The 69,073-nt window shown below is 58.4% G+C and overlaps 1 protein-coding gene and 1 non-coding gene across 3 annotated transcripts; both read left to right on the top strand.

Annotated features, from left to right (window-relative positions):
• Positions 1-21,642: 21,642 nt before the first annotated feature.
• Positions 21,643-21,715, top strand: TRNAG-CCC (transfer RNA glycine (anticodon CCC)). The gene has a single exon. It is a non-coding gene; the product is annotated as a tRNA-Gly (tRNA).
• Positions 21,716-26,543: 4,828 nt separating this feature from the next.
• EPHA2 (EPH receptor A2) lies at positions 26,544-53,109 on the top strand. Of its 2 annotated transcripts, XM_065929862.1 has the most exons (17): positions 26,544-26,742; positions 30,964-31,031; positions 32,652-33,321; positions 41,324-41,479; positions 41,562-41,894; positions 42,594-42,709; positions 43,130-43,283; positions 43,745-43,844; positions 44,342-44,397; positions 44,565-44,690; positions 44,785-44,970; positions 45,097-45,158; positions 45,355-45,564; positions 45,722-45,871; positions 46,563-46,756; positions 47,335-47,490; positions 52,188-53,109. In XM_065929862.1, the coding sequence occupies exons 1-17, from the start codon at positions 26,658-26,660 to the stop codon at positions 52,291-52,293; spliced, it is 2,928 nt and encodes a 975-aa protein (XP_065785934.1). In that variant the 5' UTR covers positions 26,544-26,657; the 3' UTR covers positions 52,294-53,109. The 2 variants fall into 2 exon arrangements, with proteins under 2 accessions (XP_065785934.1, XP_065785932.1); XM_065929860.1 differs by having other exon boundaries at positions 44,785-45,158.
• Positions 53,110-69,073: the final 15,964 nt, after the last annotated feature.

Here is a 69,073-nt window from a genome sequence, read left to right as displayed (position 1 = left end):
GCAAGTTACTTCCCCTTTCTGAGCTCTAATTCTCCCTCTGTTAAACTGGAACGGTAATGCAGATTGACAGAGGTGGCACTTTGAGAAAGGGCCTGACAGAAAGTATTGTAACGCATCAGGGCGTATGGCAGACTGGCAAGTGTTATTATGGTGACAATTATGGTGTTTTTGTTATCAGTGCGAACTATGCACCAGGCATAAGGTCTTTTCATCCTTACACCAACCCTATTTTTTATTTTTATTTTTTGGACCATGTCCTGTGAACCTGGGCCCTCAACCGTGACAGCACGCAGTCCTAACCACTAGCCTGCCAGGAAATTCTCACAACAACCCTGTTTTGTCACCCATTTTACAGATGAGGAGTCTGAGGCTCATGGAGGTGACGCGAATTGTCTGAGGTCACATAACCAGTTGGAACCTGACTCAGGGCTTAAGTCCCATATGATTTCAGCCCAGAATCCTGCACCTCCCCCCTTCATTCTATAACTGACTGGGAAGGCATTTTACAGACTGTAAAGGATGAATGTTGTCATCATATTATTTTTTAAAGTAATTGCGGTTCGTTCATTTCCTCTGGTGGGAGCATCCGCCTTCTGGGTCCTGCCACTAGAGGGCAGCAGAGCCCGGGGGTCCTGAGGGTGGCGCTCTTCCCACCTCGCATCCTGGGCTTGAGCCCCCGACGCTGGGCTGTGTGCTGGGGGGGCGGGCCCAGGGCAGTGGCCGCCAGGGGCACGAGAGCGTAAGGCCTTTGGGAAGCCGGAGCGCCCATCCGGACAGGAAAAGTCTGACCAGCAGGGCTGTGGTTGGCTGCGGCACCTCCTCCAGGTGCTGACTCTCTAGCACCCTCCACCTGCTGACCAGGCCTGGGGCAGGAGCATGCTTCCCCCAAGAAGCCCCGGAACCCAGGGCATCAGCCTCACGCGGCTCCAGGCCCCCTTTGGACCGTTGGCTCCTGAAAACTTCAGGGGTCCCAGCGCGGGCCGAACACTCAGGGGTGCTTAAGGCTTATTGAATACACATACGTGGGGGGTGTCCAAGCTGGGCCCAGAGCCCCTTCCTTCTGAGACTGCCTAAAGGTGGACTGAAGGGAAGGGAGCGTTCTTAAGACTGAAAGATGCTTATCCCCAGGGGCTCTGGAGACCTGGCCTTGGCCCTGGGTTGTCCAAGTCTTTATACCGAGTTATTGGCTTCATAATGGCACAATAAAGTCTCCACCACGCATGCATGCCTGCTAGGTCACTTCTCTGTGTCTGACTCTTTGCAGCCCCATGGACTGTAGTCCAGCAGGCTCCTCCATCCATGGGATTCTACAGGCAAGAATACATGCTCTTCTCCAGGGCATCTTCCTGATCCAGGAGTTGAACCCACATCTCTTACGTCTTCTGCGTTGGCAGTAGGGTTCCACTAGTACTACCTGGGAAGCCCAAAATCACCACCGCCGGGTCCTAAATGTTGTTTGCCACTTCATCAGCATTACCTCCTTAACAACCTCCTTAATTACCCCCTGTAACAACCTTCTGGACAGATTCTGTATATACCTTCCAAATTTTTCAAAGGAGGCGACAGAAGCTCAGAGAGAGGAAGCAACTTGCCTGAGGTCACACAACAAATAAGAGACAGAGCCTCTTTGGATGCAGGCCTGCCTGACCTAGGGCCTGCTCCCTGAAGCCTTCGGCTGTGATAGCCAGCTTCTACCGGCTCTGCAGTGATGCCCCACTTGGGAAACCCATGCCCGTCTGCCAGCTGCTGTGGTCCTCGCAGCGGCTCTGTGAGGGTCAGACCAGAATGGGAGCAAGTGCCTGCGATGTACTGGGGCTCAGGCGGCCTGGCGCTCCTCCTCCTCCCAGGTCCGAGTTCATCAATGTGAAGCGGCGCTGGGAGCTATGCAGGTGCCTTACAGAAGCCAGCCGGCTGCCCCGCTTGTCAGCACCCACATGGAGCCATGGTCCTTGGTCACCAGCAGACCCCTTCTGAACCAGAGCGCCCTGCTTAGAGAGGTGAGGGATGCATGGAGGCCCTCTCTGCTCTGCGGCTGGGCGTCAGCCCCTCTGCCTGGCCGCGCCCTCCCTTCTGGGCTCACGCCCTGCCTGCTGGGGGACGCTGCCCTCTGCAGCAGCGGGCCCCAACCCTCTTCCCCTCCCAGCGATGGCAAGTGCCGGGACTGCCTGTTGGCCCCAGCCCTCCTCCTCCGGCCTGGGGGCTGGGGTGCTCTTGACCTCGCTTCTTTTTCAAAACGTGTATTTGTGTCAGCTCTGAGTTGGCAGCGGGATCCTTCACGTGCGCTCAGCTGCCCCAGGCCGGGTGGGACTCGGTTCCCCGACCAGGGATGAAACCCAAGTCTTCTGCATCGGAAACTGGCTTCTCAACACCTGGCCCACCCCGCGAGTCCCTCCCGACTCCTCTTCGTGACCGCGGGTGCAGCCCTGTGCCCGGGGGCGGTGGGATGCCTCGGGCCAGACTTTGGTGCCCCCCCAGCTGTGATCCCAGCAGCATGGCATTGATGGTCACCGGCAAGGAATGACACGCGATGGCGTACCAGCCACTTTGCCTCGCCGCCCGTCCCCATCTGCCCTGCGGGTGGGGCAGCGTGAGGCTTTGCGGCAGGCTGGGGCAGAGGCTCCCTGGGAGGCTGGGTGCTGGGCAGCCCGGTGCTGGCGGCGCTGGTCAGCAGGGCTCCTGGACTCAGCCTCACAGCCCTTCTGGCTGTGGGATCTGGCGGGTTTGGGGTCCCAGCTGGTAGGCAGAGCGCCAGGAAGTGCAGACAGCGGCGGGCTGGGAGGAGCGCAGGGCAGGGCAGGGTACGGGCACACCCTTTTCCCAAACAGGTGCCTCCTCCCAGACATCCCGCGGCAGCTGCTGTCTTCCAGGAAAAGGCCGATGCAATCGCTGAGTCGGCGGCTTGAGGCTGGTATCACCCTGGCAGCTCCGTGGGATGAGTCTGCTGCTTCGAGAGCCCAGTAGGGCCTGCCCAGGAGACCCGGACCTGGCCAGCTTCCCGTTACCCGCCCCGCGCCATTGTTCCCGCCTGGCCGCCAGCCCTCTCCTCTCCTGCCCCGCCTTCTGGCCCAAAGGGCACCTCAAGCCCCACACCAGCTTTGCTCCAATTTCCCAGATGCCAGACTTGCTCACACTGGAGCAGGAGCAGGTTTCAGGAGACCTGTGGTTTGAATTCCTGGACCAAACGGACCTGCTCCGTGGCCTTGGGCAAGTCCGTTTCCCTCTCTGAGCCTCAGTTTCCTCATTGATGAGAGGCAAGTTGTCACCCTACTGGGCCTTGCTGTTCAAAGGAAACGCAGGGCCCGAGGTGCCGGCGGGTGGGAGGTGCTCAGGAAGTGGTTCTTACATGCTTTCCCCCAGTGTGACCTGTTCTCCCAGGGCCTGTGGGGAAGAAGGAAGCTGTGGGTCCTTTGCAGAGGGTCCACCTGACGTCCGTCAGCACACAGTTATAATACTCATCACACAGCGCCATGGTTCACTGGGGAAATGGGTTCGAGCGTCCGTCTCCCACCCTGGCCGGCTCTGGGCTCCTGGTGTTAGGGGAGCCAAGTGTGGGTAGGAAGTGGGCATGGCCAGGGACCACCGTCTGGGTGAGGTCAGGACTTGAAAGAATCCAGCCTGTCCAAGAGGGGGTGGGCAAGGCTGCCCTTGGGAGGCGTCGGGGGAGGCCTGGTCCTCCCCTCTCCAAGGCAGCTCAGCTTGGGTTGACGGCCCCCGGCCAAGGAACCCCTGATGGAGCTCCATGCCCACACCCTGCTTCTGGTTGTAGCACGTCACCCCTGCTCCAGACAGCCTCTTCTTGTTTGTTTGGGGTTTCGGAGGAATTAATGAAATTGTTATGTAATTAGCAATGTGGTGGGCACCATCCAGGACTGGCAAGGGAAGCTGGGAAGGTAGGGGAGAGGGCCTGGGAACAGGGATTGCTCAACCAATGACCAGTGAAGAGGGCGGAGTGGGAAGTAAGTGGTGGATTGACTAAAGCATGAATCAGTGAATGAATAAGTGAGTGAGTGAATTAATGGATAAGCTAATGCCCAGGCAATATTAGCAAACACTTACACATCTCTCACTGCATGCCTAACATGGTTCTAAGCCTTTCCTTGTCTGAACTCACTCAGTCTTCCCCAAAGGTAAGTTGTATTATTACCTCCATTTCACCAAGGCACAGAGAAATTAAGTAACTTGCCCCATGTCCTGCAGCTAGTAAGTGACTTGGGACTTGAATCCAAGCAGGCTGGCTCCAGAATCTTTGGGTACCAAGTGGGAGCCCAGCCCCAGGACTAGGAAGAGAGTCCACGGCTGGGTGGTGTGAAGTTGGATTTTGCAGTCTGGACCTGGAGGCTTCAGATTTCACGTTATTTGGTAGGTCATTCATTCATTCATTCATGCATTCCACACATCTGCTGGTCACTCACTCATCCATTCACTCAGCGCTAGCTCTGGGTGAGCATACTGATCTCATTCTGCCCTGGCAAACTTTGTCCTTTGGGGCTCAGCTCAGGTGCCACCTCCACCAGGAAGCCTTCTCCGATTTCCTTGCAGAGGGCACGCAGGCTCTTGGGCTTCCGCTTTTCTGGCCGTGCCACACGGCACGCCAGATCTTAGTTCCTGACCAGAGACTGAACCTGTGCCCTGTGCAGAGGAAGTGTGGAATCTTAGCCCTGGACTGTCAGGAAGTCCTCCTTCGGCATCGTCCTCCCCTGTGCTTGCTCCCTCTTTGGCTGGGCAGATCTTGTGTCTCTGAACCCTTGGTTTCCTGTGGGCGTCAGTAAAAGCTCGACCCTGCTGCTGCTGGGCCTCCTCCGGGGAACTGCCAGGGCCCTGCTCTCTGCTACTTCCTCTCCTCCCTCCAGCCAGGACGCTCCGGTGTCTGGGCACCCCCCACCCCCCAATAAAGACCTTCCCGTCCTGCTGCTGAGTGGAAACTCCCGGCACTGGTTCTAGGTAGGGGCCCCGGTCAGCAGGGCTGGGATTCACCCCTGCCCCGGGAGGGAACTGGGCCCGCCCTAGCTCAGCAACCACAGCAACCTCTTCCTTTGCTGGCTCAATGTTTGTTTTCAAATTCCTGAGGCCTGCGTCACCTCCCGCCCGGTCCTCTCTACTCGCCCCCCCCGCCCCCCGCCGTGGCTTTGCTTCCTTCCTCCCCTTGCTTGACCAGGCTGGTCTGCACCAGGGCGCTGGGCCAAGCCTGTCCCTCCTGCGGCCCACCCACCAGGACCCGAGCCTGGGAGCCGGGAGCCCAGAGACCAGTGTGGAAGACAGGGAGGTGGGGAGCCCTCCTAGCTCCTCTGCAGAGAAGATGGAAGGGCCAAACCTTTGTGCTCTTCAGGGAATCACAGACTGGTAGCCAGGACTAGTTATCTTCAAGGCTGGGTGAGCCAAGCTGGGCAGGCTTGATCCTGGCCTGGGCGCCCAACACAGGTCAGACTTAATTCAAACTCCCCTCAATTGGGGCTCTTCTTAAAAAAAAATTAATTCTTTGAATGCATGAGGTCTCAACTGCGGCACAGACTGGCGCTCGGGCTTGGCTGCCCCATGGCATGCAGGATCTCAGTTCCCCAATCAGAGACTGAACCTCTGTCCCTTGAATTGCCAGGCAGACTTTTAACCACTGGACTGCCAGGGAAGTCCCCCCATCTGAGAGTCTTTTTTTAAAATTATTTTTAATTGAAGGATAATTGCTTTACAATTACTGTATTTGTTTCTGCCAAACACCAGCATACCTGGGAGTCTTTATTTACTGTTTGTTTTTGGTTGCACTGCGCCTTCGCAGACGGGCAGGCTTTTCTCTCGCTGCAGGGTGCGGGCCGAGGTGGCCTCTCTTGTTGAGGAGCACAGCTCTAGGTGCGCAGGCTTCAGCAGCTGTGGCACGTGCGCTGAGTCGTTGCGGCTCACGGGCCTGAGGGCAGAAGCTCAGCGGTCGTGGTTCACGGACTTAGTTGCTCCATGGCCTGTGGAATCTTCCCGGACCAGGGATTGAACCTGCATCCCCTGCATCGGCAGGCAGATTCTTTACCACTGGGCCACCAGGGAAGCCTGACCCAGGAGTCTTGAGTAAGTAGGGCAGTAGGTCTCAAACTTGAACTCTTGTGCCTCACAATCACCCAAGGACCTTAACAAAAACGCAGAGTCCTGGGCCCCGTTCTCTGAGTCACTGGATCTGGGGCCGAGCCCAGGAATCTGAATTTGGAGCCTGCTTCCCTGGTGATTCGGAAGCAGGAGGCCCACGGTGGTGAATAAGGCCCACAGCTTGAATAAGGTTGGACAAACGTGGATTCTCACCCCAGCTCCACCACTCGCCTGTCCTGTGGCTGACCTTCGAGAACTGTACTGCCCAGTTCGGTTGGCACTAGCCACAGGTGGCTGTCTGTATTTAAATTAATTGAGATGAAATGAAATTAAAGCCAGTTCCTTGGGGGCATTGGCCATATTTCCAGCGCTCAGTAGCCCCAGGTGGCGGGTGGCCACCGTGTGGCGCAGAGCAGATATGGACCACTGCCCTTCACTCATCACCGCATCCATAGAGAGCACTTTTGGACAGCACTGCTCTAGAATATCAGCTCCACGGAGGCAGAGAAAGTCATCTGCTTCATTTCCTGCTGTCCGAGGTATACAGCACAGTGCCTAGAACCGAGCTGGGGCTCCATGAATGCCTTTGCCCGCTGCCCTGGGTCTGCTGCTCGCGCCAGCAGCTCGTGCGTCGCGGTGTGCGGGGCCTGCTCTTCGCCGCGGCGCACGGGCTTCTCACTGCAGTGGCTTCTCTTGTCGCAGACTGGGCTCTAGGGCGCATGGACTTCAGCAGCTGCAGCACACAGCCTCAGTAGTGACGGGCACATGCTTAGTTGCTCTGCGGCATGTGGGATCTTCCCAGACCAGGGATGGAAACTGTGTTCCCTGCATTGGCAGGTGGGTTCTTATCTGCTGTACTGCCAGGGAAGTCCCATCAACAACTTTTTAATTGATTTTTTTTATTGTGGTAAAATATACCACATGTGATGTGAAATGGACCGTCTTAACCGTCTCTAAGTTTCAGCTCAGTGGCATTAAGTATATTCATATTGTTGTGCAACCATTACCACTATTCATTTGCAGAACTCTGTCATCATCCCAAACTGAAACTCTGCCCTACGAGACAATAACTTGCCATCAGTAGACATGTTTTAATAAACAGGTGATCTCGGTCATCTCACTCTGGGCTTTAGCTTCCTTGTCTACAGAATGGGCGTTAAATGAGATCTAGAGCATGTGTTTAGCACAGGCCTTGGTGCAGAGTAAGTGCTCATCAAACGTTTGCTGTTACTGTGTTATTGGGCATCCCCGGGGGCTCAGTGGTAAAGAATCTGCCTGCAATGCAGGAAACACAGAAGACTCGGGTTCAATCCCTAGGCCAGAGAAGATCCCCCAGAGGAGGAAATGGCAACCCATTCCAGTATTCTTGCCAGGAAAATCCCACAGACAGAGGAGCCTGGCGGGCTACAGTCCGTGGGGTCCCAAAGAGTCAGACACTGAGCGCTTGCTCACTGTTATTACCCCTTTGGGCAGTCTTGCCTGAGTATCCCACACCTCCCTGCTCTCTTAGCTCTCCATTCAAGTAGACAGAAAGAGGGACAACTGCTGCTGTGAATTACACGGGTGTTGTGTCTCCAGGGCATGAACCACTGCTGCCCTTGAGTCCTCAGCCAGGCTAGCTACCCTGATGACCACTACTTCCAGTGACTTTCACCAACAGCTGTCCCAGGACCCTGCACCACACCCAGGGATGGGGGATGAGTCGGGAGAACCTTTACAGATGATCTCAAAGTACAGATGGGAAGGCTGTGGTCCAAGGTCACACAGGAGGCCAGTGACTCAGCCACAATCCAGAGCATGAAGGCTGATCCCAGTCTTTCCAAGACACTGCCTGATTGGCACACAGGAACCACCAGCTGAATGGGATGAATGAATGAACGAACGAACGAACGCTGGCCGGTGGATGAGCCTCAGTTTGCAACTGAATGGGAGGCTCAGGGAGGTTAAGTGAGGTGCTTGGTAAATGTCTGTGGAATTGATCACCAGGTGTCAGAGGGCAGGGCATACTGGCCAGGCACTTTGAACCCTGTAGCACCTTTAATCGCTGCCCCAAGGGACAGTGGGACAGCCTCTCTCCCTAGACAGAAAGTTATCATAGTGGAGTGGAGAGAGAAACTAAGTCTTGGCATCATGAGGGGAGGAAGGAATTCCTTTGGCTTTAGAATCAGACAGACTCAATCTGTCACAGACCTTGAGACAAGGGGACAGTCTTGCTAAGTTCTGAAACTTTCCTCGCTAAGGACTCTCCTGAGACATTATAAAAGCTGTGGCCTCCAGCCAGTGGTGAGCTGGTAAATGTTTAACAACTGGCTCTCTGAAAGGCGGGCGGGGAGGGGGGGGAGAGCCCCAGTTTGCATCATTTGCTAATTGCTGTGGTGTAAATACTTCTAATAGTTATTTCAAGGTCCCAGTGAAACCTGGCTCACAAAATTCACGAAATTTTAACAACGCACTCTCCCTCCTGAGCCAGAGGGAGCCAGCTCCAGCATATCATGGGGTCTGTGTAAGCTCGGGCCAACCTCTTCGCTTTTTGTGCCTCATCTCCCTCATCTGTAAAGTGGGGTGCTGACGGTCCCTGCCTGCGTGGCTGTGGAGAGGATGAAATGAGCCATTTCTATGCTGCGACCGAGAGGCTGGAAGATCAGCAAGACTAGGGTGGACTGCAGAAGGTCCCTCCTTCCTGCCCTGGCTGGGCATTTGGGAGGGGCCCAGGGGGCAGCCAGGGCATCAGCTGTGGGGGGCCAGCACCTCGTCCCCTCTCCACCCCTGGTCCCTTGGGCAGGCTCTCCTTCCTCTCTGACTCCGGGCTCAAGGATTCCTGGGTCGCCTCGTGGAGGGGACCAGGAAACCCCCGGCCCTTCCCTTTGTGTCACTTTCAGAAGCCAGGCGGCGGGTGCGGTGAGGGGGAGGAAGGGCAGAGTGACTCGTGGTGATGGCTGAGTTTGCCCAAACCTGGAAAGCCGGGCTCACCTGCCCGAATCTGGCGGATCGGCTGCGTTTCGCCTGGCTTCATTCCTGCACCGTGGGGGGGGGGGGGACTCCCCTTTGCCACCCAGGCAGCCCTCCCATCCCGAGCTGAGGACTGGCGGGACCCTGGGCACCCAAGGGGGCACTCTTTTGACAGCGGGGTGCCAACCAGGTCACGGAGTCATGCCCCACTCCGCATCTCTCTTCTTGCTTTTGGCATCTAGGGTGCCTGCATTCAGGGGCTGTGAGTCTGGAAATTAAGGAGAGCTGATCATGTTGGGAAGGGGCCTTCTCACGCTGGGAAGGAAGACTGGGCTCCTGGGAACTCCCTGGCGGCCCAGTGGTTAGGACTCCATGCTTTCAGCGCTGAGGGCCTGGGTTCAATCCCTGGTCAGGAAACTAGGATCCTGTGAGCTGCGCGGTGTGGCTGAAAACAAAACCAAAGAATATTGCATTCCTGGCCAGGCGTTCCAGGAGTTTCTTTGTAAAGAGCACGAGACCGCAACAGCATATTAGGGCAGAAAGTTGCCTATGGCAAAGACAAGCCCTCTGCCACAAAGATTGGGAAACTGAGGCCCGGGAGAAGAAAGGTCATACTCACAGTCACACAAGGACTCAGAGGCTGAGCTAGCCCCTGGATACCAGTTTCGTTCTTGCTCCCTGGTGAGCGGCAGAAAGGGCTGGAAGGTGACGGCCCAAGAACAAGGCTGTCCTTCGGGGAAGGGGTGACTCTCCAGGGAGGCCCCTGGCGCTGGTGAACACTGTCCTGGAGGCCCCAGGCCCTGAGTCTGGGGGTGGGACATCCCCCCCGAGGTGTTGGTGATGCTGCCTGCAGGTGGAGACCTGGGTCTGCCCAGCTTGGCCCCTGATCCCCTGTGTGGCTGTGGGTGAACCATGACCTCTTCTCCCTGACATCAGTCTCTCTTACAACGGGGGGACCAGACCAGAGGCTGAAAATTCAGGATGACGGTCTGGGTGCCTGGTGTAGAAAAGAGACATGAGACGGGTGGATCTGGGGGATGCTGGGGGCAAGGGCGCGGGTGATGGCAGGAGGGCAGAGGATTAGGGTCCCGGACCCTTGGCTCCTCAGACCCCAGGGGAGGGCACTCAGCCCTCTGGGGACAGGACTCCCGAAGGGGGCCTTGGCACCCCCGGGGACTGCGTCTGTAGGGAGGGGTTGGGATGCTGGGGGCCTGGCCTAGACCCCCAAGGGCATGAGTCTGGTACCAATCGTGACCCCTGAAAGAGATGGAGAGACAGCGAAGTCAAGAGAGAGAAAAAGACAGAGGCAGAGAGAGAAATGGCAAGACAGAGAAAAACAGAGAAAGGGAGGCCCTCCCAAGGAGAGAGATTTGAGACAGAAATGGAGAGAAGGAGAGGCCGAGAGGAGGAGACACATGTTTCCACTCAAAGCTCTTGACTGTTTAAAATAAAGCCGACCCAGCAATCTTCACCGCTGATGGTTGGCCGGAGCCCAGGCCCCAGGCAGAGAGTACCCACGGGCCTCCTGGGCCCGCCCGGGGGGACTCCGGGCGCGGCCCACCCGACAGAGCCTCAGCCCTGGCCCCGGCTCAGGCCTGAGGGGCCCAGGAGAGACCCCCAAGCAGGCAGGACCCCTGAGGCTTCTCCAGACATCCCCCCAGTGTGGCTGCCACCCCCGGAGCCTCTGGGTCATTCGGGGCTGGAGCAGCCGACCTGCGCGGCCGGGAGGACACCGAGCGCAGACGGGCTCGCCTTGGGGCCTGCATGGCAGGGGAGCCCTGTCTCCAGATGCTCTCCAGGGGCACAGCCCAGCTCCCTGCAGCCCCGGGTCAAGGGCGTGTGGCTGGGGGTGAGCCGTGAGCCGTGGGGATGGTGGAGGGTCTTCAGGAGGAGGAACACGCAGGCGTGGGTCCAGGTCAGCATGCCTGTCCAGACTCATTCAGAGCCCCTCCTCCCCACAAACGCGCATTTTGCACTCAGACCCAAGAGCTGATCTGGCCGCAGCCCCAGGACCCAGGCAGGAATGAAGCTATTCTAAGAGCTTCAGCTGTGTCTCTTTGCAACCCCATGGACTGTAGCCCACCAGGCTCCTCTGTCCCTGGGATTCTTCAGACAAGAACACTGGAGTGGGTGGCCATGCCCTCCTCCAGGGGATCTTCCCGAGCCAGGGATTGAACCTGTATCTCTTAGTCCCTTGCATTGGCAGGCGGGGTCTTTACCACCAGCGTCACGTGGGGGGCCCAGTCTAAGAGCAGGTCCTGTTTGTAGAGAACCCAGCGGGCCCCAGAAGCTGCCAGGCGCTGAACGCCTCCTCTCATTTAATCCACCCATTCCATGAGGCTGGAGCCGTTACAATGCCCACTTTACAGATCATGAAACTGAGGCTTGGAGGAGTTGACACACTTACTGCCCGAATCTCTTAATTCGTGAAACGTGGGCTTTGAACCTGGATTTGTCCACCCAGCACCGCTCCACCCTCTGTGGTGTCGAGGAGCTCCTCGCCCGTGGAGGGGGTGCCCTGCACCCTCAGGCCCCGGCTCCCGTCCCTTCCGGAGCTGAGAGAGGCAGCTTTGGGGACGGCTGATCCCCGGTGTTTTGTTCTTGGCACAAAGGCATCCGGATCCAGGCTTAGCGGTGAATGGCGAGGGGCCCGCCCCCCCCCCCTCCCCCCCCCGCGGGCAGGCCTGGCAGGCTCTGCTGCTGCCTGCCGCCCCACCGCCTGGGAGCCCCGGCTTCCCATTCAGAGCCGCGGCTCAGCCGGTGATAAGTACATCAAAGTGGGGGGATTACGGACCTGGGGGGATTACAGGCAGCCGTGAGGGGCTGTGGGGCTGGGGAGGGGTTGGGGGTCCCCCAGGGGCCTCGGTCCTGTGCGGGCTCCTCCTGGCCTCACGGAGACCTCAGGGCCACCAGCAGTGCTGGCAGTGAGGGGAGGGCAGGCCAGAGGGGAAGGAGCCGCCCGAGGGCACAGTCGGGGGCAGGGCGGGTCACGGATCCAGTCCAGGCAACCCCACTCCCACTCAGGATGTCTTCCGTGAAACACTTTCTCTGTGTTTAAGACACCCGTCCTGGGACCTCCCCCAAAGAGAGAAAGGCCAAAGGCAGACAGAGCGGAGACTCCGGCGGCAGAAGGGGGAGCGGGGCGGTCTCCCGGGGGCACATGCCCCCCGACTGCCCGCGGGGGCGCTGGGGGAGGCCTGGCTCTCGTGGGCAGAGCCTGGTCGGGCAGAAGCGCAGAGGCGGATGGGCCCCCGGTGGATGGAGCACCAGGGAGAGGAGCGTGAGCACCCAGGGCTCCCCAGGGCCTCCTGCAGCCGGGTCTGCCTCGGCCGGTATGCGCCCTGGGCTTGGGAGTCTTCCCTGCCCTGGGCTCAGGCTCGCCTGGGAGAGAAGGGAGTACGGGTCTCAGTGCGTGAGAGCTCGGTGGTCACAGAGAGTGAGGGCAGCGGGGCGGTGGGCCCTGCGATGCTGCTCTGCTGCGTGACTTCAGGGAGGTAAGCACCCCTCTCTGGGCCCCCTTCTCCTTCAGGGCCCAGAGCCAGAGGACTCTGGCATCCGGTTGGACACTGTGGCTTTGGTGACTGGGGGCCCCCTTCATGGGACCTTTCAGAGACCTGCATTCTTTATCCAGTCCTCCCAGCACAATTACTTCCTCCCCACTTCACAGGTGAGGAAACCAAGGCTCACAGGGGCCTTGGCCAAGGTCGCACGACCTCACTCTCGGATGCCAAGCTGTGGGCTGGGACCCCAGCAGGCTGGCCCTGCGCCTGGGCGCTTGTGGGGCCCTGCGCCCTCCCCCAGGTGCCAAGGTGGCAGAGGACAGTGCCCACCTGCCCTCGGCTCAGACTTGGCTGGCACCCCCAGGAATGCCGCTGCATTCCTGCGGTGGGGGTGCGGCTGTCCACAGCCCTGTTTGCCCGAGGTTCTGGTTGCTAAGCTTGCTAAGCGCTGCTCCAGGCGCTGAGTCAGCAGGCCGCCAGTTGCAAGAAGGAGATGACGGGGTGGGGAGGAAGCCCTGCTTCCCTTGAGGGGTTGGGGTGGAGGGGTGCCCTGGGGTCCAAACCCGGGAGCAGCAGGGAAGTCGGGCTGAGTCCTGCTGAGGAGCTAAGATGCTCTCTGCGGAGAGCTCAGGGCGTGAGGACTTTAGATGGGAGGGGAGGCGATCCTGCTGCGGGGTGCGCCTTCCAGGCGCCCGGCGCCGTGCTGGCTGCCTCGATGGGACTCTTATCTCCTATAGTAAAGCTGACTCACCATCTTTACCCTCCTTTCTCATCTGGGGAAACTGAGGCGCAGCCAGTCCCTAGTGAAGAAGGGGCAGGGCCTGGCCTGGGACTCAGGGCTGCGGTCAGCGTGCCCCCGGGCCTGGCCTTGTGGGCTTCGAGAGCCCTTTCCCTTCTGGGGCCTGTTTCCCCCCTGCCCTGAGGAGGCAGGGAAAGTGGGCCCGCCACGCCCTCTGCAGTGCTATTTGCTCTCCATCAGGGACTCACTTCCCTGCAGGCCTCACCCCCGGCCAGCCTTTGATCTCCTGGTGGTGCCTGCCTCCAGACTCCCTTATCTTTATGGCACTGCCCCGGGCACCACCCCCACCCCCCACTGGCATCCGGAGGGCAGAGGGGGCACTCCTGGGAGAGCCAACTTGGAGGTGGGGCGAGCTGGGGCTGAGAGGGCTGAGTTTAGCGGGGTCTCGGATTGCCCACCTGGGACAGGGCTGGCAGCTGGCAGGCACTGGGAGCCAGCACGGGGCGGACAGATGCGCAGGGTGGGGCCGGGGTTTCCGGAGGCCAGGAGTTTCGATGGCTGGTTTTGGTGGTTTCTGATAAGAGAAGGAAGGGGTGGTCAAAACTCATGGGAGACTGGGAGACGGGCTGAGGGCAGGAGCAGGGTTGAGGGCAGAAGCGTGGTGGGCCCCGCGCCTAGCGGTCTTTGCCCGAGGCCTTGGCCCAAGTCCAAGGGCCTGCTGCCCCCGCCTGCCTCCCCTCTCAGGCAATGATCTGGGGGCTCAGAGCTGGAAGCGGTGGTGTCTGGTGCTTCCTGAGCTGTGCGGGCTGAACTGACGGGCTGGTGGTCCCTGTGTGACTGGGAAGGCCCGGCCCTGCCTGCAGAATATCTCCACTCTGAAGCAAGAGCCGCGGCTCCTGCCCTCAGGGAGCTCCTAGTCTTGAGAACGGGCTCGCAGGCCATTCCTGGAGACCCCCATCTGCTGGAGGAGCTGCTGTGCCCTCCCTTGGGGGCGGTTCACAGTCTGAGGGTGGAGGCAGGCAGGCAGGCTGAGAACCAGCAGGCCTGCTTGGGGTCCAGCGCCTTCACCAGGCCGGTCTGGAGACGAAGACAGCAGGCAGGACCCAGAGACACCCCGCCCCTCCGGGATCAGCCTGAGGTCAGGCCCTGGCTGGGAGGGGGTCTCTGTCACACCGCTCCGGGGCACAGGTTCAGGCTGTGGCAGGAGGTGGGTCCCTGTGCAAAACAGTTATTACCGCCGCTCCCCTGGGCCTGGCGGGACGGGGAGGGTCTATTACAGGGCTGGAGCCGCAGGCAGCCTGCCTCCTTACCCCACCCCCCCACCGCGCACACACAGCTGGGCACAGACGTGCGCACACACGCATTCAGACGCGCCAGGTCTGTCCCCGTTCTGTCCTCATCCTCAGCTTCTTCACTGTGACCTGAGGGTTGACACGGCTCTCCCGCCCGCCCCCTTCCTCTGGGACACGCGGATGTGGGCACACACTTGTACACACACACACACACCGGCACACCCACCAACCCCCAACTCACACGCATCTACCCAACACATCCTTGCATTCGAACCTCCGCACAAGTGCACACACGTGTATATGGAGTTGGGGGACTGGGGCAGGGCCCCAGGGACCCCTGTGAGGGTGAAGAGAACCTGCACTGCCCCCCAGCAGCGTTCTCTCTCTGGGGTGGACCCCCCAAGTCGGCCAGGTGCCAGGCCGGGCCCCCAGCCCGGTGCCCTTGCCTCTTCCCCAAGGAAATGCCATTTTGGCCGGGGGCGGGGGAGGGGTTGCCTGTGAGAGGCGCGCAGATCTGGCTTCAGTCACCCTGAAACCCGGCTTCCTCCCCTGCAGAGCAGGGCTGCACACAGTCACGTGGAGGTCGCGGAGGGGGGCGGGGGCCATGAGAAGACCTGGACGAAGGATGATGTGTATAAAACGCCTGGGACATCATGGATGCTCAGTAAACGCTGGCTGGGTGGATTGGGGGCAGCGGGAACTCCCTGGAACGTGGAAGAGAACAGATACGATCAGGCGTGTTCCACAAACGTTGTGCTCCAGGCCTTGATCTGGGCACTGGGGCCTCAGATTAAAACAAAGTCAAACTGAGCCCTGTTCCTCCCTTCCCTCCAGGTGCTCGCTCGCCGGTACTGCAGAGGCTGGGTTCTGGGAAGTCAGCGTGGAGTGTGCTGGGAGACGAGATGTAGGGAGAAGCAGCAGGAGGGCAAAGCCTGGGCCACTTCTCAGAGGTGATCTCAGTCAGTGCCTGTCCCTCTTTGGACTCAGTTTCCCCAAATATAAAGTGGGCTTGAAAATGACCAGATCACTGCTGGTTCTGTGCCAGGCACATGGCTAACTAAGCAGAAGGGGTAATGATTCCAGGGTGGTCTCTACCTGGACGGAGGTCCGTGGGCCCTTTCTCCCCTTCTGAGCCTGAGCTGGGGGAGGACTGGGGGTCGGGGATGAGGCTGTCTGTTTCCACAGAGTTCCTGCAGTTTCTTCCCCAGGAGCCCAGTCCCGCAGACCCCAGGTCTCAGGGGCAGGGTGAGGGGCTGGGGCAGACCCTTAAGTGTGCTTGACCGTGCTTGACCAGACGCGGTCAACCCCCTCAACTACGGGGGTGTGCATGTTTCTGGGGAAGTGTCAGAGGTGTCCTGACCCCTGGAAGCACTTGGTATAACAGAAGAGGCATGGATTTCCTTCTGTGCCCCCCAGCACCCAGTCAGAGGGGGCAGGCAGTACCGCAAACTCACCCTCTGATGAGGTAAGTCTCTCCGGAATGTCAGAGCTGGGAGAACCTCTCTTGAGTCTCCAAGGCTTGGCCTGGAGAGACCCACTCAGGATCCCAAGGGCTGGACTCATGTGGGGAGAGAGGGTGTGTCTCATGGGCACGGGGGCAAACTGCAGCCAGCAGCCCCCCAAAGACCTCCAAAGTCAGGACTGTGCAGACAGCCCTCCAGACCCGCCACCCCCAAGTCTGTGGTCTGGTTCCTGCCCTAGGCTGGGCAGTCGGCAAGTCCTGCCTCCCTTTTACAGGTGGGGAAACTGAGGCCAGAAGGAGGAGGTAGTTTTCAGGCCGTGAGACCTTCAACTGATCTCTGCCAGCCTGTCTTTGCCTCATGCAGGACAAAAGGAATGGACCTAACTCAGTGCCTGGCTCTGAGTTAAAGTTCAGCAAATCTCACTGTGATTATTACTAATCATTATTGTTGTAAACCGCCAATGAGGCCCCAGGTGAGGGGGTATAGGCCCAAGGCTTTGGGATGGAGGGGAGTTTTATTTATTTGGCTGCATGTGGGATCTTATTTCCCAGATCAGGGAATCGAACCGGCGGCCCTGAAGGGGAAGCGCGGAGTCTTAACCACTGGGCCACCGGGGAAGCCCCTGGAGGAGGTGATTTTTAAAGGGGAGGCGTGAGAGGCCTGGGGGGAGCAGCGGCCGGACCGAGGGTAGAAACTGGCACAGTGCGCACCGCACCGGAGCGCGGTCCCGGGCGCGGGTCCCGGGCGCCTGGCCCCTCGTCGCCACCCCCGGGGGCCCTCGTTTCCACGGTGACCGGGCCGCCCCAACCTGGCGCCGACCCCTTTGCGGGGCGCAGAGGCGGTGCCTCGCAGCGGGGAAGGGGGCTCAGGCCGGCTGCACCCGGCCCGCGGCGACCCTCAAAGGCGGCACCCGCGGGGCCGGAACCGGGCTGCGGGGCGCGAGACGGGCGCGGCGGGACCGGACTGGGCTTGCCGGCCCGAGCCCCCTGCCCCTCCCGCCGGCAGGTGAGCGCCCGCCCCGGGGGGCCGGAGCCGACGCCGCCCCCGGCCCGCCCCGCTCCCCGCGCGCCTTCCGGGCCGGCCGGGCTCTCCCGCAGCGCCCGCCTCGCTCCGGCAGTCCCGTCTCCGGTCGCGGGGAGCAGGGAGAGCCCCTGATGGGCAGGGTGGAGGGCTCCAGGGTTGGGGGCGCCTGGGCCCCCAGTCCCGAGGGGGCGGGGGCACTGGTCCGCTTCCTCTTGAGGAATCAGGAGACAAGACTAGAGATTGGATTTTTTTTTCAAATTATGTATTTATTTTTGAATAGGTCACTGAAGCATACGTTGTAACTGCAGTTACACAGGAAGAATACACAGTAAAATAGCCAACCACCACCCAGGTCCACACCAGCCTTCCCGGTTTACACACACACACACTCACACATACACACACTCTCAAGGCAGGGTTGTGTCCAAGTCCCTGGTCCCCTCACTCTCAGCACAAGATCCAGCACAAGGCATATCAGGGGTCTTGGATGTTATCTACCCATGTGAGCATGTGTGTGGCCACACACACACACACACACACACACACACACACACACACACACACACACACACACTCACTCGCCATACCCAGAACTGGCTGGGGGCACCTCAGGGGGTCCAACCAGGAAACACGCAAATGGTGGCAAGTTTGGACAGGTGGCTGAGGCGTGATGAATGAGATGGCAGACAGACAAATGGATGGGCTGGTGGACAGACAGACAGACAGGAGCTGCCAGGAGGTGACTGCCTGGCTGGGAAGGGCTGTCTGGGAAGTGATGGATGGGACACAGAGGACTGAGAGGGACCAGGAGGATGGGGGAAAGAAGGAAGTGGGACAGATAGATGGACAGACAGACTGACAGATGAGGGAGACGGATGAGGGGTTGGGGAGGGGTGGATGGGGGCAGGGCCGAGTGATGAGCGGCTGATGACAGAGGGGACAGGGTCCTGCTGGGGGGCTGCAGTGGCGACGATGCACAGAGCTGGTGAGGGTGGACCTCTCACTGCCGGGCTGGCTGCAGACAGACGTACAGACAGAGGGGCCTGGGGGAGCGCGGGTGGGGGAGGGGAGCAGCTCCTGTCCTGCCCCAGGTGGTCTCTGCCGAGCCCTCTGGAGCTGCAGGCCTGGGCGGGGTGGGGGGGGGGGGTGCGCGCGCGCGCGTTCAGTCATCCGCGGTGCTGGCGGGCCGTGGCTGTGTTCCCAGCGCTGGTCAGTGTGTGCGCGGACTTGTGAGGGCACAGGCCCGGTGGCGGACGCGGGGACAGAGGCCCAAAGTGTGGGCTCCCTGCCCTTCCCACGGGACTGACAGGGCCCTGCTGGGTTTGTCCAGGGCACGCTGGGCAGGGGACTTCAGGCAGGGCTTCCAGGGAATGGGGCCTTGTGTGCCTGTCGGTGTTGTGGGTGGGGGGGGGCGGGAAAGGGGCTGGGGTCAGGCTTGGAGGTTTTCCAAAAAAAACAGAGCAGCATCTCTCCTTTCCTCCCCGAGTGCCTCCACCAGGTCTGCAGCCAGACTGACAGGACTTGGGCAGGGAGTGGCACCTGAAAGGTGCTGTGCCCCCGAAAATGGTGTCAGCGATAAAAATAACCCCGGCTGACATTTGCCGAAGACCCACCGTGTGCCAGGCTGTGTGCCAGGCCGTGTGCCAGAGTTGGTCACACTTTCCGGGCTTCCCCACAAGGTAGGTGTTGTCTTATATTTATCCCCACTTGACCAAGGAGAAAGATGCTCTCACAGAAGGTGGTGGCTGCGGGAACAGGGCACCCTCAGCCCCCCTCCAGCCGCTGCCCTCACCACGTCCGCACAGAGGACCCTGCTTGGCTGGGGGACCCTCAGAACACAGAGCAGGGAGCTGACCAGGCCAGAGAGAGGACGGGAGTGACCTCTGGAGGCCCCTGGGTTAACGCCGGGGGCCACGGAGCCTGATGGGTCCTGGCTTTGCACACTTGTGTGACTTGAGCGTTTCCTTGTCTAAGCCTCAGTTTCCTTGTCTGTAAAATGGGAAACATGCTGCTCACAGGGGCTGTTGTGAGGATGACACAGGATAATGTAGGAACAGCACCTGGCAGGTCAGAGCACCTAAGGGTCACAGGAGAGGACCCTGGAGCTCAGGTAGAGCCAGGGGGACCCCTGGTCACCCCACCTTCAGCAGTGGCAGGCCCCCCCCCCCCCCCCCCCCCACTTAGTCCCACTGATCCTTGTCTCCGGAATTCAGCCTGGGCCTCTGGGCGTGACTGAGCTGCAGACGGTAGCCTGGACCATATTCACACCTCTCTAAGAGGGGGAGCCACCGGAACCCCCCAAAGTACCCACAAGGAAAGTGAGGGAGAGACGGAAGTGGCTAGCCAAGATCACACGGTGCAGTGAAGCCACCACATGGACTCCTTCCCTGCACACAGCTGCAGGCCGGCCTGTTCGGGGGACCCCTGGATGGAGGTGGGCTGCATCAGGCCCCCAGGGAGCTGGCGTGCCAGTGGGGGTGGGGGTTAGACGACAGGCTAATCCACAATGACATGCAGAGTGCTCAGCGGGAGGGGAGTGAGAAGGGGAAATGGAAGAACGCTGGGAGGAAGGGAAGTAGGGCGTCCAGGGGTGGGTGGCTCCTGCTGCTTTTTGTGGATCAGTCAGGTGAAGGAGGCAGGGAGCCCCCCTGGAGACTAACTGGGGAGGTAGTGATCCCGGTTAAGGGAGAAGTAGGTGCAAAAGCCCTGGGGCAGGGCTGCCTGATTCCTGTATCCAGGTTCAGTCCCTGCAAAGGTGATGAGGCTCTTGCCTGCAGCTGAGAGCCTCTGAAGGTCAAGAAAAGTGATTAGTGGGGCTTCCTTGGGGATCTGCTGGTTAAGACTCCAGGCTTCCACTGCCTCCACTGCAGGGGGCATGGGTTTGATCCCTGCTTGGGGAAATAAAATCCCATATGGGGAGCAGCCAAAAAAAAAAGAGAGGAAAAAAAAAGAGGGAAGTGATTCCAGAGAAGGGGCCAGGGGCCAGTCTGCACAGTCTCTGTGACCTCCAGCAGGTCCTTTCCCCTCGGCGGCCTCAGTTCCCTCCTTTGTAAAATACAGCACTTGGACTTTATTTTTTAAGACTCCAGTGACCATGCTGTGACTCCGTCAAGAGCAGGTGGGAAGGTAGGGGTGGAAAGGGGCGTCCCCCACGGTTTTGAAGACGCTCCTGACCTTAAGCGGGAGCTCTAACCTTCTGAAGCTCTTTGCCCTCCTCTGCAGAAGGGGTAAAATCCTGCTTCTCAGGGCATTTGTGTGTCTCTGAGGTGGCGCTGCAAAGCTCTGAGGTCAGCGCCTGGCCTAGAAGCGGGGCTCAACGGATGGGCTCTGCTTTACTCGGAGTTTTTAAACACAGGGTGAAGACTGGCCCCCAGAAAAGGGAGGAAGGCCAGCGCTCAGGGCCAGGGAAGGCTTGTGGGAGCAGGGCCTAAACTGGGCTTGGGAGTGGGAGAGGCTGTGGCCAGGTGGGGGAGAGAAGGCCAAAAGCAATGAGCAGCTTCGGCCGGGAGTCGGGTGTGGCGGGAAGGGGGCTCTGAATCCGGGTGGGAGGCGGGCGGAAGATGGGTGCCTGGGAGCATTGAGGGGAGAGACGTCTCATTCCTCCCCGCCCTGGACTGTGGCCCGAGCCTTCCCCACCCAGAGGCTCTGCCCCAATCCAGGCCCCAAGGGCGGGATTTGCAGGGAAGCCACTTCAAAGGGTCCCCGGAAGCTTGAGCAAGCCCAAGAGGAAGCAGCGCAGCCTCTAGCCCAGCTCCGGGGGCAGGGAAACCCTGCTATTATGGGGGGCTTCCTCCCACACTGCCTCCTCTCCAAATGTGGGCGCCCACCTTTAAGTTCCCCTTCCCCAACCTCAAATCACCACACCAGGGGAGCGGAGCTCAGGAACACGTCTGCTCCGCCAAGTTCACCCCAAAACCCTCACCTGAACAGCTGCCCTTCAAGTCTGCTTTGCAGCTGCTGCTGGGGAAGATGTTTCTTTGAGAGAGATGCAACCCTAGTACTTGCATGTGTGTGCAACGCAGAGACATTTCCTGAGCGCCTGCTGTATGCCAGCTCCACGGGGCATGGCCAGATGGAGTAAAACTGGGCTTCTGTCCCAAATGGAGTCCCTCTGCCTGAAGGGGAGGGAAGGTGAGGAAGTAATTATAACACTGGGTGAAGCTGAGGTTTGTTCCAGGGTGAGATGATTGATTCGCCTGGGAGTGCCCAGCTGGCTTTTCAAAGTGACTTTTGAGTGTAAAGGTAAAAGTAACTAAGATTTAATGCTCACTCACCATATGCCAGACACTATGCTAAGGGCTTAATGTGTAATCTCCTTTAATCCCAGCAGCCATCCTGGAGGCTGGAAGCCATTATTATCATGCCCATTTTACAGACGTGGCAGTTGAGATCGTAAGACTTGCCCAAGGCCACACAGTTGGTTAAATGGCAGAATTCAGGTCTGCTGGACCCGTGATTCGGTCATTCACGTACCAGATCTGTCCTGGCCCACACTGCAGGCGAGATGCTCTCATACATTTGATGGCCGGGGGGGGTGGGCTGGGGGGGCCCAGTGTCTCTCCTCCTATGTTGCTCCAAGGCAAGATTTGATGAAGGAAAAGGAGAGGACCTCCCTGGTGGTCCAGTGGTTAAGACTTCACACTCCCAATGCAGGGGGCCCAGGTTCAATCCCTGGTCAGGGAACTAGATCCCACATGCCACAACTAAGACCTGGCACCGCCAAATAAATGATTTTTAAATAAGTAAATAAATAAAACAAAATGGCTAATTGTAAAAAAAGAAGGGATAGGAGTTGCCAAAGTGGAAAGGGCATCTGGGGAGATGATACAGTTTGGACAACGGGAGGCAGATATGAGACCACACGGTGTGTTAAAAAAAGAGCGGCTAGACCGGGCTCTGGGGTGAAACACACTTAGCTGTTTAGTTCTACCTCTGTGGTCCTGGCAGTATGACTTTAGGCAGGTAAGTTCTTCTCTGAACCTCAGTTTCTTCACCTGCAAAAGTGGGGACAATATTAACTTCCCCTTCTAGGGATGCTGGGAGGATGAGGTGAGTTCACGTGGGTAAAAGTGGCTTGGCACATAGTCGGCCCTTGAGAAAATGAGCGCACAGAAGGGAGATAACTGGTTTGGAGGATCAGCGTCCAGCGTGACCGTCTGTGGGCAGACTCCTGTGTCCGGGCACTGTTCCGCTGGTGCCAGGACTGAGAAGGGCTGCTGGATTCATTCCTCGCCCCCAGGAGCTTACAGTCTAGTCCAGAGACAGTGCAGAAGCTCTGAAGACAAGCAAGAGTTGAGCTGGCTGAGACCAGGGTCCTGGGGGCATGTAGTAGGGAGTTCCAGGGGATCGAGGAGAGCCCCATCACTTCACTGCAGAGGTGGTCGCTGGACTGGCCCTGAAGACTGCTGCAGGGCATCATTCCAGGTATCCAGCCGCAGTGGCCCTCTGGGTTCTGAGGAATTCAGCACTTCCAGAGGCAGTGGAGAGAGGTACCTGGGAGACGGCACGCCAGATCTATCTAGGCTGCCTGGGCTAGGACTCCAGTTATTTTCAAACTTAAAAAAAAAAATCTGTTTGGCTGCACTGGGTCTCAGTTGCAGCACACGGGCTCTTCATTGCATCAGGCAGCCTCTTCCGTTATGCCGTGCAGGCTTAGTTGCTCTGCAACACGTGGGATCTCTGTTCTCTAACCAGGGATCAAACCCATGACCCCTGTGTTGCAAGGCAGATTCTTAGTCACTGGGCCACCAGGGAAGCCCCTGTTTTCCAGCTTTTACAAGCAAGCCTGATCCTTTGCAAAAGGACCCAGGAACAGTGCTTCCCTCATGGGTGAGACTGTGGTTTCAATGTTTATCTTTGTCATCTGGCTGCCCTCAGCACTCCCGTCCCCAATAAGTCCTAGTAAAGGTGGGAACCTGAGCAGGCTGGTGGGCTGAAATCGGGGATTAGCAGGTGAGATCCCTGCAGCCACATCCACACACTCACACACACACTCACACCCCCACACACTGACACACACACTCACTCACACACCCACACACTCACGCTCACACCCACCCCACACACACTCACACCCCCACACACTGACACACACACACTCTTACACCCCCCACACCCCCCACACACACTCACACTCTCACACCCACACACACTCAGAGACTCTCACACCCACACCCCCCACACACACCCACCCACCCACACACACTCACACTCACACCCCCCCACACCCCCCCACACATTGACATACACTCATACACTCACACACACTCTCACACCCACATGCACACACACACTGACACACACTGAGACACACATTTACACACACACACCCCACACACACTGACACACACACTCACACACACCCCCACACACTCACACCCACTCACACTCACACACTGACACACACACCCACACACTGACACACACACTCACACACACCCCCACACACACTCACACCCACTCACACTCACACACTGACACACACACTCACTTGGGCCCCACTTGCCTGCAGTGGAAGCCCTGCTTGCTGCAGTGGCACTCAGGCCCCCGGGCTCTCTGGGGCCTTTATGGGGTAATTCCATCTCCATTAGGGCTTATTATGTCACTATAAATACCGCCTTTCGGTGAGCTTTATAAGACTCACGGAAGAACTCTCCTTCTCAGCACCCAGTCAGCAGAGCGGGAAGGACTCAGGGTCAGACGGGAAGAAAGCAAAGGGCGTGTCGCAGGTGAGTGACTAAGGGCCGAGGTGCCGCGCCACGCCCTCCGGCCGCCGACCAGCCCGCCCACAAGCCTCTGCTCCTGTCCTGTGTCACAGATGAGACGCAGCCCTAGGCTCTTAGCCCCCAGCTGGGCACAGCCTCCAGGCACTCAGCTCCCAGCCAGCAGGGCCTGCCTGCAGCCGGCGTGAGGGCTCCGGGAAGCGTACACATCCCGCACGAGGCCTGAACAACACTGCAGGTCTTTCCCACAGCTTACCAACCCCTTCCTTCACTCCTCAGTTCCTAAGTCCAGCAGAAGTTTGCTGGATTCCAACTCTGTGTCCGGTGCTCTTTCCCACAAACTTCCCTGCCGTCTTGGACAGTATCTTCCGGAGGCACATCCAGCATACAGAGCCTGCAGTGGTGTACAACGCAACACGTGCAGTCTTAGAACATACCGGAAAGCTTACACTCACCATGCAATGGTTGGACCGTAACCCAGAGGTCCAACACAACTGCAAAACCCTTATGCATACCATGTACTACACACACGCACACACACACATGCACACACACACACACCCCTCACCGGCATCCACAGGGCCCTGTGCACACCTCCCGCCCCCTCCCCTCAGCCACAGAAGCTGCTTCCTCTGGCTGAACCACGTGTAACCATAATAACAGCTGAGATTTAAGAAGCACCTTCCGTTGTCCTGGCCTCTGAGGTTAACGTGCACGGTCATTTTCATCTTCACAATAACCCTCTGAAGTAGGTTCATACATCTTCCAGATGAGCAAACTGAGCCTGCAAGAAGTGAAATGTCCAAAAACTCATAGACTGACTCCACAGGTTACGTTCCCAACCTCTGCCAAGTACGACACGCTCACAGTCACATGTAAATCCTCTCTTGTCCACACATGCTTTCACACACACACACACATCCACATACTCTCACGGACACTTGCGCACTCATGCGCTCTCAGAGGACAAGACTCTACTCCCATTATCTTGGTCAAAGGCTTTAATTATACTGCCCCTACACCTGTAATTAATCCCTCCCCCCTTTTCCTGGGGAGATGTCTGAACCCGCTTCCCAAGGGCGGGAGCCACGGCCGAAAGACCGAGATGTCCACGTCTGGCAGGGAGGACCCAGGAACTAGAGTAGCCCAGTGTGGCTGTTGGGTGAGAAGGTCTGGGGGTGAAGAAGAGGATGGGGTGAGCGGGGAGGTGGGCAGAGGGGGCGGTGGTTTCCAGGAAGCCAGGCCCGCTACAGCAGCTCCTCCTGGGCTGGGCTGGCCACATGGCGGGTTGGGCAGCGGGCAGTGGTGGGCGGACAGGTAGTCAGGCAGGAGAGAGGACACTTCCTGCTTGTTTCACTAAGGCCAGGCACTTCTGTCAGGAGGGGCGGTGAGCTCACATCTAGGAACCTTTGGAGAGAGGCTCCTTGAAGGAGCAGGTGGGAAGCCAGTGTCCTCCAAAGTGTTAAAATGGACCAACTGATTCTACCATTCCACGGCTGGTGGGGAGGGGTGCTCTGCGCAGCAGCCTCCGGGCCACCCTTTCCCAGTATGGGCAGCAGTTAAAGCAGAGACTGGGTTGGTTTAGTTGCTAAGTCGTGTCCGACTCTTGCGACCCCATAGGCTGTAGCCCACCAGGCTCCTCTATCCATGGGATTTTCCAGCCAAGAATACTGGAGTGGATTGCCATTTCCTTCTCCAGGGGATCTTCCCAACTCAGGAATCAAAGCCAGTTCTGCATTGCAGGCAGATTCTTTACTGACTGAGCTATGAGGGAAGTCCATAAACCCAGATTAAAATCCTCGCTTCTCTACCTTTGAGCTGTGCAACCTTTGGGCATATTGTTTAGGCTGTTGCAGCCTTAGTTTACTCATCTTGTTCAGTCGCAAAGTCTTGTCCAACTCTTTGAGACCCCAGGGACTGCAGCAAGCCAAGCTTCCCTGTCACTATCTCCTGGAGCTTGCTCAAATTCATGTCCATTGAATCGATGATGCCACCCAACCATCTCTTCCTCTGTCATCCCCTTGACCTTCTGCCTTCAATCTTTCCTAGCATCAGGATCTTTACCAAAGAGTTGGCTCTTCGCATCAGGGGGGGTCAAAGTACTGGAGCTTCAGCTTCAGCATCAGTCCTTCCAATGAATATTAAGGGTTTGACCTCTTTGCTGTCCAAGGGGCTCTCAACAGTCTTCTCCAACACCACAGTTCAAAAGCATCAATTCTTCATTGCTCAGCCTTCTTTGTGGTCCATCTCTCACACCCATACGTGACTACTGGAAAAACCATACCTTTGACTATAGGGACAGGGATAATGACATCTACCTCCTAGGGGAGAATTAAGTGATACGCATGTCTGACTCGTCCTTAGACGCGGATGCACTCAGATTCCTGAATTCTTAGAGGCGCCTGAGCAGAGAAGCTCTCTCTGACCGCCGAAGGTTGGGTGCACAGTTCAGAAACACTAGGAAGCGGGACGTCAAGCTGCTCAGAGGGCGACTGCTTCTTGAGCCTTTAGGCCATTTCAGCTCAGACCTGCGGGCCAGTGTTGAGCTCGGCCCCGGTGGCAGAGGTTAAGAGCGGGGCTCAGCGCAGGATCCCTTAAGGCTAGCCTCGGTTGCACCGGCTCTTAGAGGCGCTCAAACCTGCGAGGACCTGGGGGCGCCAGCGAGTCCCGAGGGCCCAGAGAGCCTCCCCGCCCCCGCGGGGCGCCAGCCCGGCCCCTTCGGAGACACCGGGGGCGTGGCCCGTGACGTCACCCGGGCATGAATGGACAGGGGCCGGTCCGCTCTCCGCCCGCATTAAGCTCTCCGGCGGGCAGGAGGAAGCTACGGGCGGGAGGCGGACCGGGGCCGGCGGGCGGGCGTGCGGAACGGGGCGCGGAGCCGGGCGGAGAGCGAGGAGCGCGGCATGGGGCTTCGGGCGCTGCCCGCCTGCCTCGCGCTGCTGTGGGGCTGCGCGCTGGCCGTGGCCTCCGCGGCGCAGGGCAAGGAAGGTAAGCGCGCGCGGCCCGACCCCGGTCCCTGCTCGCCCCGAGCGCCACTTCGGAAACTCTTGTCCCTGCGTGCTGAGGTCTGGAGGGCTCGCAAGCTGCGAGCCGGGCGAGTCTGGGACCCCCGCCCCAGCCCACTCGGGCAGTAGGCGCTCCTAGGACTGAGAGGCTGGGGCCCTGGCGCGCGGGGCTCAGAGGCCGCAGAGAAGGGGACTCGGCGCCGGCCACGAGGCTTCAGGAACGCGTCCCGGCGGGGGCGCGGGGTCTTTTGGATCAGGAGTTGTCCGGGGGTCTTTCCGGCGGGCTCAGCTTCGTGTTGACCTGAGTTCGCGAAACCGCTTGCCCCGATTTTGTGGAGAAGGCGTTTCTGTGGAGGCCACTCACTTTGGGGAGGGGGTCTTCGGCCGGCGGGGACACGCTTGCAGAAGCCCCAGCCCCCTGAAGTTTTCTCCACGCCCCGCGATGCCTCCAGTCGGGCAGGAGAGCTCGCGGGGAGTTTCGGGCCAGTTTGCCCACTCACAGCCCTCCCTCCTTCCCGCCCCGCACTCCGGGACTCGGGGGGCAGGTCCCGGGCCGCGAGTGCGGACAGGAAGCCCCAAAGCCAAGCGTTCTGAGCGAGGGGTGATTCAGAGCCAGGAAATGCAGCAGGTGGGGGCGCGGCCTCCCAAGGTGTGGAGCCGGCACCCCAGGGCCACCGCGGAGTCGGGCACCCGGGGGGTGGGGGACTGACTCACCCGCCCCCGCCGCTGCGCTGGGTGAGGGGCCGCGCGGACTTCGCCCAGGGCGGGGCCGCTGGTGGGTGGGGGCGTTGCCGCCTCGGCTGGGGTCGCGGAGCGGACGGGGGCTCGTGCCCTTGGCCGAGGCGCTTCCTGTCCACCCGTCCACCCAGCCGAGACCGGCTTCAGTTTCCGACTGAGAAGGTCTGCCCGCCCGCGGGGGCAGAGGAGGTTTCCGCAGGCTCCACCAGAGGGAAGTGCAGAGGAAACCCAGGCCCCGTGAGAAGTTTCCTTGAGCCTTGCCTTCCTTTTCCGCCTCTCCACCTGGGGTTGGAAGTTTTGCTGTTCCAAGTTGGGAGTAAAAGAGGCCCGAGGCGGAACTCTTTGAGGGTGAGGGTGGGGGCACCCCTAATCAGTCGGGGCTCCTGGTCCCACCTTGCAGGCTGAGTGGATGGGCTCTTCAGTGACCCTCAATATCCCCCCACTCCAGCTTTTTGTCCTCCTCCTCCTGGGGGGTTGTGGTTGGAAGCAAGGAGGGAGACAGCCGCATTCACTGCAGGCCTGTCCTGAAGGCCCTGGGAGTTGGGGTAGGGGGACCAGGCAGGACTGGTGTCGTGGGTGATGATTGTGCTGTAGCCTTGCCCTTGGGCCGCTGTCGAGCCCCCCAGCCAGATGACTAGTGCCCACCACACCCCGACGTGCATGGCAGGGGGCAGGACAAGGTCCAGGGAAGGTTTCTGCTCAGGCTCCCAGAGTCCCTGTGAGGGCCTCCCCAGGAAGCTGTGCCTGTGGTGGGGTGTGGGGGACAGATGCCCCAGCTGGGATTCCATGGATGTGGTGCCTTGGCCTGGAGGTGGGTCGGGGGTGCAGACCCAAGCCCCTTCCACCTTCACCCAGGCTGCTTTCCTCTCCCTCATCCTTCCCCGTGAGCGCAGGACCAGGCTGCCTTAGGAGGCCCCATGGAGCCTGTTAAACTCTCAGCAGCCCCTGAATCTGTCCTTTTACAAGCGGGGAACCTGAGGGCGGCCTGATCCCTTTTTCTCCAGAGGGTTAGCTCTGAACATCCGGCTGCTCGGGCTCCAGAGCCCGGGGCCCCTGCACCCAGGTTCTGGGCTGGGTTTTCCTGAGATGTGAGAAGACCTGCAGGGCTTGCTGGCCTGAGCTGGGAGGTGGGCTGGAGAGCGCTCCTGAGCCTGGGAGTCCTTGGCCTCTTGGTTCTCTCAGAGCCCAGTGTGCGCTCTGTCCCCTCTTTACTTCGTTCCTCTCTCCGTCCTGTCCCTCAGCCCCAGTCTCCCTGCCTCCCTGCTTTAGGAACCAGCCTGTCTCCTTCGGAGGGATGGGGAGAGCAGGGAGATGATGCCTTTGAGTAAAGAGCTCTCAATGAGGTGGACCCACGAGGCTGATATTTGCGATGGGACTTCAGACTGAGAAGAAGGTTTTCCTGGGGGTGGGGTGAGGGACAGGGGCCCCTGGATGAGTCCAGCTTAGCCCAGGCCTCGGAGAAGCCATCAGGCCCCGCAGAGGGGCTCCCGGGCCCCGCCGGTACCAGCTAGGTCCCTGGAAGCAGCTCAGGGAGAAGCCGCGCCCGTCAGGGTGGAGACCAGGCCAGGCGCCTGTTCCTGGTGATCGGCTCTAGGGAATTTCCCCCGGGAGGGAGGGGTCTCCTTCCTGTGTGAAGGCTTCTTTCTTCTCCAGTGAGCCCTGTGATATTTCTCAGGCTGGAAGGGGAGCAAGCTCTGGCAGGGGTCGTGGGGGTCCCTCCGTGCCAGGGTAACCCTTCAGCACCCTGGAGCCATGAGCCCCCTCCCCCAGGAGTATAGCCTGCAGCTTCCCACCCCTCTAGGGAAGGGGGGCGTCCGGACCTTGAGGACCTCTCACCTTTGTCCTCCTACTTCCCTGGGCTGGAGCCAGGAACCCCCAGATTCCTTCCTGTGGAGCCAGAACATTCCATTTGCTAGTGGGGTTAGTGAATTTCCCGAGCCTGAGCCTTGGACATGTCCGAGCAGATCCTTGCCCCTGCCCACCCCCAGCCCCCCTCCTCTGTCCCCTCAGCCCTGGGCTCGTGCCACGTCAGCTTTCCTCTCCCCAGCCTGGCTGTGGGCCTTTCCTAGAGAATCTGGCTGGGTCAGGAGCGGTCAGCTGGTAGCGCTCCACTCCCAGGCCCAGGGGAGCGGGGTGGTCTGCCCTCAGCAAAGGGTTTCTCAGAGTCTGCCCAGGCTCCCCTCCCCGTCCCCCGCATCTGTCTAAATCAGCTCCATCTCCACCTGCCTGGGATTCCACCCTGAGAGGCATTCTTTCAGGTCCAGGCCTTGAGGAATGCTGCTTCTTGGGGCCATGTTCCTCATGTTTCAGAGTCCAGAAGAAGTCAGCACTAGGTCCCTCCCCCCCCCACCTCAGGGCTTTTCCTCTGAATCTGGGGACCTTACAGAGGGTCATGCTTGTTCTCCAGGCCCCGGACCCTCCGGGGAGTGTTGCTTCTATCGGTAGCTACCTGGACGTTACTTGGAAATGGAGCAGGAGGCTGCACCAGGGGTCTTGACTGCAGTCGATGAGGCTGGCAAAGCCAGGGGTGGGCAGTGAGAGGTGCTTGAGGGCACAGCTGGATCTTGGGAAGCCCCTGGCAACGTGTCCTTCCCGCGAATTCCGATGCCTCTCTGGGGACAGTGAGGTCCAGGCAGCTGTTTACTCTGGGCCTGGATGTTCCCTTTAAGGGTTTCCATCTCAGTCCCCAGACGCCTCTGGCAGGTCAGTGGCCCGGGTGTCAGGGACGGAGGCAGCAGGAACGGGTCTCCAGGGCCGGGCCGCACCAGCTGTGTGTGTCTGCAGGTCCCTCCCAGAGGCCCCGTGGCCTCAGGGCTTTGTTGTGCCTGCTCTGTGGCCTTCATGGTGGGAAGATCAGTTTCCAGACACCACCCCCCCCACCGACCCCACTCCCTTTCCTGGAGTCATTCCCACCTGTTAACAGCTCTCTCCTCTTGGAGGGCCAGGAGACACGTTATGTACACACGTGTGGTGCATCTGTGTGGCCTTTGTGGGGCTGAGGGTACTTTGTGCTGTGTGTGGGGTGGGGGGATGTGGCTGGGGCAGATAAGGGTGTCCCCAAGGCCTGCGTGCGTGGGAACCGCTGCGGAGGGGCCTCTTCCGGAAGAAGGCAGGGTGGCATGGTGTCCCTCAGGCCCAGCCGCTGTGCCTTGCTGGGCCGAGCTCTGCCCTCTTCGCCCAGCTGGGGCTGCAAGCGGGCGGCGTGGCTGGAGGGAGAGGCCTGGTCCTCACCCGTCCTGCGCTGTCACAGTGACGAGGTCCCCTTCCTCCCCGGGGCCCTGCCTCCCTATTCTGGAGGGACGTCTTCTTGGCTGTGCTGACCCTGAGTGGTGGGGCTCTCTTTGGGGGCTGGGGAAGCCTTCAGGGCCACTTGGGATTCCTGGGGAACTCCTGCCTTTTCCACCATGGGCTGATCTCTGCAGATACTTCCAAGCGGACCCAGTTTCCCCTCTTTTATCTCTTCCAGTTGTCCTGTTGGATTTTGCTGCAGCTAAAGGGGAGCTCGGCTGGCTCACACACCCCTATGGCAAAGGGGTAAGCTGTCTGGGGTGGGTGGGGACCTGGGGACAGGGAAACTGAGACCCGGGGAGGATGGGGCCTGGCCCAGAGCCAATGGCTCAGCCAGGGTTTAAATCCAGGCTTCTCACCAATTAGGCAGGCTGGGACGAGAGGGCAGGGAAAGGCCCCGAGAGCTGGGGAGAGTGGGGAGACAGCCGGAGGCCGCGGCAGAACAGGGCCCCAGGGTCGTCAGAGGGACCCCCTCTGGCTCCCTCTATTCCCCTCGGCAGGCAGGGAAGGAGTTTGAGGCTCCCCCTGTCTTTGAGGTCCCAGCCCAGAAGATGAGGGATGAGCTAGAGACAGGGAACAGTGTTCCCAGGTCCCTACAGCCCCGGAAGCCAGATCAGGTTCCTTCCAGGCAGGCCTCTCTCCCTGCTTCTCCAGCTGTTGCTCCCCTTTCCTGCTTGAGGCTGAGTTTGTTTTGCTTTTCCACCAAGTTCATCTCCTGCGTTAGTCTCCCTGCCCTCCCCTGCCCTGCCCTGCTATGGCCTGGACTGGTGGGCAAGACCCCAGGGTCCTCTCCCCAGCTTTGCGTGTGACTGCTGTGTGGCCTTGGGGAGGATACTGATGCTCTGGGCCTCAGTTTCCCCCTTATTGAATTTGTTCTGGGGCCTGAGCTGTCTCCAGGGGGTACTCGAGACCGTTTCCATTGCTGGCCAGATCTGTGAGTGAGCTGGGTGCTGGGCCCTGGTCACCCCAACTCCTTAGGCCTGGAGTTTAATGTCAGCAGATTTCCAGGATCCTGGAATGTCATCCAACCAAGTCATGACACAGAGTGGGAAACTGAGGCCCAAGGGCATCTGCGGCCAAGGCCGCGCAGTGCAGCCCAGGCCTTTCTCCGTGGCCCCTTCTGCTTTTTTCATACATAGGTTCATTCAATCAGCAAATACTTTCCCAAGTACTTACTATATTTGAGGTAGGCCCTGGGGATACAGAAATGCCCTAAGGAGCTCAGACTCTGCTGTGGCAGCAAGATGTAGTTGGCACCAAGTAGGTGCTAAGATAATGGAGGCCATGGGAGTCTGAGGGAAGCACTTGCCCCAGCCTTGGCCCAACCTGGGAAGCCTTCCTGGAGGAGGCTGAGCAGTGATCTGAGCAGTGGTGCGGAATCACCTGCCGTTCCTGACCCGACCCCTCCCTCCCACTCACATACGCCTACACTGTGAATGGGAGTGGTGGTGGCGACACCAGTTGCCTTGTGTGCCGGCACCCGTGCCAGGCAGCGTGCCCAGTGTTTGGTAGACGTTCTGTCGTTTATCTTCACAGCAAGTTTGTGAAGTGGCTCTGGCCCCCATGGCAGGATGGGGACTTTGAGGCTCAGAGAGCTAAAGTCGGCTGCCTAGGGTCACATGGGACCCCCAGCCTCCGCCCTCAGTCTAATATAGGGGTTTAGCACCCCGGCACCGGTGTCAGGGGGCACACCGAGGGGTCAGATCCAGTTCAGCCACTGGTGACGTGTGAGGGAGACTCGGAGCCCTTTCCTGGGCCCGAGAGTGAGGCTGGCAGGAAGCGGAGAGCCTGGCGCCCGTCCACCCCCTGGCTGATGCCTCTGGGCGCCTGCCTCCCTGCCCACACTCCCCTCTCGGCCCCGCACAGTGGGACCTCCTGCAGAACATCATGAACGACATGCCCATCTACATGTACTCCGTGTGCAATGTGGTGGCCGGCGACCAGGACAACTGGCTCCGCACCAACTGGGTCTACCGCGGGGAGGCTGAGCGGATCTTCATCGAGCTCAAGTTCACCGTGCGGGACTGCAACAGCTTCCCCGGAGGCGCCAGCTCCTGCAAGGAGACCTTCAACCTCTACTATGCCGAGTCAGATGTGGACTACGGCACCAACTTCCAGAAGCGCCAGTTCACCAAGATCGACACCATTGCGCCCGACGAGATCACAGGCAGCAGTGACTTCGAGGCGCGCAACGTGAAGCTGAATGTGGAGGAGCGGTCCGTGGGGCCGCTCACCCGTAAGGGCTTCTACCTGGCCTTCCAGGACGTGGGCGCCTGCGTGGCGCTGCTGTCCGTGCGCGTCTACTACAAGAAGTGCCCCGAGCTGCTCAAGGGCCTGGCCCGCTTCCCCGAGACCATCGCTGGCTCCGACGCGCCCGCCCTGGCCACTGTCGCGGGCACCTGTGTGGAGCATGCCGTGGTGCCCCCCGGGGGCGAGGAGCCTCGCATGCACTGCGCCGTGGACGGCGAGTGGCTGGTGCCCATTGGCCAGTGCCTGTGCCAGGCGGGCTATGAGAAGGTGGAGGACGCCTGCCAGGGTGAGTGAGGGTGCGTGGCGGAGGCCGTGTTCCCAGGCTCCAGTCTCTGCTCTTGGAGCCGGGGACCTTGGTAAGGTTGTCCTTGCTCTGACATGGGGTGGTTCTGTTAGTGGAAATCTCAGAGGCTTCCTAGGCTGAATTCACTCGTTCACGAGAATGAATCCATTGAGAAATGGACAGTGTGCAGAATGTGAGTGAAGACTCTCAGGCAGGAGTGGAAGTGAGAGTGTTACTCGTTCTGTTGTGTCTTGACTCTGCAGCCTCATGGACTGTAGCCCGCCAGGCTCCTGGGTCCATGGGATTCTCCAGGCCAGAATACTGGAGTGGGTTTTCCTTTCTTTCCTTCTCTAGGGGATCTTCCCAACCCAGGGATCAAACGCAGGTCTCTCGCATTGCAGGCAGACTCTTTACTGTTTGAGCCAGCAGGGAAGGCCCCAGACAGCAGTGCGTGAGTTCGCATCTCCGTGCTGCATTTAGCTGTGTGACTCAGCCAGTTCCTTAACCTCTCTGTGTCCGGCTTTCCTCATCTGTACGATGAAGGTGAACATACTACCCATCTTGTAGGGTTGTTATGACAGTCAAATGACTTAATACTCATAAAATGCTTAGGTCAGTGTCTGACACAGAAGTGTTTTTAAGTGTGATTGTTGTTTTTGGTTCTTCCCAGAAGTTTATCTTGAGTATCTGTTAATGAAATAGCACGGTGGGTACAGTGCATTCAGGCTCAGGAGCTGGTTCCTTCTCTGTTGATTCACCGTGTGACACTGGGCAAGTCACTGAGCCTCTCTGGGGCTCAGGCCCCTCTTTGGTTCTTGGAGGTGAACGAAGTGGACCCAGGATTTGCATTCCCTGGCTGCACATGAGAATCACCTGGGGCTTTCTGAAAAAGGCCTGCTTGGGAGGGGTGCTCAGGTCTGCCTTCGTTGCCTGCCCCACCCCGGGCCATGGACCCAGATCAGCCCACTGGGGCTTCTGCTGATGACGACGGGGCCGGCATCATCAGACTGTCTGGGCACAGGGCCTGAGCTCTCATCGAGAGGCCATGGCTTGGCACAGCCAGGCCTGTGATAGCGGAACGCACTAAAGCAACGTGGATTTCTTTCAGTGGTGACTTTTTCTGGAAATGGCTGCGGGGCAGGGCATTTGTGGAATGTGGGCCGACCTTTGGCTGGCTCTGGGAGCTTCTTTGCTGAGATAAGCGGGGTCTTGAGAAATCGGGGGTTCGGGGCCTGCACTTACACATACCGACCAGTGACCTTTGGTGAATGTCTCACCTCTGGCCTCAGGCTTCCTGATTGAAAGATGAGAAGTTCAACTATTCTAGCAGATTGTATTCTTACCTAGTAACCATGGATCTTTCGGGGTTTCAGGTGTTGGAGGGCCCTGAAGTCCTTTCTCACGGGCTGCACTTGCCTCTTAGAGCCAATCCTCAGAACCCCACTTCATACAGTCTACAGCCTCATGAGAAGTCTGCTCAGAGCCTCTCTGCCTGTGGCAGAGTCTCTGCTCCGGCCCTTCCACTGCCCTTTGTCCTCCCAGCTGTCGTCTGCTCCTTAGCTGGCCCTGCCTGCGGTGACCTCAGGTGCACGCCCCCGGCTTTCAGACAGTGACCGCCAGGGGCGGGGGGGTGGGGGGAGGCCTCCCTGGGTGAGCAGACTCCTCCCCATGACATCCTCACACAGGAATGCAGGCGGGGGCTGGGGGGCAGCTGAAGACTTTCCACAGGCTGGTGATTCAGGCCAGTCCGCGATAAGTGGACAGTTGAAGTGGGGGGTGTCTCTCTGCAGGAAGGGGGGTCGGGTTTCCCTCTCCGGGAGCGGGGGTTCAGGGCCTCTCAGGCTTTGTTTGTGAGTTTGTTTGTTTGTTGAGTCACCCCAGGAGGGAGGCCTGGTTTCCAGGACTGGAATCTTTGACTTTGGTCGGGGGACCCTCTGCACCACTAGCCACCTGTTGCCGATTTTCCCCCTTGGAGTCCCTCTCCCTAAATTCCCTTCCGTGTGGCTTGGGGGCCCTCTCTGTGGTTGGGAACCCCCAGCCTGGCGACCCTGCCCCTGCAGAGCTTCCCCAGCAGCCCAGAACCTTGACGGTGGGGGAGACCCCGCTACAGAGCTTGGAGCTGCCCCGGGCGAGCGCTCCGTCTGCCTGCTCCTGCGGGTCTGTGCCGCTGGTCTGAGAGGCGGGGACTGCTGCCCGTCCCATTGCACAGACAGGGAACTGAGGCTCAGAGAGGTGAAGAAACCTGCCTGGCATCACACAGTTGAGACCAGTCGCCCCAGGACTGGATCTAGCCGACACAGCCACATCCAGGCCAGAGGATGGCTCAGGAGGCGGGGCGGGAAGTGACCGGTTCCTCTGGAATCCCTGAGTCAGCGCCTGGCCCGGATGGATGCCCCGGGCAGCAGGGTGGCAGGTCCTGGCACAGGTGGCAAGGGGGCTGGGGGTGGGGGCTCTTCCTGAGCCTGTTACAGAGGAAACAGGGAGCTGAGGATCTGTTCCCTGCCTGCCCTCCGCAGAGCCATGGACCGAGAGGCTCCCGCTGGGGCTTTACTGGTGACAAGCCAAGTCCAGAGTGGGGCTGGGCAGGCCAAGGTCATCCGGTCCAGGTGATTGCCAGTTCCTCCCCAGGGTTCCCTCCCCAGGAGGCTCAGGAAAGAGTTAAACAGACAGCGGAAGGGAGCCACCTCCCAGGTGCTGTGTGGACAGGTGGGCACGGGCAGCCGCACTCTGCTGAACTATGTCAGGAATGAGCCCGTTTCCCTCCGGCGCCCCCGCCCCCAGCCCTACCCCGGGGACGCTGGAGCCGCTCAGGCTGACCGCCACGTCCCCCGGGGTGGCTCTGTCTCCCTGTTTGTCTCGGCTTCCTGTCCTGGCACGGCAGCTGGCGCCTCGGCCCGGGGACTGCGGGCCAGGTGAGCAGGTGGCCAGCAGCTTGGGCCAGAGGCTCGGTCCAGCAGCTGGGGGTGGGAGCTTGGGGGTCAGGAGGTCCCTCCTTGGGGGCCCTTGCTCCCTTGAGGGGCCCAGCCCCTCCCCGCTCCAGTCTCTTTGTCCCCCAGTTCGTGGACACCTCATCCTGTGCTGAGCATTTCCCAAGCAAAGTTTCCTTTGTCTTCACAAACAACCCAGAGAGCCCGAGCACTCCCCTTGTTTTACAGATGAGGAGGCTGAGGCCCAGGGAGAGGAAGTGAGTGAGGGAGCTGGGGCCTGGCATGGGGAGGGCAGTGCACTGTCTTCAAGTGCCCTTGGCATGTAGCTTTCTACCTGCAAGCCCTGTGACCTTGGTGAATCCCCTCTGGGCTTCACTCTCCCCACCTTAGCACTCAGAGCCTACCTCCTGTGACTTTCTGCTGTGGTTCCTTCTGAGAACCTGGGTTGCTCTGGCAATCTGCAGATGGGGTGACCTCTGCATGGGTGGCACCTGACTGGCTGAGACCTGGCCCAGGGTCCAGAGCTGAAGAGGAGGCACCCCCTAGGCAGGCAGTGACTCTGGCTGAGGGGGTCCTTAGGTAGGATGTCCCTGAGCATGCAGGGGCTGATCCCCAGGCTGAGCGGGTGGTGGTCTGTGATCTGTGACTCGGGGGTTTGTCCCCTCCCAGGGGAGTGCCCCTGGCCTTATTTCAGTGGTTTCTTCTGGCCTGAATGGGGGTTGGAGCCGTGGCAGCCCCCACCCCCCGCCCAGCCCTCAGCTCACACTGAGCCCAAAACCTCCATGGGGGGCCCTCCCTTCCTCCCGCACTGAGGTGAGCAGCAGGTCCCAGAACGGAAGGAAGGAGTCAGGGAAAGCAAACAGCAGATGAAAGGCTGGTGCCGGGGAGGCGGAGTCTGGCTTATCGCAGCTGGTGGAGGAATGTGCCCACAGAATGTTCCCCGGGGTGTGTGGGAACAGGGCCGCTGGGGACCCGCGTTTGCAGGGTCAGGAACTTATGGGGCCGCTGACTGCTGCCCGTCAGGTGTGGGGCAAGGTCCAGGCTTTGTGCCTTTGGGCCGGGGTGGCGCACGTGGTGGCCAGCTGGCCTGGGCTGGGGTAGGTGACTGACCACAGGTGGATTGCTACCACCCCTTCTTGACCCTGTGCCCGTGCCACCGCTGGCCGGGCGAGGGGGCTGGGCCTGGAGGAGGGGCTGTGCCACTGGATTTGCGTCACGCCAGAGGGCGTATGTCCCTGAGTCATCCCACGCTGCCACCTGAGGGGCGGGCATCGGGAACTGGAAAAACCAGGGTACACCCCTGGGCGCAGCCACCCTGCCCCGTCCCCCTGCTCAGAGAGGCCTGGGCCTGCCAGGGACTGGGGCCAGGGAAGTTCTCCACGGGTGTGCCAGAGCTGGGATCTGGAGCTGGGCAGGTGGCATCCTGGCACCATCCCCCAACACTCTCCTGGGCACCGAGACGCTCGTTTCTGTGGCCCTCGAGCCCATTTGGAGTGAGCATGTAGGTTCTGTCTTTACTCACATTTTCATTCATCTGTCCAGGCAGCAGACGTTAGCTGAGCACCTGCTGTGTGCCAGGCCCTCTGCTGGGCCAGGGAACACAGGGAAAGCGGATTCCACTTCTGCCCCCCACCAGCTGCCTGTCTCATAGAAGATCCGAAATCATTCCAGGAGTCCGAAAGCCAGGGGTGTAAATTTCCCTGGAGCAGAAGCGGTGTTTGTTTTTCTTGCCATGGTCTCCCAGCAGCCAGCATTGTGCCAGACACGTAGGAAGTGCTCAGTTGCTGTTTGGTAAACATAAGATTGAGTAAGAGTTGCCCTGATGGTCAGAAGGGGGCCAGAGATTGGAGAGTCCAGGAGGGCTGTGTAGAGGAGCTCAAGCTGGGTATTGAAGGATGCATAGGAGTTTGCTGATGGGTGAAGGGACAGTGGGTATTTTGTGAGTGTGAGTTATGTTTGGGAATGTGTGACCACCCAGTGTGTGACCCCTGTCCCCACTCGTCTGCCCAGAACGCCAGGAAATGCAACCCTGTAACATCAGGAAGACCCGGGGGCCTACCAGTGGCAGACACGTGGACTCTGGGGCCCCTGAGCAAGGGCACACTCTGGTGGGGCCCAGGGAAGGCCCCGTGGAGCTCTGCGGCTGCAGGAGGGGGCAGCTCATTCCCGTCAGGCCAGCACATGCCCTGCTGGAGCTGCCTCGCTGCTATTCTTTGGCACATGCCCAGCGGAAATCTCTCCAAATTCCCTCTTTCCTGCCGGCAGCAGGAGGGCCACCCCCGGCTCAGAGACCACAGACCGGAGCCCGCCTCTGCTCCTGCTTCCTCCTCTGGCCTGGGGCTGGGGGGCTGGGGAGCAGCCCCTGGGGAGCAAGGGGCCCTGTGGGGTTTACAGGTGCTGAAGGCCTTGTGGGGGCTTGGGGTCCCTCCCCAGCCTGAGCGCCTGAGCTGGGGGGTGTGATTATGTTCTTGGGGGCCCCTGAGCACCCCGATTCTGCGGGGCCTGGACCACCTGCAGCCAGTACTCACCCAGGGTGTAAGCCCCTCTGGCAGACAAGTCAGGGCATTTCGGGGAGTTGAGATCCCAGGATAAACAGGGCCCAGCTTTGTGAAATCTCACTTTTATTTGTAGGTTTGGGGGAGGAGAGAGCTATTTTTGTATTGTAACGAATAAGTAATGAGGAAGAATGCAAAATACACAGGGATTCCTTAAATGCAACTGGAGACTTGGAAAACCTTTGGGCCTTGAAGTAGGAGGTCACGCTGGTGGGCCCAACCAACCCCCTCCCACGTGGCCTGGGTGTGATGTCACTGTTTTCTCCCCAAGGACATAGAGGTGCCGTGTGTTAGGAGGTGTCACCCCCTCCCCTAGCTACTCTGAAATGTGTCTTGGGATTTTCTGGTATTGTAGCGGTCGGGCCTCCTCTCCTCGCTCTTCGCTCTTGCTTTGTTTAAGAACTTTGATTTCTCTTTGCTCCAAACTGACGTGTTTGTGGGGAAAGGAGGGGGGTTTGAGGTTGGCATCCAGGGTTTAGGTTTTGGTTTCCTGTCTTAGGAGCTCGTTGACCTTGACCAAGGTGTTTTACCTCTCTCGAGCAACAGTTTCCTCACCTCCAGAGTGGAATGAATCATTACAGCGCCTGGTTTGATAACACTTATTGTGACGACTACATGAATGTCGAGTGCCTGGGCCAGAAGCGGCACAGAGCAGCTCCTGATCAGTGGTTGCTGCGTGTGACGGGCTCCAGGCTACGCCGTCCTGGACAAGCCCCCTCCCCTGTGACGTGTGCCCGAGCTCTCTCAGGCCTGTGCTGACATTCTGCCATGGCAGGACAGGCAGGAGAGGAGGGAGCAGCTTCCAGGAGAGTCCCCTTGGGCCCCGGCGAGCAGTCATTAACGGGGAGGTGTCCTTTAATTCCTTCCCCTGACTCCCCACCTCTGCTTGCATAGGGAACTAGACAAGGAGGGAGACTGTCCCCACCTTTTTTCAACAGCATAGATCTGACTGTACCATTATTCTCTACATCAAACCTTCACTGGCTCTCACTGCCCCTAGGATAAAGTCCCGGTTCCTTGATCTGACATTAAGGGCCTTTCTCAAGCTTGTCCCTTGAGATGGCTCAGACTTACTCTCTGCTACTCTCCAGACTTGTGCCCATCAAGCCACGCACACTTCCCATTAGCCTTGGTCTTTCTCACCCCTAACTCCGCCTCCCAACACTTCTGCCCTGCTGAACTCCTACTCAGCTCCTAAACCCTGGCTGAAGTATCCCACATTTGACTCAAGGTTGTTTCTACCCCTGTAGGCCTTTGCCCATCCCTTTCTGGTGGACATCGTCCTGTGCACCTGCTCCCTGAGGTCAGGGGCTTTGTCTCAGGCTTCCCTGGTGGCTCAGATGGTAAAGAATATGCCTGTAATACAGGAAGCCTGCGTTATCCTGGGTAATCCCTGGGTCTGGAAGGTCCCCTGGGGAAGGGAATGGCTCCCCACTGCAGTATTCTTACCTGGAGAATCCCATGGATAGAGGAGCCTGGTGGGCCACAGTCCATGGGGTTAGAGAGAGGCGACACGACTGAGTGACTAACACTTTCACACTTTCACAGGGTCTGTGTGTAGGGCTGGACATGAGAGTCAAGGATCAATGTTTGATGAACATGACGCTGAAGCTAGAGGTGTCTCATTCCGTGTCTTCCCACTGAATGAGCTGAGGGTGGGGGACAGTAATTGTAGGCTTGGGGAAGAGGACACTGGGGGACCCCACCCCATTCTGGCTGCTTCAGCAACTGCTCAGCCCCGGGAGAGCCCTGCGCAGTGTCTGGGTAGTTTCCTGCCTGGGGGGCCAGGAAGGGGCCTGGGGCCGGGGCGGGATAGGGCGATGGGAGGAAGAAGCCTCTGGAATGAGGTTTCTGGGACTCTCCCCTGCTGGCTGGGACCGTACCTGCCACCAGGGAAGGAAGAGCTGCTTCCTGGCGGCCCTTGTGAGTGGAGGAAGTGATTCGGTCCCTGAAAGCAGATCCAGAGAAAATGCCGGGGGTCTGGCCTTTCCTGTTTCCTGGGGCCAGCCCCAGGACAGGAAGGCGGTCCAGCCTCAGGGTGGCGGGAGCACCCGCAAAGCTGACACCCTGATGCTCCTGGCTGATCTGCTGGGGGGCTGGGCTGGGGGTGGTGATCGTCAGTCAACAAACACAGATGGGGAAGAAGACAGTTACTGCCCGGGCGGCTCGTAGTCCAGGTGGGACCTGCCAGGCTGGCCTGCACAGACTCAAGGAGGTAAAGCAGACAGGCCGCTTCTTGGGGAGCTGGAAGCTGAGATGCGGGCCTTGAACGCCAGGCGTGTGGGCGGCGCATTTCTTATAAGAGCCCATTGGGGGGTTTGCAAAGGTTTGGAGCAGGCTGGCCAGGCACTTCTGGGTGCCCTGCCTGAACTGGGTTCTTACCATGCATTTTGTCATCACTCTCGCCAATAACCAGACTGGCCCATAGCGGCTCAGTGACTTGCCTGGGGGCCCAGGGTGAGGGAGAGGAAGAGTCGCTGGGTCTGGGAGCAGGCTGAGCTGACTCTGTCCCCGAACCCCCAGCCTGCTCGCCGGGGTTCTTCAGGCCCGAGGTGTCCGAGGGCCCGTGTCTGGAGTGCCCTGCACACACCCTGCCATCCTCTGAGGGTGCCGCCACCTGCGAGTGTGAGGACGGCTACTTCCGGGCTCCGCAGGACCCGCTGACCCTGCCCTGCACACGTGAGTCTCCCGGGGTCAGGGCGGGCAGGCTGGGGGTGGTGGCTGGTGCTGACCTGTCCGCTCCCCACCCTGCCCTGTGCAGGCCCCCCGTCCGCCCCGCACTACCTCACGGCTGTGGGCATGGGCGCCAAGGTGGAGCTGCGCTGGACGCCCCCCCAGGACAGCGGGGGCCGCGAGGATGTTACCTACAGTGTCTCCTGCGAGCAGTGCTGGCCCGAGTCGGGCGAGTGCGGGCCTTGCGAGGCCAGCGTGCGCTACTCAGAGCCGCCGCTGGGGCTGACCCGCACCAGTGTGACCGTCAGTGACCTAGAACCCCACATGAACTACACCTTCACCGTGGAGGCCCGCAACGGCGTCTCGGGCCTGGTGAGCACCCGCAGCTTCCGCACAGCCAGCGTCAGCATCAACCAGACTGGTAAGCGCCTCGGGCTGGGGGCCATGCCCGTGCGACCTGCCCAGGTGGGGGGCTTCCCTAGGATGGTGACCCGAGCTCCGCTGGGTTCCGAGGCAGGCAGCACGGAGCGCTCAAAGGCGCGGCCCCTGGCGTCTCTTCTGAGCTCCGTGACTGAGGGCGAGTCCTTGACCACTGGACCCGTTTCCTCACCTGTAAAGTGTCAGTGGCTCAGCCATGTCCGACTCTCTGCAACCCCATGGACTGTAGCCCACCAGGCTCCTCTGTTCATGGGATTCTCCAGGCAAGAATGCTGGAGCAGGTTGCCATTCCCTTCCCCAGAGGATCTCCCCGGCCCAGGGATTAGACCCGGGCCTCCTGCACCGCAGGCAGATTCTTCACCACCTGAGCCACCAGGGAAGCGCCTGTGAGATGGGGCCTATTTAAGGGCTGTTGGGAGAACCTAACGAGCCCTTACATGTAGCCTGGTCCACAGAGGCGTCACTGTTCTCCTTTCAGTATGTATGCGCTCGTAAACACTCGTGGGGCACCCTGATGTGCCAGCCTGTGTTGGGGCCCCAGGCTGGGGCTCTGTGCTCTGGGGCTGGAAGTTGAGAACCCCAGGTCAGGCTGTGGATGGGACTGGGTCTGGGTGCTCCCTCAGTGGAGGGCTGCCCCTGGGTGGCTTCTCACACCCCTTCCCGCCACCGCTGTCCCGCCCAGAGCCCCCCAAGGTGAAGCTGGAGAGCCGCAGCACCACCTCGCTGAGCGTCTCCTGGGCCATCCCTCCGCTGCAGCAGAGCCGCGTGTGGAAGTATGAAGTCACCTACCGCAAGAAGGTGACGCACGCAGGGCCGGGACTGGGCACAGGGGCGCTCCCTGCACCACGCGGTCATCTGGAGAAGCAAATGGGGTCTGGGGTCTTCCTGAGAGTTGCCTCTCCGAGGCCAGCCAGCAGGGGTTTGTGGGAGAGAAGACGCAGTGTTCTGGAATCCCTGGAAGAGGTGCGGGTGCAGGAGAGCCCTGTCCTGGAGATCAGGCAGACCTGGGCTTGAGTCTTGGGTCCTGCATTTGCTGGCTGTGACCTGGAGCGAGTCACTTCGCGTCTCTGCGCCTCAGTTGCATCCTCTGTAAGAAGGGCACCAAGCCTGCTAGCACAGAGACTAACCTTGCTAAGCTGGAGTTGCTTTCTGGCAGGCTGAGCTGGCCGCCCTCGTCTGTCCTCACGGTCTGTCTCTCCACCTGCTGAACACCCACAGGGCGACGCCAACAGCTACAACGTGCGCCGCACGGAAGGCTTCTCCGTCACGCTGGACGACCTGGCCCCGGACACCACCTACCTGGTGCAGGTGCAGGCGCTGACGCAGGAGGGCCAGGGCGCCGGCAGCAAGGTGCACGAGTTCCAGACGCTGTGTGAGTCGGGGCCTGGGGTGCGGGCCGGCCCAGCGTCCCGACGCCACCGGGACATCCTGGGCAGAGGGAGTAGATCAGAGAACTTAGAAGCGCCCCCTTCCTGGTCAGCCGGGGCCTCGGATGGCCCTGCATGGGTCAACCCCAAGCCTGGGAAGGGGCAGGATGGAGGGTGGGGGGGAACCAGGGCCATGTATTCAGGGCTCTGTTGTGGGAAGAGAAGGATGTAGGCTCTGGCATTGACAGGCCCAGTTCAAATCCTACCTTGTGGAGAGAGTCCCCCACACCTGCTCTGTTCCCTGGGGAGAGCCTCTCATTGGCCATCTGTGAAATGGGATAAATACCCTCATGGGCCGTCAGTAGTAGAGGCACCCAGCAAGTGTCTGGGGCTCTAAGTACAACCAGGGGATCACCGTGGTCTGAAGTGTGGGGCTCCTTTGTCACGTCTGGTCTCCCCTCGACAGCCACGGGAGGGTCTGGCAACATGGCAGTGGTCGGCGGTGTGGCTGTCGGCGTGGTCTTGCTCCTGGTGCTGGCAGGAATTGGCTTCTTCATCCACCGCAGGTTTGTGGGAACCCGTGGCTGAGCTCCCCAAGGACTTAGGCAGGACGCGGGGATGAGAACCTGTTTCCTGAGGGACAATGAGGTTGATAGAAATCTAGTCCCTGCCTCCCGGGGCGGGTTGGTGGTGGTGTGTGTGTGTGTGTGTGTGTGTGTGTAGATGCAGTGACTTGTGAAGGGCTCCGCACAGGGCCTGGGGGGCCACGGGGGCTCTGGGCAGAGTGGTCATCAGAATGGCGTGTCCGTACTTCCTTGGAACACACGGGCAGGAAGCTCCGGGCGCTATAATGAAGGAAGCCTGCATTACAGCCACTTAAGGGCCATTACAGGGTGTAGGTGCCAAGGAGGGAGCCAGCTTGCTCATTTCCTCTGCCTGGCTTTCCCCACGCCCTCTGCCCGAGGACACCAGGCCTCCACTCAGAACCAGGGTAGGGTCAGGAGGCTCTGAGACAGGGGTCACTGAGCTCCCTGTGTGTCTGGTCTCCCATGGGACCTCACAGGAGGAAGAGCCTGCGGACACGCCAGTCCTCGGAGGATGTTTACTTCTCCAAGTCAGGTGAGCTGCGACCCCTGCTGCCCTCCTGCGGTCTTCACGCCTCCGGGTCTGTGGCCAGGCGATGGGCCTCCCCGGGGGTCCCTGGTCCATCACCTCCTCCTCCCCCTGCTCTAGGGCCCCTCCCCTCCCCAAGCTGTCTGTGACCCTGCCTCTCCTTCGCCTCCCAGAACAACTGAAGCCCCTGAAGACCTATGTGGACCCCCACACCTATGAGGACCCCAACCAGGCTGTGCTCAAGTTCACCACCGAGATCCATCCGTCCTGCGTCACGCGGCAGAAGGTGATCGGAGCCGGTGAGGATGCGCGGCACGGAGGGGTCTGGGGCGGGTTGGGAGTGCCCGATGCCCGGGCTGACGGGGGCGTTTCTCCCACCTCGCCTGTCTGCAGGAGAGTTCGGGGAGGTGTACAAGGGCACCCTGAAGGCATCGGGGAAGAAGGAGGTACCTGTGGCCATCAAGACGCTGAAGGCCGGCTACACGGAGAAGCAGCGAGTGGACTTTCTCAGCGAGGCCAGCATCATGGGCCAGTTCAGCCACCACAACATTATCCGCCTGGAAGGAGTCGTCTCCAAGTGTGAGTCCTGGCTCCGGAGTGGGGGTGGGGGACCTGTACGGACGGGAGGGGTTGCCCCCTGGGGGGCCGGTAGGGCCTCTGCTGAGAGCTGCTCCCCTGCCCTGACACCTGTGCGCACCCCCACAGACAAACCCCTGATGATCATCACCGAATACATGGAGAACGGGGCCCTGGACAAGTTCCTGCGGGTGAGATTGTGGGCCTGGGTGGGGCCCTGGGATCCTGGCTGGGGGCTGGGGGCCCCGGTGGGCGTGGCCTGGCTTTGGGGGGTTCCCCGGTGGGCATGGCCTGACTGGGGGCTGGGTCCCGGTGGGCGTGGCCTTGCTGGGGGCGGGGTCCTGGTGGGCATGGCCGGCTGGCGGCTGAGGCCCGGTGCCCCCGCAGGAGAAGGATGGCGAGTTCAGTGTGCTGCAGCTGGTGGGCATGCTGCGGGGCGTCGCGGCCGGCATGAAGTACTTGGCCAACATGAGTTACGTCCATCGCGACCTGGCCGCCCGCAACATCCTCGTCAACAGCAACCTGGTCTGCAAGGTGTCTGACTTCGGCCTGTCCCGGGTGCTGGAGGACGACCCCGAGGCCACCTACACCACCAGTGTGAGTGCTCGGCGGCTCTCGCCAGGACGGCGGGCCTCGGGGTGGCGCAGCCTTTGCCCTCTCACACCTGGGGCCTGGGTCCCTGGGGAGTGTGGCCCTGACTGGGATCGTCCCAGGGGTGCTGAAGGGACAGTTGTGACCGGCCTGGTCCCTGCAGGGTGGCAAGATCCCAATCCGCTGGACAGCTCCGGAGGCCATTTCCTACCGCAAGTTCACCTCGGCCAGCGATGTGTGGAGCTATGGCATCGTCATGTGGGAGGTGATGACCTACGGGGAGCGGCCCTACTGGGAGCTGTCAAACCATGAGGTGGGCCCCCTCGTCCTCCCAGCCCCATCCGGACCTGGGCTTAAGCCTTTACTCATTCCCAAACCCCAGGGGTTGGGCAGAGAAGAGTTTGGGGGGTTGGTCTTCATCTGGTACGGCCCTTCATTGGTTCAGTGAATGTCCATTGAGGGCCTACTGTGTGTCAGGCTGAGTGCTAGGCTCAGACCCAGTCCTTGCTTACACTCAGCAAGAGATCAAAGAAAGAAGCAGTGGGGTGGGGGAAGTGTGTGTGCATGCAGGCATGTGTGTATATGCGTGTGCTTGTGTGTCTGTGTGTACAAGTACCTGGTACCTCATGCAACCAGGAGGCCTGGAAGACTTCCCAGAGGAGGTGACATCTCAGCTGAGACTGAGGCATAGTAAGGCAGCAGTCAGGTGAAGACACAGAGGGGGAAGAGTGCTCAGGCTTAAAGGGGGCAGTGTGTAGGCATCTGGAGACCACAAAGAGGCTGGCTACAGGGCTCACGGCATGGCTGTTGGCCCGGTGCCCAGGAGGAAGCACAGTCAGGGGACCCTGCCTCCTCTGGACGCAGCCTCTTAGCACCGAAGCTTGTGTGTCAGGCTCAAGAAAGGAGGCCCATCCCCTCTGTTCTGGGCTCCCCTTCCTTCTGCCAACCACTGTATGGGAGTCTGGGGGCTGTGAAGGCGCCCTGACCACCCCGCCCACCCCCAGGTGATGAAGGCCATCAATGACGGCTTCCGGCTGCCCACGCCCATGGACTGCCCCTCCGCCATCTACCAGCTTATGATGCAGTGCTGGCAGCAGGAGCGCACCCGCCGCCCCAAGTTCGCCGACATCGTCAGCATCCTGGACAAGCTTATCCGTGCCCCCGACTCCCTCAAGACCCTGGCTGACTTTGACCCCCGGTGAGTTCTGTACTTTCGGTCCAGGGCGGCCCCCCAGGCATCCTCGGGAGCCACCTCAGCATGGCGGGCAGCGAGGGGCGGGGGGGGGCAAGGACTCAGAAGTGGCACGTGGGCATTACTTAGCCTGGACCAGGGCAGCTCAGGCGATACTAACGGAAGCAGTCAGCATGTGTGTGTGGTAAATGGGCCGGCCTGGCGCTTAGCATGTTTTGACTCATTTAGACAGCTTAGGAGATGGTCCTGTAATTATCCCCCTTTTGTAGATGAGGAAACAGACACGGGGCAATTAAGTGTCTTATGTGCTGGCAAATGGTCAGGCTGGGACCGTGGCTCTGAAAACCTGAGTCTCTCACATTTGGTTCTTTTGTGGTAACTGGTGCTGCTGTCAGTGGAAGCGGGGGGGCAGGAGACAGAGACGCTGAGTGCTCCCGGCCCACCGGGGCTGTCTCTTGGAGCCTTTCCTGACTTGGCTTGCCCATCGCCCAGATGAGGAAACCCAGGCGGGGCAGCTGGGTGGCTTGCTGGGGTTTAGGAGCAGCTCCGGGGGCTCACCTGCAGGCTGGTGTCTGCTGTCGCAGGGTGTCCATCCGGCTGCCCAGCACCAGCGGCTCAGAGGGCGTACCCTTCCGCACGGTGTCCGAGTGGCTGGAGTCCATCAGGATGCAGCAGTACGCAGAGCACTTCCTCGTGGCCGGCTACAGCACCCTCGAGAAGGTGGCGCAGATGACCAGCGAGTGAGTCTGCTCCGGCCCCGCCCCGCCTGGCCTCGCCGAGACCCCAGGCTGCCTCCAGCTCTCCCACTGCCCACTCTTCTCTCTACCTGCCCTGCTCTGCCCCTCGTCTCTTTCTCTCTCCTTCTGTCTCCGGGAGAGTGGCTTTGCAGGAAGGGCAGAACCAGGCCGGCAGCCAGCAGTCCTGGGCACTTATGTGGCTCCGGTGAGAAAATAATAATTGTAATCGTAACAGTGGCATCTGTTGAAGGCTGACCATGTGCCGGCTCTGCTTGAGCACTTGGTTTTGTTTTTTCAAATGCTTTATTGCTATAACTTAGATATTACGGAGAGCACATATCCTCATTGTACAGATCAAAGTTGGGTTTTTGGGCCGCACCCTGTGGGATCTTAGTTGCCTGACCGGGGATTGAGCCTGTTCCCTCTGCGTTGGAAGCATGAAATCTTAACCGCTGGACCACCAGGGGAAGCCCGTGTGCTTGTGTACTTTGACTTAGCCTTCGTGATAACTCGGCAGGTGGCTCCTGTCAATAGCCCCACTCTTGACTGTAATAGTGGGCAGGGCGTGTGGCAGGTGAGAAGCAACACAGCCCAGGGTTCCATGGCCGTTACGGGTACTCCAGCCCGGGGCAGTCAGGCTCAAGAGGTCAGACACCACGGAGGTCGCTAGTGAAGTGGAGGCTCAGAGGTTACGTGGCTTACTCCATCCAGGTCACACAGTTTGTAGCTGAGAAAAGAAAGACTTTGTTTCACAGCCATCACCTGGTTGAATTCCCTATTTGACTCGCGAATAGAGGCTATTGTTACCTCCCCCCCCACTTAATAAGTAGGGAAACTGAGGCTGAGAGGTGACGCAGGTGGCCCGAGGTCACAGAGCCAGTGAGGTGCACCATTCTTCTCCAGGACGCTGAGCAGACTGGGCAGAGGGCTTGCACTTTCCTGGCTGACGTGAGGGGGGCGCCGCCCACCCACCCCGGCCCCTCTCCTCCTACGGTTGCCTCTCAGCCCTGTGGCCCAGCGTGGCAAGCAGTGCCAGCCCACCAGCCCTGCCTCAGCTTCTGCCCTGCGGGAGCTCTCCTCTCCTCCCAGCTCCAGCATCGGGGACGCTTCCCGACACGGCCTTGGCGCAGACACCTCTTCCTGTCCCGGGAGGGAGAAGACACTTGGCCTTTTGTGCTTCTAAAAATAGTGGTAGTTCCCAGCTGTGTCAGGCCCAAGGTCGTGGAGGAAACGAGCCTCGGGGCCGGGAGGCTTTGGGAATCACATGGGAAGGGCTGACCCAGGCCCCTTGCAGTTCTGGGTCACAGTTCTGGGGCTAGGGCCTCTGTCTGAACATTCTCCAAGGCCTCTAGAAATTTCTCAGCTGGACTTCTGACCTGCTGGTCAAGGCCTGTCAGAGCTAGCCCTGACCTGTCCCAGGGGACAGCCCGGATAAGAGTCAGGCAGGGACAGCTGACCCGAGGGAGGCATGGAAAAGTGGAGAAAAGAGACAGATCGCTTTCTTTGTTACATAGAAGTTTCGTTGATGCACGATGCTGGCCAGCCTCTGCTGTATGGCAAAGTGACTCAGTGATGTCCACGCACACATTCTTCCTTTGTATGCTTTTCCATTGTGGTTCTGAATACAGTTCCCTGTGCTGTAACCTTGTGAGATGGGTATCTTGCATCGCCAGCCACCTGCAGGGTCCAGAGCTTGGGCTCTGCAGTCACAGCTGGGTTCGAGTCCTACCCTGGCCACTTCCTAGCAGGTGGTTTTTGTCAGGTTAGGTTCCATCTTTGAGCCTTGGTTTCCGTTTCCCTTCTTGGGTATAATGCAGATGATCCACTTGGAACACAGTAGGGGCTTAATCCATGTCATGCTCCCCTTTTCCTCCATTCTCTTGCTTTCCACCCACAGCCCATGGGCAAATACCAGGGTCCCTTGGCTGCTTCCTCTACCTTGGGAGCCTGGAGTGGCGCTTTGCCCTCCTGGGGCCCCACTGAGGACAGCAGAGCCTCTCTGCCGGGTGAGCAGAACTGAGGTCAGGGAGATGTGCTTACAGGAGACTCAGCTCCTGGAAGCTTCCTGAAATAGCCCGGGGGGGCTCCTCGGCCAGTTCTTTCCCATGAGTGGGAGCAGGGCTATCTTGGACCGATGGGGGTGAGTGTGTGTTGAGATCTGAGCAAGCCTGGATAAAGGCAGGAAGTCCTTGCACGCTCCCCCACCTTCTCTCAGCCCCACTGGTGCTCCAGCCCGGGGCCTGTGTGACTCATGCCGCTGCCCCCGTCTTTATCTCCAATTAGACAAGGGAAAGGGGGACCTCAGAGTACTTTTTAACCCTGGAGGCTGTGTCTACACATGCTGTGGGTCCCAGTGGGAGGCTCTGCGCTGCTCTCAGAAGTCAGCCCTTCTGGGATGGGATGTGGATTTCGGCTCCAGTGCCTCACCCCTGCCCTGAGTCCATATCCGTCACACGTCCCAAGGGGCAGACTGCTCAGTCCCCTGGGGTCCCACTGCGTGCACAGTCAGTCGTGTCCGACTCTTTGCGACCCTCTGGACTGTAGCGCACCAGGCTCCTCTGTCCATGGGATTCTCCAGGCACGAATACTGGAGCCGGTTATCAATTCCTTCTCCAGGGGATCTTCCCGACCCAGGAACTGAACCCGTGCCTCCTGCTTGGGAGGCAGACTTTACCACTGAGCCACCTGGGAAGCCCCTGTGGCTGGTCCCACAGTGGCTGTCTCTTCTCAGCTTGAGCATTCGCCATGTTATTTTGGAATCACTTGAGTTTCTAGCTAGACTAGTGAGTGGTTCTGAATGTTTTTCGAGGAGCTAATGGAAGTCATAGGTGTTGCACCCCAGAAAAATACCCAGTCCAACAAAGGGCCTCTGCAGTGTCTGGGGCTGTGGCCCGCCGCATCCTGGGGGCCCGGGGGCACTGGCCCACGGGTCTTCCAGTCTCCACATGCCCTCAGCACAGCCTGATGCTGATGGGACATTTGTCGAGAGGATGAACGGTCAGGCCGCGTGCCCTCCGCCCTCCTGTCTCCTGCTGCCCGTGGCCAGTGCACAGGGGGTGCCCACTGGGCGGGTTGTGGCCTCTGAACCCCGCCGGGGGGGAGTGGGCCGGCATTGCCAGGGCTCAGGAAAATGGTGGCCTCGGTTGTGTGCGTCCCCACCCCTGTGATGGGAGTTGATCCAGGGGGTGCCTGCCCTGGATCTCCCAAGACAGAATCTAAGGCTGGGGCAGGAACAAACTTGGATGGTCTGCCGGAGGCCACAGGCATCGGCCGCTCTATGTGGGGAAAGCGGTGCTGCTTTTTCAGCACCCTCCACCGTGCAGGTTAGCAGTGGCGCTGCTGTGGTGGGTGAGGAAGTTCTCCCAGGTGTCTGACTTCGGGCCTTCCTGCTGCAGTCCCGGGGCTGCCCTCCCACACCTCCGCCCTTCCGAGCTCAGCACTTCTCCAGGGGCTCCCAGAGCCTGTGGGAAAGTCGTGTCTCCAGAGTTGCTTGCACCATGTAATTAGCTCCCTCCCAGGAGAGGGCCCATAAAAACCAGGGTGTTTTCATGGGTTGGGGCTGATGGGTGAGGATGGTGAAGGGGGAAACTCCCAGCGTGAGCAGTAAAGGTCTGCTCCAGGGTTCCTGGGAGTGTAAGTGGCTTTACGAGGGGATGGAGGGTCTTGGGGGGAGGCGGCGGAGGACCCTGGGTCCCTGGGCACATCTTTCTGCCAGCGCTGATGCCGCCTTCCCCTCTGCCACCAGTTTCCAGGGTCTCCCACCCTCCAGTTAGGCACAGTTACCTCAATTTACAGATGAGGAAATCGGGGTTCCTAAAGGGAAAGCCCGTCCTGTTAGAGACCCGCATAACTTTAACCTCTGATGGCCCCTCGGGGGCTTCCCAGGTGGTACTAGTGGTAAAGAACCTGCCTGCCAGTGCGGGAGATGCAAGGGATGCAGGTTTGATCCCCGGGTCAGGAAGAGCCCCTGGAGCAGGCCACGGCAACGCACTCCAGTGTTCTTGCCTGGAGAGTCCCAGGACAGAGGAGCCTGGAGGACTGTAGTCCACGGGGTCAGAGTTGGACACGCCTGCAGCGACTTAGCACACAAGCTCCCACGGCCCCTCAGTGAGGGTCTCCCGAGTCCTTCCTCCGCTGTGAGAGCTTGGAGGAGTGGGGGTGAAACGAGGCAGTGGCTGTGAAGAGACCTGGGGCAGAGAGCCTTCAGGGGCCTCCCGAGGGTCCCTGGCGTCCACCGATGGCATCCGTGTTGCCTGGGGAGGGGCCTTAGCTGGGCTTTTAGGACAGACCCAGGGTGGAGGGGACAGCCTTCCTTCTCAGCTGGCTTGTTCAGCTCTTCCACCTCTCAGCTATGTCCCTCTGGGCAAGTCAGTTCACCTTGCTGAGCCTCAGTTTTCTAATCTGCAAAATGGGGGCAAAAACAGCACTTACGGATTTTGTGCTGATTTGATAAAAAAAAAAAAAAGCTTGCACTCAGTGCCCTGTCATTTTTAAACTTGTCGGGGTCCCAGGCTTGTAGGGCGTGGGCGCTCCCTACGAAGCCCCCACCCAGGCGCCACGGCCCCCTCTCCCCGCCCCCTCTCCTCGCCCCCCTCCCCACGTGCTCCCCACGCCCCCGTCTCCCGACCCCCATCCATCCCACGGCTGCCCCCCTTCCCAGAGCGGCCCCTCACTGTCTCCTCCTGTCTCGCCCTGCACAGCGACATCAAGAGGATTGGGGTGCGGCTGCCCGGACACCAGAAGCGCATCGCCTACAGCCTGCTGGGCCTCAAGGACCAGGTGAACACGGTGGGGGTCCCCATCTGAGCCCTGAAGGCCCTTGCGAACCATCTGCTGAGAATACTTGAAGAAACAGACTGGCTTCCTTCCGTGCTAGGCCACCAGGGACAGTATTTATTTCCAGTTTTTCTTTGTCGACGCCATCCTGAGGCCTCTGCTGCGGGGAGGTCTTTGACAATATCTTGGCCTGAGCTGAGGAGATGCTCAGGGATCCTGGGCTGGCTGCCTCTTCGCTGACGAAGGACTGACCTGGCCTCCACGCACACAGCGGCTCCAGAGCATTTCCATCACCCCTGCCAAGACTGCGGACCCACACACGGGCCATCACCTCGTGGGCCATCGCTACAGTGACCATCACCTCGGTGGCCATCGCCACGGTGACCATCACCATGGTGACCATCGCCTCGCTGACCGCCGCCTTCCAGAGGCGGAGCAGGAACCTCATGGCAACACGAGGAGGAGCCACACTCAGCGGGCAAGACCCAGTGTGGTCCTCCCGCCCCCAGCCCCGTCCTCAGCCCCCACAGGCCGAACACTTGCTCCCCTGGGGCCCCCGCAGGATGCTTGGTTGTGTGGAGATTTTTAAAAAATATATATATATTTTGTACCTTGTGGAGAGGATGTGTGTGAAGCGGGGGGCCTGGCTGGGGCTCGGGGCAGACAGCGCCTGTGTCGGACATTCCCAGACCCGCTCAGACACCATTTACTATTCTGTCAGTGTTAATGATTTTGTTCTGTTGGGTTTTTTTTTTTTTTGAACCTTAATTTATTATTTTTTTATATTTATTGTTAGGAAATGACTTATTTCTGCTCTGGAATAAAGTTGCAGATTGTTCAAACTGAGTTTGGTTTTCAGCCTTCGGAGGAGCAGTGGGTTTGAGAGGCTGTGCCTGAGGTGGGGGTGGGCACGTGCCTAGGGTCCAGTGGTGAAGAGTCCTCAGCTCCGCTGCGGGGCATGGGATGGATCCCTGGTCCGGAAACTAAGCTCCCACATGCCATGTGGTCGAAAACTGTTTTACAGGTAAATAAATAAAACAAAACTGGGTCTTTAAAAAAATGAAGTGAGGTGGGGAGGGCTCACCCCCACCCTGGAAAGTAAACAGAGCTTCACATGCAATGCACAGGCCATGTAGCCCTGGGAGTGGGGTGGGCGGGAGGTGGGCAGGGGACCAGGAGTCAGGCCTCCATGGCAACAGGCCTTCATCACCTCTGATCCCAAGGCTTCTGGAGGGCAGGGGGCGATGGGGGAGGGCGGGGGGGGGGCTGGGGGGTGGGGTGATGGGGGAGGGCACTGCGAGCGGCCATCAGCCTCCCTCCCACACATCTCCGCAGAGCTGTTGAAACAAATTCTTCATCCATGTCGGGCTCTGAGGTTTACAAAAGCTTTTCACAAGTTTGGGCTTGTTGGAGCCTTAGCACTCCCTAGTTTCGAGTTTCGTGGGCAGCCCCGTTTTACAGAAGAAAACTGAGGCTGGGCCCAGTGAAGGGGCTTGCCCAAGGCCATGGTGAGTTAGAGGCAGAGGCCAGACTTGAAAGCAAGGCCTTGTGTCCCAATTAGGTGCTTTTCCCACAGAGGGGAGACTCAGGCTCAGAGATGTGCAGTGACTTGCCCTAAGTCACGCAGCAGGGAGGAGCAGGAGCCTTGAAGTCACAGCCCTGGTCACACCCCAAGCCTTCTGCACTATACCAGGTCACTGTCCAGGACACCAGAGGTCATTCTTGGTGGGTCTTAGGAGGGTGTCATACCCAGGGCATCAGAGGCAGGATCAGATGGGCAGAAGTGATCCAGCGCACAGGAGGAAGTCTTCCTGGGGGAGGTCATCCAGAGCTAAGAGCTCAGGCACAAGTAGGAATTAACCAGTGAAGCAGTGGGAAAGGGTAATGCAGGCAGGGTAAATTGTGGAGGTGTGAAACTGTGATTGTGCAAGCAGGAACCACAAACAATTTGGTGTTATTAGGGCGTGACGCAGAATGCCGAAGTGATCTCCAGGGAAGGCAGGTCCAGCAATGGGGATTTTAAGTTGAGGGCAATGGGGAGCCAATGAAGATGTTAAGCAGGGTGAGACATAATTACTGTGCCCCAAACAGAAGTCAGCGCTAGAGAGGCCCAGACCTCTTGACTCCCAGCCTAGAACTATGGGGAAACAGGAGACATTCTGGCAAAGGTGGGAGGGCGCTCAGCTTGCCTTGGGGCCTCAAGCTGCCCACTCGGCCCTGAGCCCCTGCAGCTGCAGGAGAGCTGCCTCCGTGGGGAGCCAGTTCCGGGCCTGGCCCACTCAGCACCAGTGTGTCCTGCGGGGTTGGGCTGAACCGGGCACGGGAAAGGTGAGGGGGCGCCGGGACCAGTGCCCCAGGCCTCACACTCGTGAGCACCGCCCACCTGGCTGTGCTGAGGCGGCGACTGAATCAGGCCTTCCTGGGAGCCAACCCTTGCCTGGCCTGCCCCGGGTTGCCCCCATGGCTCTGTTACTGCATTATGGCTACTGCCGCTACCACCGACAAAGCTGTCGGTCCAGCAAGGAGCAGGCCTCCCGCAGTGTGGAGGCCTGGTTGAGCCCAATCTCCAAAGCCGCTCAGCCCCCGATGGCCCCGCTGGGGAGCGGGACTGGCTCAGCCTGGGGGGAGGCTGGCGGCCCGAGTTCCCCCCTCGATGTTTCCCTCAGAGAGAGAGCATAAGGCCCTCCAAGGGCATGTGAGGCTGCGCAGGCCTGCCTATGGGCCACAGGCTGGAGCCCGTGCTCGAAGGCCAGGAGGCAGCTGTCTGGAGCCTCCAACAGACCCCACAGTTGGCAAGAGGGGAGACTTCATTTTTTTTTGCCATACCACATGACATGTGGCATGGGGGCTCTTAGTTCTCTAACCAGGGATCAAACCCACACCTCCTGCAGTAGAAGTCTAGAGTCTTAACCACTGGACCACCAGGGAAGCCCTGGAAACTTAATTTTTTATATTAAAGCAAATCTAGTTCTCCCCCTAGGGAGCCTGGAAGTAGTGACACCCTGGCAGCAATAAGCACATTTGGCCTCTAGATCTTGGTTCCTACACACCACTCTAATAATACGAACCAGAACTCCCTAGAGAAATGACTGATTCAGGGGCTGAGACAGGGAAAACAATAGATGAGCCTGGATCATCTTGGAGTGCTAGAGAGTAACTGTGTGTAGCTGCTCAGTCGTGTCCCACTCTTTGCGACCCTGTGGACTGTAGCCCACCAGGCTCCTCTGTCAGAGGAAGTGCTAAATAATAATAATAATAATAAACAGATGGGATTTCAATACAGGAGCCAACCTGAAAGAGATCCCAGGGGCTAAACCTAGGCCAGGATGAGCAACAGAAGAAATAGCATAATTGGATTATAATCCAACACATAAAATAAATATCCATGAGTCCACATTGATGTAATGATTGAAGAAACAAATAAATGGGGAGACTAGGCAAATCTTCCTTATAGAAGAATTCTGAATAATTCATGTAGGTTTCCCCCCTCTGGGAGGTGGAGCTTAATTTCCCATTGCTTTGACTGTGGACTGAACCTAGTGAAATCTTCCAAAGAAAGGAAGTATAAAAAAGATTAAAAAAAAAAAAAGAAAACAATTTCATAGTAGAGAAACCTGACAAATACTACCATAATCAAGTTAACATCACCATTAAACAGACAAACTCAGAGCAACAGGAACATGTTCCCGGAATTTGATCAGGTGTCAGCAAACGCGCAGAGGCTACTTGGCGCCACCCACCGCTCCAAGTGTTCTGCCCTCAGTTCAGTTCAGTCCAGTCCAGTCGCTCAGTTGTGTCCGACTCTGCGACCCCAGGGACTGCATCACGCCAGGCCTCCCTGTCCATCACCAACTCCCGGAGCTCACACAAACTCATGGCCATCAAGTCCGTGATGCCATCCAACCATCTCATCCTCTGTCATCACCTTTTCCTCCCACCTTCAATCTTGCCCAGCATCAGGGTCTTTTCCAATGAGTCAGTTCTTTGCATCAGGTACACAAAGTATTGGAGTCTCAGCTTCAGCATCAGTCCTTCCAATGAATATTCAGGACTGATTTGCTTCAGGAAGGACTGGTTGGATCTCCTTGCAGTCCAAGGGACTCTCAAGAGTCTTCTCCAGCACCACAGTTCAACAGCATCAATTCTTGGGCGCTCAGCTTTCTTTATAGCCCGAATCTCACATCCATACATGACTACTGGAAAAACCATAGCTTTGACTAGATGGACCTTTGTTGGCAAAGTAATGTCTCTGCTTTTTAATATGCTGTCTAGATTGGTTATAACTTTTCTTCCAAGGAGCAAGCATCTTTTAATTTCATGGCTGCAGTCACTATCCGCTGTGATTTTGGAGCCCCCCCCCAAATAAAATCCGTCACTATTTCCATTGTTTTTCCATCTATTTATCATGAAGTGATGGAACCAGATGCCATGATCTTAGTTTTCTGAATGTTGAGTTTTAAACCAACTTTTTCACTTTCATCAAGAGGCTCTTTAGTTCTTCACTTTCTGCCATAAGGGTGGTGTCATCTGCATATCTGAGGTTATTGATATTTCTCCAGGCAATCTTGATTCCAGCTTGTGCTTCATCCAGTCCAGCATCTCCCATGACGTACTCTGCATATAAGTTAAATAAGCATGGTGACAATATGCAGCTTTGACGTACTCCTTTCCCAATTTGGAACCAGTCTGTTGTTCCATGTCCAGCTCTAACTCTTGCTTCCTGACCTGCATACAGATTTCTCAGGAGGCAGGTGAGGTGGTCTGGTATTCCCATCTCTTGAAGAATTTTCCACAATTTGCTGTGATCCACACAGTCAAAGGCTTTGGTATAGTTAATAAAGCAGAAATAGATGTTTTTCTGGAGCTCTCTAGCTTTTTCAATGATCCAATGGATGTTGGTAATTTGGTCTCTGGTTCCTCTGCCTTTTCTAAAACGAGCTTGAACATTTGGAAGTTCATAGCTCACGTACTGTTGAAGCTTGACTTGGAGAATTTTGAGCATTACTTTGCTAGCATGTGAGATGAGTGCAATTGTGCGGTAGTTTGAGCATTCTTTGGCATTGCCTTTCTTTGGGATTGGAATGAAAACTGCCCTTTTCCAGTCCTGTGGCCATGCTGAGTTTTCCAAATTTGCTGGCATATTGTAGCACTTACACAGAATCATCTTTTAGGATTTGAAACAGCTCAACTGGAATTCCATCACCTCCACTAACTTTGTTCCTAGTAATGCTTCCTAAGGCCCACTTGACTTCGCATTCCATGATGTCTGGTTCTAGGGGACTGGTCATACCATTGTGGCTATCTGGGTCATGAAGATCTTTTTTGTATAGCTCTTCTGTGTTCTTGCTACCTCTTCTTAATATCTTCTGCTTCTGTTAGGCCCATATCATTTCTGTCCTTTATTGAGCCCATCTTTGCATGAAATGTTACCTTGGTATCTCTGATTTTCTTGAAGAGATCTCTAACCTTTCCCATTCTATTGTTTTCCTCTATTTCTTTGCACTGATCACTGAGGAAGGCTTTCTTATCTCTCCTTGCTAGTCTTTGGAACTCTGCATTCAGATGGGTATATCTGTCCTTTTCTCCTTTGCCTTTTGCTTCTTTTCTTTTCTCAGCCATTTGTAAGGCCTCGTCAGACAATCATTTTGCCTTTTTGCATTTCTTTTTCTTGGGGATGGTCTTGATCACCGCCTACTGTACAATGTCACGAACCTCCATCCATAGTTCATCGGGCACTCTGTCAGATCTAATCCCTTGACTCTATTTGTCACTTCCATTGTATAACCATAAGGGATTTGATTTAGGTCATACCTGAATGATTTGTTGGTTTTCCCTACTTTCTTCAATTTGAGTCTGAATTTGGCAATAAGGAGTTCATGATCTGAGCCACAGTCAGCTCCCAGTCTTGCTTTTGCTGGCTGTATAGAGCTTCTCCATCTTTGGCTGCAAAAAATATAATCAATCTGATTTTGGTATTGACCATCTGGTGATGTCCATGTGTAGAGTCTTCTCTTGTGTTGTTGGAAGAGGGTGTTTGCTATGAGCAGTGCATTCTGTTGGGAAAACTCTATTAGCCTTTGCCCTGCTTCATTTTGTACTCCAAGGCCAAATTTGCCTGTTACTCCAGGTATCTATTGATTTCCTACTTTTGCATTCTAGTCCCCTATGATGAAAAGGACATCTTTTTAAGGTGTTAGTTCTAGAAGGTCCTGTAGGTCTTCATAGAACCATTCAACTTACAGATTTGAACAGTGAGACAGAGGGAAGTGAAGGAACACGTCAGAGCCATCAGCTCAAGCACAGAAAAGACAGGACTCAAGCCCGGGTAGTTGGGGGCTTTTAGTAAAACAGTTTCCCGTTTGCCGCCTTCAACAGCCAAGACAGGACATTGTTCTCTCTCTGCCATGATGGGCATCTCCCCAGAGATGCTTAGAACACTGGTCTTGGGCAACTGAGGCCACATAACCTGCCTGAGGTCTCCAAATGCCATAGCATTCCACACCCCAGGCATCCACATTGGAGGGAGGAAGGGAAGGATGGGGATGGTTTGCAGTTTCCTCCTGCTCTGGGCCAGGCTGGGCACTGGGGTCACAGGGATGAATCAGGTCCTTCTCTGCCCTCATGGAGCTCTTAGTCAGGTGGAGGCAACAGTGGCAACACAGAGATCCTGGCCTAGAAGGAGAAGAGCTGGGTGTCATAGGAGCCAGAACGGGGCACCAGAACGGGGCAGGACCCAGCCTGGAAGACTCAGGCAGGCTTCTTGGAGGAAGAGGAGCCATCCAAGTTGAAGCCAAGGTCACGTGGAAGTCCACCGGATAAAGGGCAGAGAGGGGTCCCCAGAAGGGCCTGCCCTTGCCCTCCACACTGCAGACCTCTGAGGCTGGGGCCTGCGTCTCCCCCATTCGACCAGGACAAGCCCTACGCTGGTTCCGACACCATCCCAGCCTCTGGCTATCACGCCATCAACAGCCCTGTGGTGCCAACCCTGATCTCATTCCCAGACAGAACCTTCATCTCTGGCCTCAGTCCTCTCAGCTGGGAAGTGGGCCTGCAGCCCGCTGCCCTCCCTGGGCTCTGAGCTGCAGGGGCCTTGGCACCCTTTGATGCACCCAGCAAAGCCCTTAAGGAGGCCAAGGCAGCAATTATGAGGGTGCTGGGTGGGAAGCTGCCCTCATTCCCTGCTGCTCCCAGTCTGAGTGGCAAGTCAAAACAGTATCACCAGGCACCAGCCTTGCATTTTCTAATTAATTAGTAAACCATAGAGGAATGCCCCACTCCCAACTTCTTGCTGTGGCCCCAGGGCTGAGGATGGGGCCTGGTGTGCAGTAGATGCTGCGAGAACAGGCTGGGCGTTTGCCGTGTGTAAAGTGCTTGCATTCTCAGCTCTGGCCTTTTCTGCCTTTGCCCATGATCAACATGCCTCCATCTCCCCCTCCCCAGAGCAGTGGCCAGCACAGTAGGCCCTCAAGAAACATTTGCTCAATAAACAAAGAATGAAGAAGAGAGCGGCCAGGCTTTGGGGACCTGGGGGTCCAGTGGATCCACGTGTGTTAGTCACTCAGTCAAGTCCGACTCTGAGACACCATGGACTGCTCTGTCCATGGGATTCTCCAGGCGAGAATGCTGGAGTGGGCTGCCATTCCCTTCTCCAGGGGATCTTCCCAACCTAGGGATCGAACCCTGGTCTTCTGCATCTCAGGCAGATACTTTACCGTCTGAGCCACCAGGGAAGCTAGGGGAGCCATATGGAGCCAGATTATTCAATATCCCTCAGTGTGGGTTGTGTCCGGGAGGCGTGCTATGCAGATGGCAGGCTGCCCAGAGCCATGCTGGCAGGAAAGGAGAAGGGATCCAGCATTTCTGAGCACCTACTATGTGCCAGGCAGCATGCCAAGCCCGAGATGCACGTTGTCTTGCTGAAGGATCACAATGACCCTGGAAAGTAGGGATTATCCCCATCTTACAGATGGGGACCCTGAGGCTCAGTGAGGTTATGGTATCAGAGCAAGATCCCACATAAGACAAGGGCCGTCTCATCCCACTGCCTGCTGCTGAGTGACATCTGGGGAGGTTTTGGGGGGGTGGTCCTAGGAAGCAGGAAGACCCTTGACTGGAAGAGGAAGAGGGGCTCTGATGGGTCATCTCTTGATGACCTTGCTGTAGGACCCGGACACGTCCCTCAAGGGCACTGGCTCTTGGTCTGTCCACTTGTCATGGGGGGGCCTGGGGAAATCCTGAGTGCTCCTGATGCCCACCACAAGTTGCCCCCCACTCCTGGTACCCGCTCCCAGGCAGCTCCAGGCGGCGGGCCCCACTCCAGCCTCCCGGGGTCTGGCTTGCCAATGCAAACCTCGTCAGCGCTTTTCTGTCGGCAGAGCTGGGGTTTCTGGGAAACCGCGACCGCGTCCCCTGCCGGGGGCCCTGTTTCAGCAGCCTCATCACATTCCCTGGTGGCTTCGGGAGTCTGGACGATCGGATGCAGTTTCCACTCTGGCCTGGCAGCCAGGCAGTTGCGTGACCAGGTCCCCTGCTGGGTGGAGGGTCCCTCCCCTAGTGAACAGGCCTTGGGGGCCAGGTAGACCAGTAGACCCCAGGTGGTTACACGCCAAATCCGCACAAGGGATCCACCGGGCCTCTCCCCAGACCCACACACCCCGCCGCTCCTTCCAGACCCGCAGCCTGTCCTCAGGGCTCGCCCGAGCCCTCCCTGCACGGACCACCCCCCCAACCCTTGTTTATGCTTGCGGAAACAGCACTCACTGCTCCAGGCCAGCTCGAGCTCTCCAGCCTCTCAGGGACCTCCAGAACCAACTGATTTGGCAAAACTCAGCCCCGCTCTTCCATGTGGTTTCGGCACACGGACCACAGCGGAGCTGGAATGGCATTCAGAGGCGGGGCCCTGCAGCCCCGGCCGCTCCTCCCGGCAGCCCCAGTCCCTTCATTTCTGCAAGAACTCCGTGAACTAGGACAGCTTTCATCTACCCCGTGAGTGGTGGGGGCTGCCTACCCCATTTGTCCGGGACCAGGTTTAGATCGCTTGTCCTGTACAGTTAGCAGCAGCGCCCCGTTCCCCTCTCTGTCTCCATCTGGATGATCACTCACTCGGTCACCCTACCATGAGGCACACAGGAAGGGAAGTGTGTGCTCAGCCGTGTCTGACTCTTTGCGACCCCCTGGACCGTAGCCCGCCAGGCTCCCCTGTCCATGGGATTTTCCAGGCAAGAAGACTGGAGTGGGTTGCCACCCTCCTCAGGGGATCTTCCCGACCAAGATTGAGCCTGCGTCTCTTACATCTCCTGCGTTGGCAGCGGATTCTTTACCACTGAGCTACTTGGGAAGGGAAAGCTTTGCCCAAAGCCCCAGGGCCAGAAGGCGCAGAGTCAGGACAGGAATCTGGCATCTTGCCCTGAGCCCTGCTGCCCACGGCTGGGGTTTCGAGTGACCGAGACTAGGCTTCCTCCAGGGTCTGCTCTGTGCCACCTGCTGCCTGGAACTGTCCCCAAGACCCTTGGCACTACCCACCAGCTTTCTCTGAGCTTTTAGCTCACCCATCATCCAACTTAAAGGTACCCCTGACCCCCCACCCCCACCATCTCTCCTTCATGCACTTCTGACTCTTTGCAGTCACAGGCTCACATGATGTGATTATTTATCATAGACACAACTTCCTGCCTGGCAGCCAGTTCCATGAGGCCTGACACCTGGAGGTCGCCCCACCACGCTTTTCACGTCGGGATCAGTGACTGGATCTTGGTGCCAGGGAAAGCGTGGGCGGCGAGAGAATCCAAGTGGTCCCCTCACAGACCCCGCATCGTAGCTTCCCCAGGGAGAGACACTCATGCAAAAAGAATACTCAGAAGTCCAACCTGCTATGACCCAGAGAAGGAGCAACTTGTTCAGTCTGGAGTGGGTCAGGGAAGGCTTCCTGGAGGAGGCAGTTTCTAAGCTGACTTGAAGGATGAGCTGATGGGGGAAGAACGAGGGTGTTCAACTCAGAAGCGAAGGGAAGCCAGTGTGGCCAGTGTCTGAGCCGAGACCTCCGCTGCCGTTCTCAGGGTTTAATTTTGATCCTGAGGATGGGCGCCAAGGAGCAGCTCAGTGGTTCTTAACTTGAGGGTGGGGGGATGGGCAGGAAAAATGTCAACTTTTATTTTTTTCAGGGTTCTGCTACCCCCTTGTGAAAAAGAAATCAGCTAAGCATCGACTCTTAAAAAGAGAAAAGTCGATTTTTTTTTTTTTTTTGGCTGCCATTTGTGAGGCCGGAGCCGCGGCCTGCCGGGCCCTGCAGGGCATGCTCTCAGAACTGGACTGAGCTGCAGGTGCCCCGGCCCCCCCATCCCCGGCCATCTGTCTGGGAAGGCCCACTGTGGGGGCTCTGACATCACAGCGGGGGGCAGTGTGATGTCACAGGCCCCATTGTGGAGGCAGAGGCGCCCCCTCCAGAGGCAGCCGCCCAATCCTATTAAGCACAGGCTGCGGACAAAGGCAGGCGCTTTGTGTTCCAGTCCTGTCTGAAGCAAGTCTGAAGCAGAGCCCTGCTGCCCCCTGGGGCTGCTTGCTGTCCCCGTGGCCCAGCCCTGCTCACTGGACTCCCAGCAAGTAGGACAGCAGAGATAAGGAGAGCCGAGGTCCTGCACCTCCTGCCCCAGGTCCAAGGCCGCCACCTGTGATGGGAGGCCAGAGACAGAAACTCCTGGACCCCCCAGTGGGACAGGCAGCCTTGAGACAGGGGGAGAGGCCCTGGGCAGGGAGATGGGGCAGGGGCAGCTGGAGTCAGAGGGGAAAGCGCGGGGAACACAGAGGGGGGAAGCGGCCTCGGCCACAGGTGGGGACTGAGGCCGAGAGAGGGCAGGACTGGTCACCCAGCAGCGTCAGCGAGCAGCTATGAGCACCTACTGAGCACCACGATGGCCTGGGCCGTGGATTGGTCATCGATCCTTCAAACCCTGGACGGTGGTGCCCAGTGCCAACTGCAGGCCTGGCCACTTCCAACAAGGACTCAGGGGACTCAGGGAGGCGGGGCTTGAGCCCCCTGAGGCTCAAGCTTTGGGTTTGCAATTCCTCCTCTGCCACTGAGCAGTCTCTCCCCTCACTGAGCCTCCATTTACAGCCATAAAGTGGAATATTCACTGGAAGGAGTACTGCTGAAGCTGAAGCTCCAATCCTTTGGCCACCTGATGCAAAGAGCTGATTCATTGGAAAAGACCTGATGCTGGGAAAGATTGAAGGCAGAAGGAGAAGGGGACGACAGAGGATGAGATGGTTGGATGGCATCACTGACTCGATAGACATGAGCTGGAGCAAGCTCTGGGAGTTGGTGATGGACAGGGAGGCCTGGCGTGCTGCGGTCCATGGGGTCGCTGAGAGTCGGACATGCCTGAGCGGCTGAGCAGCAACAGTAAAGTGGGACCCAGTGTCTCCCTCACAGCGCTGTCCTGACGGCTGGACGACAGTGTGAGCCCTAGACGGGGAGAGGGCAGGGACTCCTCCGATCCTGGCCCCCAGCCCCACCTCCATCTCTCCTGGGGTTTCAATCTTCTCAGCTGGCATCTGCATCCTTTGAAGGACCTGTCAGCTCGGCTGGAGGTGGGTGGAGCTGACTGGGGACACCTAGGTGTGGGGGGCAGCCCCTCTAGGAGAGGCCTGTGCACCGCCCTGCGGCCTCCCAGTGGGTCTCTCCATCCTTGGCAGAGTGCCCAGGCGTGCAAGGAGGCCAGGGATAGCTTGGTTGCGGACAACAAAGTCCTCTTTCTCCCTGGCCTGAGGAATGCCTGGCACCCCTCCCACCCCCGCTCCGTCCGTATCTGTTATCCAGACCCAGTGCTCACTCCGCGGGGGCCCAGATTGGGCACGGGCTCCTCCCTGGGCCTCTGGGGCAGTGAGGACCCTCTGATAGGGACGTGCCCCTGAGCAGCCTCCCCTGCCCGCCATCTCTCTCTCTCTCTCTCTCTCTCACACACACACACACACACACACACACACACACACACACACACACACGCACCTCCCAGAACAGCCCAGCCCTGGACTCTCGGGCCTGAGCCCAGTTCAGAACCTGCAGCGGATCCAGTCCAGGCCACAGACGCCCGCTGCAGCCTGGGGAGGAAGCCAGGCCCCAGAGATCGAGCACCCACCTCACCCTGCTGTTCTCGTGTCTTTGCACTTGATGATGTTTTTAAAAATATCCTAACTTGGCAAAGCAGGAAGTCACAGCCCCTCCCACGACTGCCCCCATTCTCTGAACCTGCATGTGAGGTCCCAGGGTCTGAGCTCCTGACTTTGTTCAAGCCTCTCATGTCTACCAAGGAGGGTGCAGAGGCCCAGGATGGGCAGGAGGTTTGCCCGAGGCCTCGGAGCCTGACAGGGCTGGGCCCACAGGAAGGATGGGCCGGAGAGGCCATGCAAGCTCTGATGGGACCTCAGTCTGAGCCCAGCCAAGGGCATGAGGAGGGGACACTGCGGCGTGGCGAGGAGCTGCCCGAGGCTCCCAGTGGGGAGCAGTGAGTATGCGTGCTCCGGTCCCACGGTGGGAGGGGTGGTCAGAGACACTGAGCCCTGGGTGCCCTCCCTGCCCCCCGCAGTGCCCGGGACGGCCCGAGGACTCAGCGTGGGCAGGCCTGACGGGGTGGCAGGGAGGGGGGCCTTCAGGTCCAGGCCGCTGCCCTGGTCTTGACCCCCACGGCGGGGTCTGCCCTCTTGCCATGGCCCTGGGCAGACTCTGCCCAGACACCATAGGAATGTGCGGGGAGCAGGGCTCGGGGAAGATGGGGCCTGGGGACCGGGGGTGGGAGGTAGAATACAGGAGTCATGTGTCTGGACTCTCCCTGCGCCCTGGGGCTGGACCACAGCCAGCAGAGGGGCCCAGGGGCACGCAGGCGTGTGTCCCTGAGTGCTGTGTGACCCTTGGGGTGTGGCTACCCGTCCCTGGTTTCCCGGGCTGCGAAGCAGAGCCTGGCAGCAGGGGATTAAGGCCTAGCAGCCTGCTGCTGGCCTGAGGTTGGGACTTTTGGCAGGAGGGGAGACAGAGGTGGGGGCAGCCCCGCGTGGGCTCTTCTCCCTGCCTCCCGCCCACAGCCTCAGGAATCGCCTTAATTACAGCATCAGCCTCCCTGCGCTTCCTGCCATAAACCCAGGAATCTAAATTAGAAGGCAGCAGGCCTGCTCCCCCTTCTCTCTGACCCCCCAAGTCTGCCGGGAAGTTCTCCTGGAGACAGGCCGCCAGCGGGGGGCTGCCGACAGAGGTGCCCAGGGCTTAGACGGGGGTGGGGGCCCGCGAGCGGGAGGCCGCCCCCAGAATCCCCGTGCCTGTCTCTGCGAGTGCCCGCTGTGTGCCAGGCATGGGGCTGAATGAGCACGTTTCCTCCTCCCACCCGGCAGTCGTGTTAGACCGACACCAAGGCCCCTTGTACAGAGGGAGAAACTGAGGCACGCGTTCAAGGTCCCCTGGGGTGATGGAGGCTAAGCCGGCTGCACTCAGGGCCCCAGGCCGGGGCTGGCCCCTCGACAGAAGGCAGCACCCATCCTGGGCCGGGCCGACCTGGAGCCCGCTCCCAGGCAGCCCCAGTGGGAGGGTGCTGGGCTGGGCGAGGAGCCTCTGGGCAGGTGGTACCAGGCAGGGCCGGAGTGATGCCTCCAGCCAGATCAAGTCACCCAGCGCTGGGGCTGGGCCTTCAGATTTGGGGTGAAATCCAGTCAGAGACCAGGGTGAGTGCATGTGTGTGTGTGTGTGTGTGTGGTTTGTGTCTGTGTGTGACAGTGAGTATGTGTGCACGCGTGTGGTGGGGAAGTGAGGTCTTCCAGGCAGAAGGCAGCTGAGCCTGTCCAAACCACTGGAGCCACTGGGGAGAGCAAGACAGACGTTTGGGGGGAGGCGGGAGGTGGGGGGTGCTGGGGGGGAGGAAGGACGGACGGAGCCGGAGGGCTGGGGGAGGAGCGGGAGGCGGACAGACGGACAGGATGCTGGAGGGGTCGGGATGGTGCGGGGGAGACAGCGATGCCCAGGGACAGGGCGAGTCTGAGAAAGAGTGAGCAGAGACTGGAGGTGGGGGCACCCCAGAGGGAAGGGGGCCGCTGTCCAGGCAGCTTCTGCCCATGCCCCACCGAGTGGGGGCCCAGCGAGGACCCCTTACGTCTGCTTCCGGCCGGTGGGTCTGAGATCACGCCTCACCTGCACATTGCGCCGTGTGGTCCACCTAAAGGAGCGAAACCAGAGCCTGGGCGGTCAGGGGGTGGTCCCAGGGTGACCCAAGAGCGTGGGGACAAGCAGGGGAGGTGGGAGGGCAGAAGGGGCTGCTCAGAAGCAGGAGTGGCACAGAGGCTGCTCAGGAGGTGGGTGCAGAGCTGGGTCCATCCCAGACCCTGGCAGGGCAAGGCAGGGACCACACAGCTGCTTCTCAGCAGCCACAGCCCCGTCCCGCTCTGACCTCTCGTCACCCAGCTCTCCAAGCGGCTTACTGGGCGCCGGGGCCTGGCAGCCCGGCTGACTGCTCACTGTGCTTGCCCTAACCCGGCAGCTCTCAGGCATCATGATTTTGCCCCTATGGGACATCTGATGACGTCTGAAGACATGTTTGGTTGTACAACTGGAGTGTGTGTGTATGTTCCTGGTGTCTAGTGGTAAAAGCCAGAGATACTAAACATCCCATAGGACACCTCATGTAATCGAGAAGAAGCTGAAGTTGAACAGTTCTATGAACACTTACAAGACCTTCTAGAACTAACACCCCCAAAAGATGTCCTTTTCATCATAAAGGAATGGAATGCAAAAGTAGGAAATCAATAGATACCTGGAGTAACAGGCAAATTTGGCCTTGGAGTACAAAATGAAGCAGGGCAAAGGCTAATAGAGTTTTCCCAAGAGAACGTACTGCTCACAGCAAACACCCTCTTCCAACAACACAAGAGAAGACACTACACATGGACATCACCAGATGGTCAATACCAAAATCAGATTGATTATATTCTTTGCAGTCAAAGATGGAGAAGCTCTATACAGCCAGCAAAAGCAAGACTGGGAGCTGACTGTGGCTCAGATCATGAACTCCTTATTGCCAAATTCAGACTCAAATTGAAGAAAGTAGGGAAAACCACTAGACCATTCAGGTATGACCTTACGATTATACAACGGAAGTGACAAATAGAGTCAAGGGATTAGATCTGATAGAGTGTCTGAAGAACTATGGACGGAGGTTCGTGACATTATACAGGAGGCGGTGATCAAGACCATCCCCAAGAAAAAGAAATGCAAGAAGGCAAAATGGTTGTCTGAGGAGGCCTTACAAACAGCTGAGAAAAGAAGAGAAGCAAAAAGCAAAGGAGAAAAAGAAAGATATACACATCTGAATGCAGAGTTCCAAAGACTAGCAAGGTGAGATAAGAAAGCCTTCCTCAGTGATCAGTGCAAAGAAATAGAGGAAAACAATAGAATGGGAAAGATTAGAGATCTCTTCAAGAAAATTAGAGATACCAAGAGAACGTTTCATGCAAAAATGGGCACAATAAAGGACAGAAATGGTGTGGACCTAACAGAAGCAGAAGATATTAAGAAAAGGTGACAAGAATACACAGAAGAACTGTACAAAGAAAAGATCTTCACCACCCAGATAATCATGATGCTGTCATCACTCACCTAGAGCCAGACATCCTGGAATGTGAAGTCAAGTGGGCCTTAGGAAGCATTACTAGGAACAAAGCTATTGGAGGTGATGGAATTCCAGTTGAGCTATTTCAAATCCTAAAAGACGATGCTGTGAAAGTGCTGCACTCAATATGCCAGCAAATTTGGAAAACTCAGCAGTGGCCACAGGACTGGAAAAGGTCAGTTTTCATTCCAATTCCAAAGAAAGGCAATGCCAAAGAATGCTCAAACTACTGCACAATTGCACTCATCTCACATGCTAGCAAAGTAATGCTCAAAATTCTCCAAGTCAAGCTTTAACAATATATGAATTGTAAAATTCCAGATATTCAAGCTGGATTTATAAAAGGCAGAGTAACCAGAGACCAAACTGCCAACATCCATTGGATCATGGAAAAGCAACAGAGTTCCAGAAAAACATCTACTTCTGCTTTATTGACTATGCCAAAGCCTTTGACTTTGTGGATCACAACAAAGTGTGGAAAATTCAAGAGATGGCAATACCAGACTACCTGACCTGCCTCTTGAGAAACCTGTATGCAGGTCAGGAAGCAAGAGCTAGAACTGTACATGGAACAACAGACTGGTTCCAAATCAGGAAAGGAATACATCAAGGCTGCATGCTGTCACTTTGCTTATTTAATTTATATACAGAGTACATCATGGGAAATGCCAGACTGGATGAAGCACAAGTTGGAATCAAGATTGCCAGGAGAAATATCAATAACCTCAGATATGCAGATGATATACCCTTATGGCAGAAAGTGAAGAGGAACTCAAGAGCCTCTTGATGAATGTGAAGGAGGAGATTGAAAAAGTTGGTTTAAAACTCAGCATTCAGATAACTAAGATCATGGCATCTGGTCCCATTACTTCATGGCAAACAGATGGGGAAACAATGGAAACAGTGACAGACTTTAGTTCTGGGGGCTCCAAAATCACTGCAGATGGTGACTGCAGCCATGAAATTAAAAGATGCTTGCTCCTTGGAAGAAAAGTTATGACCAATCTAGACAGCATATTAAAAAGCAGAGACATTACTTTGCCAACAAAGGTCCGTCTTGTCAAAGTTATGGTTTTTCCAGTAGTCTTGTATGGATGTGAGAGTTGGACTACAAAGAAAGCTAAGCACTGAAGAATTGATGCTTTTGAACTGTGGTGTTGGAGAAGACT

The sequence above is a fragment of the Muntiacus reevesi genome, chromosome 3, assembly GCF_963930625.1.
Source record: "Muntiacus reevesi chromosome 3, mMunRee1.1, whole genome shotgun sequence".
Taxonomy (NCBI): domain Eukaryota; kingdom Metazoa; phylum Chordata; class Mammalia; order Artiodactyla; family Cervidae; genus Muntiacus; species Muntiacus reevesi.
The sequence above is the reverse complement of the archived record's forward strand: the minus strand, read 5'-3'. Positions and strand labels throughout refer to the sequence as shown.

Excerpts from the sequence above, each read along its gene's own strand:
- EPHA2 (XM_065929860.1), top strand. The coding sequence starts at position 26,658 with ATGGGGCTTCGGGCGCTGCCCGCCTGCCTCGCGCTGCTGTGGGGCTGC. Across the intron at positions 43,845-44,341 it reads GGCTTCTTCATCCACCGCAG|GAGGAAGAGCCTGCGGACAC; the intron begins GTTTGTGGGAAC and ends GGGACCTCACAG. Across the intron at positions 45,565-45,721 it reads AGGCCACCTACACCACCAGT|GGTGGCAAGATCCCAATCCG; the intron begins GTGAGTGCTCGG and ends TGGTCCCTGCAG.